The sequence below is a fragment of the Salmo trutta genome, chromosome 24 (genome assembly GCF_901001165.1).
Source record: "Salmo trutta chromosome 24, fSalTru1.1, whole genome shotgun sequence".
NCBI lineage: Eukaryota > Metazoa > Chordata > Actinopteri > Salmoniformes > Salmonidae > Salmo > Salmo trutta.
The window spans coordinates 31,001,120-31,069,134 of record NC_042980.1 but is presented as its reverse complement, the minus strand read 5'-3'; the positions used below and the strand labels follow the sequence as shown (position 1 = coordinate 31,069,134).

Sequence of the window (68,015 nt, the reverse complement as noted above, 5' to 3'; positions counted from 1 at the left end):
GGAGTGACAGCGGGGACAGCACACGGGCCTGGGAGACCCTCTGCACCCCACACGGGAAACACCCGGAGCACGCTTTCTACGAGTTCACCTTTCGCAGGTTTTTTGACGACAACGGCTGCCCCTTCCGCTACCCCAAGCCCCCTGAGATCAGCCACAGCCAGGCGCCTCCCAGCAGTAGCGGAGACAGCAGCATGGGCCCTGAGGAGGAAGAGGATGAGGAAGAGGAAGAGCAGGGGGAGCCTGTGTATGTGTAGAAGAGCCCAGACTGTTGGCTTTCTGACCCCCTCCCTCCCCCCCCCCACCCCTTCTCTCTCTCTCCAACAATCAACACTTAGCACCTGGGGCCCTGGCTACCAACTTCCTATCTACCACTGTTCTTCTCAGAGGTTTGTGTGTGTGTGTGTGTGTGTGTGTGTGTGTGTGTGTGTGTGTGTGTGTGTGTGTGTGTGTGTGTGTGTGTGTGTGTGTGTGTGTGTGTGTGTGTGTGTGTGTGTGTGTGTGTGTGTGTGCCTCTATACTTGTGTGTGTGTGTTTGAGAGACTGAGAACAGGACGACCTGACATCTGTTTAACAATTCAGACACTACTGTGTGGAATCTACAGCATGAGCAAAGACTACAATAAGAATCCCTGATCTGGGACCAAGAACAACTAACTGTACAAGGGCTAGGGATGGGATAATTTAAGCCAGAGGACTGTTCTGAAAGAAAACTAATCAGAACAGGAACAGATAGGTCTTCTATGGAAATTAAAGTATCCGCTGCGCTGTGGAGGTTTACAAAAGTGTTCAGATAAGAGTTTGACACTAGGAGTGTGACCATGCGTGGTCCTAGTACACTATCCCATTCCTTCGCCTTGGGTCTTAGAGATCTCTTCTTCCAGGTTAGCCTTACCCCAGGAAGTAACACACATACTTCCTGGACTTCAGGTTGGTCTGGACTGAATTAGCTGGTGGTAGAGGGGAAGAATGCAACACTTCTCACACAGCTGTGAAAAAATAAGTTACCAAAATACAAATTCACATGCGCACATGAACACTTTAAAGGATGGTTGAACTACACAATTTAGGAGGAAGCAATGGGGTTGCCCTCTGCAGCTAACCCCCCTAAAGCCTTGTGCATACCGATTGCGTAAAACTGTATGCGTTCCGACAGAAGTCCATTCATTTCAATGGGAGGCAATCCTCACCTCTGGGACTCATCTGCCGGACTCGGTTGCGATGCTTGTCGCTGCGTGCAGTGTGTCGCATGCATGTGTTGGATTTTTCCAACTTGTGCTGTTGCTTTGCCGTGCGGTATCAGGAACGGGAGTAGATAATCCACCGAAGAAGTTGCTAATATGTAGCTAATGTGTAGCATGATTATTTTTGTTATGATGCGGTGCATGGATTGCGAAGACTACGTCAAATTTACCGTACGGCAATGTAATAATGCAACCTGTGTGCACGCGGCGTAAGTTGCTGCATTTTTCAAAGTTAGAGTCTGACATGTAAGTCTAGGCATTCCCCAGCTGTGACTCCTACCTTTAGCTTCACACTAACTTATTTTCCAAATAGGAGATGTGGGATAAAGCCCACATGTGTTGTTCCCACTCACCCCTAAATCTCTTCAGGATTCTTTTTTGAGTATTAGAACTAGGGGAATGGTTGTGACGGGTAAATACTCGTAGCAACAACAACAAATTCCTTTGGTTGAAGTGCCAGCTGCCAGATACATGGATGACATTGTTAATCGATTCAGTCAATTCCACTCTCAATATTATTATGATGACTATGTTTTTTGAGCTAATTTTGCAGAGTTCTGAGGAAGGTGGACTGCAAGTGTGTAATCATTGCTTTGTTACAGATATGGATCTCATGATTACATACATACATCCACACAACACATACATTACACCTGCTCTAAGACTGTCATGTACAGTGACATTACTGGCGCCACGAACAGTGCATTTTAGCCTCCTTGACAAAAGCCCTCCTGCTAATCCACCACTTTCAAACATACACTCAGTATTATACAGGAGAAACACATTGGAGTGTCCACACAGTCTCCTCTGTCCATATGGAGACAGATGTGAAAACTCTATGTCAGAAACATATGTAATAGTATGACTATGTGCAATACAGAAAATACAATATATAGTTTTCTAAACACTTACAATTACCATTTTGACCTTGTAATACTGAAACACGCTATGTACAAATATACATTATATTGGTTTATATATTTTCCGTATAGTTACATGACCCAATGCTGCTTATTATTGTGATTTAATATTATTATTATTTACATTATTTCATTTATACGTACTTCTTTCCTTTTATGCAAGTGTGGGTTTGATTGCCAGTGTGTTTGGTTTGGAAAGTGACGAACTGTGTGTCTTCTAGAGGAATGTTGGTATGTATCTATCCACCGCAAGATGATGATGATCAGTGTTTGTGCAGAATAACGACAGCAGCTTTCCTACTCTGCAACCAGGCTGGCCCTGTGTGTAGGAGAGTAGGGCAGAAGAGACAGACATAGTGATAGAGAAAGAAAGATGCGTGTCAGAGACAAATTGAAAGCAAGGCAGGATTGGCTATAAAATGAAAAATAAATGAATGAATGAATAGCTTTCTCTATGTTACAAGAACAGGTGGCAAATGACAAAAACGTACACTACCAGTCAAAAGTTTGGACACACCTACTCATTCAAGGGGTTTTCTTTATTTTTACTATTTTCTACATTGTAGAATAACAGTGAAGACATCAAAACTATTAAATAACTACTTTGAAGAATCATCTAGTAACCAAAAAAGTGTTAAACAAATCAAAATATATTTCAGATTTTCAAAGTAGCCATCCTTTGCCTTGATGACAGCTTTGCACATGCTTGGCATTCTCTCAACCAGCTTCACCTGGAATGCTTTTCCAACAGTCATGAAGCAGTTCCCTCATATGCTGAGCACTTGTTGGCTGCTTATCCTTCACTCTGCGGTCCAACTCATCTCCAACCATCTCAATTGGGTTGAGGTTGGGGGATTGTGGAGGCCAGGTCATCTGATGCAGCACTCCATCACTCTCCTTATTGGTCAAATAGTCCTTACACAGCCTGGAGGTGTGTTGGGTCATTGTCCTGTTGAAAAACAAATGATAGTCCCACTAAGCGCAAACCAGATGGGATGGCTTATCGCTGCAGAATGCTGTGGTAGCCATGCTGCTTAAGTGTGCCTTGAATTCTAAATAAATCACTGACAGTGTCACCAGCAAGCACCATCACACCTCCTCCTCCATGCTTCACGGTGGGAACCACATATGTGGAGATCATCCATTCACTTACTCTGCATCTCACAAAGACATTGCGGTTAAAACCAAAAATCTCAAATTTGGACTCATCAGACCAAAGGACAGATTTCCACCGGTCTAATGTCCATTGCTCGTGTTTCTTGGCCCAAGCTCGTGTTTCTTCTTATTTGTGTCCTTTAGTAGTGGTTTCTTTGTAGCAATTCGACCATGCCTAGTTAAATAAAGGTTCAAATAAATAAATTAAGGCCTGATTCACGAAGTCTCCTCTGAACAGTTGATGTGTCTGTTACTTGAACTCTGTGAAGAGTTTATTTGGGCTGCAATTTCTGAGGCTGTTAACTTAAATGAACTCATCCTCTGCAGCAGAGATAACTCTGGGTCTTCCTTTCCTGTGGCGGTCCTCATGAGAGCCAGTTTCATCATAGCGCTTGATGTTTTTTGCGACTGCACTTGAAGAAACTTTCAAAGTTCTTGAAATGTTCTGTATTTACTGACCTTCATGTCTTAAAGTAATAATGAACTGTCATTTCACTTTGCTTGTTTGAGCTGTTCTTGCCATAATATGGACTTGGTCTTTTACCAAATAGGGCTGTCTTCTGTATACCACCCCTACCTTGTCACAACCCAACTGATTAACATTAAGAAGGAAATAAATTCCACAAATGAACTTTTAACAAGGCACACCTGTTAATTGAAATGCATTCCAGGTGACTACCTCATGAAGCTGGTTGAGAGAATGCCAAAAGTGTGCAAAGCTGTCATCAAGGCAAGGGTGGCTACTTTGAAGAATATATTTAGATTTGTTTAACACTTTTTTTGGTTACTACATGATTCCATATGTGTTGTTTCATAGTTTGATGTCTGCACTATCATTCTAAAATGTAGAAAATAGTGCAAATAAAGAAAAACCCTTGAATGAAAGGTGTTTCCAAACTTTTGACTGGTACTGTATGTATTATTGGTACATTTTAATGCATCCTAATGACCACGTGTTCATTTGACCTTTTCATATTATGCTTGTGTTACTTAATTGTGTTGTGTTATGCAGTGGAGCACTGCTCAATGCAGGAAATGCTTTATTTTCTCCAATATCTCTAAACTATATGCTTTTTGACAATCAGCTATTGATGCAGTCTTGTGTGTCCAACTGAATACCTGTACAACAGTATTCCATATTTGATTGTTGTACTGACTAGGAAGGATTAGGAAGTTGCAAGTTCTGCCTTATGTCAATTCCTATACATTGAGTGCACTCATATCTCAAAAGATCAAATTTGTGACTAAATGTAAGTGAGGGGAATATTTTAAACAATAACAATTGTTGTTTAAATGTGTCAATAGTGTTTTTGCTCACCTGCATGAAAAAATGAATTGAAATTAACATTTTTAGAACGTGCCTCATGCTTTTAGGATTGGGCTGCAAATTCACTTCATTTGATCATCGTTGTCAACGCAAGTAGGATTGCCAATCCACATTCACCGGGATGGACTACTCAGTGAAATAGCTTTATAGAGAAACTGTGCTCACCAAGTCAGTTTTCTAGTGTTTGTGAGTGTTTGTGTGTGAGGTGTGCCCTGGATGACGTGTCTTTTCCCTGTATCTGAGTTTTGAAAGTGATGACTGACAATCTTTGACTGATTTGAGATCTAATGTGGTGACTCATGATGTAACTTACTTGTACCTTTTTGTATTTTTACCCTCGGGAGTTTCTCATGTCTTCGATCCTCCTTAATGTATAATACAATTCTGTTACTCTTGAATATATATATTTATACAGATATACATACTTTTTAAAAATCTTTATTCTTTTGAATTTCCTCTGAGCTAATGTTCAAACATCCTTGTCTGCAGTATTATAGACAGTATAATTTGGACAACATATATATCTCCTTTTTTACATATGTATGAATTGAGAATTTGTAAAAATGCTTTCACTGTCCTCACGTGTAAAATATATGTATAAATTAAATTAACCAGTTTCGACTTGTTGTAATTTCTAAGCCCCATAACAATGTTATGTCTAAATGAATAATACGATTGATTATTGTTGGCTTTGAATATTAGGCTTAAACAATTTTTGCAGAAAATGTAGATGTGGTTATTACACTGTGTACAAAACATTAGGAACACCTGCTCTTTTCATGACAGACTGACCAGGTGAATCCAGGTGAAAGCAATGATTTCCTATTGATGTCACCTGATGTCATCAGTGTAGATGAATGGGAGGATACAGGTTAAAGACAGGTTATTTTTAAGCCTTGAGACAATTGAGACATGGATTGTGTATGTGTGCCACTCAAAGGGTGAATGGGCAAGAAAAAAGGACATCCAGCCAACTTGAAAAACTGTGGAAAGCATTGAAGTCAACATGGGCGCATCCCTGTGGAATGCTTTCGACACCTTGTAGAGTCCATGCCCTGACAAATTGAAGCTGTTCTGAGGGTGTTCCTAATTTGTAAGTCGCTCTGGAAAAGAGCGTCTGCTAAATGACGTAAATGTCATGTTTTGTACGCTCAGTGTATGTCTGTGTTGATTTGAGAAAAGTGAAACACACTGATCAGTTCATTTATTTTTTACTTTTACAGGAATTTGTCTTGCATTCAAGAGCACTGAGATTAAACAACATAGCTATATACACAAACAAGCTGTGGGTTTACAGTAGTTATAGCACATACAGTACATGATAAAAACAGTGCAAAGTCACAATGTCCACATGACTCTTCTTTCAGTCCCAGGCTACTTAAAAGTGCCGATTGCATGTTGTGCAGTTTACTGCTCTTAGGGATTAAAGGGTTCAGAGTCGTTTGTCCTAGCCATGGGGATACGGACACTAGGACTAGTTCTTCATTGGCTTTGCAGTTCTGCATTGGGGTCTACGTGAGCGGGGTGTGTGTGTGGAGTGTGACAGGTCCACGCACATCAGCAAGATCGACAGACCATACTGTATGTGCAAAAGAAAAGAGGACAATATTCAGGGTAGAGTTTAAGTATTGTTTTGGATAGTTTGGGGTTCTTTTGGGTTTTGTAGTAGCTTAGTTGCTTGAAAAAGCACAGGCCCCTTCATTATCGACCCTTTGTGCCTACAACATCAAGGAGCCTTTCCAGACTCTGAAGTCAGGAAAACCGAGTTTGGTGTCAGCCAGACTAGTTCTGTAGGGTTGTTTGATGTAGCTATTTTGGGTAGTTGTGCATTTTGGGGTATTCGGGGGGTAAATATGTGTTGTTTTGGGTAGTTATTGTTGTTTTGGGTGGTAATTTTGTTTTTTGGGGAGCATTGTAGGTAGTTGTGGGTTGTTTTGGGTAGTTTGTGTTGTTTTGGATCATTAGAATTACCCCTGAGAGTTTGAATTGGGACAGGAACATTAGAATGACCCCTGAGAGTTTGAATTGGGACAGGAACATTAGAATGACCCCTGAGAGTTTGAATTGGGACAGGAACATTAGAATGACCCCTGAGAGTTTGAATTGGGACAGGAACATGTATACAAGTACTGTATCAATATTCTGTCTGTCTCCAATATTATTTATTATTATTTTTCATACGTTGAATGTGTTGGAATTGGTGCCAAACGTTAATATCCACAGAGAACAACTTGTTGATAGGATCTATTTTTCAACTCTACTGATCGTACTGTTCATTACCAGCAGATAGAAACATAGACTGTGACATGCACTTTTTTCTCACTATAATATTTATTTTGAAAATACAAACAATACATTGACGAGAGTGTTCAAATATAGAGCTGAGCATTATTTTATTGAGTATCAGATTATAATGAAATGCAACAAGATATTTTCACACAGAGAACACCTAGAAAGGGGTTTGGTAATAGTTGTAATTTTGTAATTTCATTGTGTGGGCTACCTCTCAGAAGGTGTTATAAAGGTTGAGCAATATTTTTTAATGAAACATGGTTTCCATTTAATCAATGGTAAGATGAGCAATACAGTCAAATATTCAAATGGGTGTTGATTACAACTTAAATATATGCAGGTTATTCATCTTGGTTGAAAAAGGTTTATGTATGGTAGATGGATAAAAATTCTGATAAACGTAATTGCAACTTTTTACCAGCAGAGGAAGTCCAGCACACAGCCTGTCCTTCGCCACACAGGCATTATATTCAGGGAGAACTAGTTATCACCAACAATAATTATGTACGAATTGATTACAATGTCAAAAATATATATTTAGCCACTATGAGGTATCAAATACTTATCTTACACAAGGAAACAATCAGATAGAACAATCAGAAGTCATACAACAGATAACAGGCTGAAATCGAATGGCAACAGATGTTGCGGGCTCAGATTAGGACATGCACACTCCATTTTGGACATAGGCTTATAACTGTCACATAGTTCAAAATACGTGGTATTTGGACATAAGCCTATTGCTGTCACATAGTTGTAAAAAACGTGGCCACATATTTTCTAATAACTTACATATCTCATTAAAATAATTTACATCATAATTTGAATCTATAAAATCACATGTAACACAATCATCCAATAATTGATCATAAACCCAGAGGACCTATAATTTATGATAAGGTAACGGTAGTAACATAGATCTCTGGTAAGTAATTTATACATTCTTAATAAATAGGCCTAATGGGGTATAGTTTAGTATTTATAGTTACCACGTTTATCAAAATTGTACAAATAATTTTCTAGTCAAAAGTTGAGTAAAAAGCTTTCAATCAGACATTTTGAGATGAGGATTCAAATGATTTGTGTTAAGTTTTTTGGTGAGATCTATGGTGGTAGGAATAGTCACTAAAAATGTAAGTATCACAGCATATCACGTTTGCAAGCGTCCTTGGCTTGTAAAAACGAAGACCCTTACGCTCAATATTTTATGGCTATCTATTTCGATTACATAACCTCCAAAGAGTCACGCACCATCCTAAAACACCCTGACAAGAGTGTCTGTGCATGAACTCATTGGCTCCGAGTACCGCTTAATCCCACAATGCAGCGCATGGCGCGTCATTGAAGAGGGACCATGATGGCGGCGGTCGGTTCACCAGAAGTGATTTCACAGCTGGAAAGCGCTGCCAAAGTTTTAATGGTGAGAAATATAATGTCATTTTTGGGTGTTTTTTGGTATGTGCTTTGTTCTGGGTTTTACTGAGAGTTATGAGACGGGGAGCGATTTAGCGGGCACAGTTATTTCTCTGAGAAAGGATCGCGATGCGTGGCGCAGTGATGTCTCCATCCCGCAAAAAATCCAGGATAGCCATCATCCCCCAAAAGCCACTAGCGATATGTGACAGTGTCTTGTGACATTTTTTTCCTAAAAACTTAACTAGTAGAACACACATGTTTACAGGGACCCACACACTTGTTTAGTTAGTTTTATACAATATGTAGTTGTATTTCTTCCACAATAGACAGTTCGGTGAGCATTCCCATTGCACGGCGTCGTTAGACACTGTTGATTCACCATGTTCCATAGCTAGTAGTTACTGACTTTACCCTCGACCTGTGGCCAACGTGATGCATCAGTCAAGTAGGGCGCCGTCTCAACTCCCTGAATAAATCATAAAGCCCAGTTTTAGTAAAATATAAAAGTCATATATTGGAAACAATTAGCTAACCATGTGTTGGCTAAAAGTTCTTGGATCATACACTTGGTCAAGCACCATGCTTGGGTGTGGGTATAATTTGTGGAACGTTCCAACAGGAATCTGTTCCAAAAACGTGAATAACAAGGGTGCTAACAAACAACGCATACAAAGTTGTATAGCGGCCGAATAAGATACTGGGTAGGGAGTGGGCTGTTTCATTAAGTTTTCACTTCATCACGTTTATTCCGAAACATTTCTCTGGTAGCCTATGGACAAACATTAAGAATAAGCTACGTGGTGAGTTGATGCCTATTCGGCAGCTAGTTAGCTAACGTTAGGTGAATTGATCGTGCTACTTTGTATGCGTTTGTTGGCAACATTGTACTTTAGGAAGTTTTTGGAACAGATTCCTGATGGAACGTTCCACAAAGTATACCCACCCCCATGCATGGTGACGGAAGGGCTCTGGGAGCTCGTGCCCGTTACCTTGATTCCCTCTCATTCGAAGAAATCATAACTATTTGGCCAAGTTAGTTATATTCGATACGTATTTATTTATTACTACTATTATAATCAGACCTCACTAATAGTGTTTTGTTATGTTTCTGCTCTCCAGAAATAGGCTGATGTTTATTAGACATGAGTTAATGAAGAAGTGTATTGAAACTCCAGTACCCTTATGCACCTTTAAGGTGCGCTCGACTATTCCCTTATAACACCGTCCAGGTTATAATGGGTTAAAATGGACTTCCTAAACAAGTGTGTGTGTGTGTGTGTGTGTGTGTGTGTGTGTGTGTGTGTGTGTGTGTGTGTGTGTGTGGTAGGGGGAAGGGTTGGGCATGGGTTGGGGGAAGGAAGGCCCTGTCGTGCCTGTGGTCAGGACAGATAAAGGGTATTTTTCTCCTGCTGGCTGCTGAGTCAGAGAGCTGCTTTTACTGCAATTAGGCTTTACCTGGAATGTGATTTTCCTGCAGAGCTGAATTATAGCCACACTCCTTGGCTGACTGCTTGTGTATGCATAGCTGTCCATCTGTGGGAATAATTTAAAGTGGTGTGTGTGAGACTTATTGTACGTAGTTTAGATATGGTGTAATAATTGACTGTACACTAATTGTGTGTGTGTGTGTGTGTTTTAGGCACCGCCGTCCATGGTCAATGCAGAACAGAGGCAGCATGCAGAGCACATATTCCTCTCCTTCAGGAAGTCTAAATCACCCTTCGCTGTCTGCAAGCACATCTTAGGTAAGAATCACTATACAAATGCTTCAAAACACTCAATGTTTGTTTGTTTGTGTGTTACTTAGTGTTTGTGTAATCTGCTGTATCTCCTGAGATTGGTTAGTAGTTTCACTGTTTTTTGTTTTGTGAACTCATTAACTTATGTTTGAGTGTGCTGTGTTTTCCCACAGATACATGTGATACTGTGTGTGTGCTATGTGCATGTGTGTCCAGAGACCTGTAATTCTGTCTCTCTGTGATTAATCTCTCCCTTCACAGCGACCTGTAATTCTGTCTCTGTCTCTGTGATTAATTTCTCTCCCTCCACAGAGACCTGTAATTCTGTCTGTCTCTGATTAATTTGTCTCTCCCTCCACAGAGACCTATAATTCTGTCTCTGTCACTGTGATTCATGTCTCTCCCTCCACAGAGACCTGTAATTCAGTCTCTCTGTGATTAATTTGTCTTTCCCTCCAGAGACCTGTAATTCAGTCTCTCTGTGATTAATTTGTCTTTCCCTCCAGAGACCTGTAATTCAGTCTCTCTGTGATTAATTTGTCTTTCCCTCCAGAGACCTGAAATTCAGTCTCTCTGTGATTAATCTTTCCCTTCACAGAGACCAGTAAGGTGGACTATGTGCTGTTCCAGGCGGCCACAGCTGTCATGGAGGCGGTGGTACGGGAGTGGATCCTGCTGGAGAAGGCCAGCATCGAGTCGCTCCGAACATTCCTCCTCACCTACGTCTTACAGAGACCCAAGTAGGCGTGTGTGTGTGTAAGGGGGGGGGGGGGGGGGTGTATGAGTCAGTGTAGAGGCAGCATTCATTCGATTCTCAAGTATGTCGCAATCTCACCTCATGCAGTCTCCTCTCTCTCTCCCCCAGTCTGCAGAAGTATGTCCGGGAGCAGATCCTGCTGGCTGTAGCCGTCATAGTAAAGAGAGGTTCTCTGGACAAGTCCATCAACTGTAAAGGCATCTTCCACGAAGTCAGCCAGCTCATCAGCAGCGGCAACCCCACAGTGGTAAGAAACACAGGCCTGATTCGTAAACTCATCCCCGACGCAAGCGAGACATGTATTCTTGACTCCACTATGATTATCAAAGTCCTATCACGTAATATGTCAAACATAGAAAATATAATTTCCGGTATGGTGACCGTGAGGTAGTCAGTTGAAGGTTATCCGTTTGGCATTCCATTTCTTTACTAAAATATGCCTCTTAAATTGGAAAGAACTCAACTCTAAAGTCAAGAAATAACTGAAACGTTATGTTGGTAACTGCATGTTATGGAAAATACTATATAGAGAAATAGAGACAAACAGCTAAACAACACAACCATGGACCAAGTAGCTGACGACTCGACTAAAGTGAGTTGAGGCAATACTAACAGAAATTTGCACTGCCAATGACAAACTGTCTAAGCAGATTAAGAAAATATCCGGAGTCTAAAAAATCTAAACTGTTATGACTGGACTGGGCAAACACGGAGGAGACGAAAATCAGGTTAACCCTGGAGAAAATCGCACAAGAAAGCTCCAGAAAACCGTGGATTAACAAAAATACATCATTACGAGGCTTACTGAAAGATTAAACGGGATGGAGGACTTCAGTCGTTGTTTAAATCTTAGTTTCGTAAATTTCCCAGAAAGCTGTGGAACAACCGGAATGGAAAAATTCCTGGAAAAGGTAAAACCACAACTACTGGGCCAGGAGAACTTCACATGGGCTCCCACAATCGAACAAGCACATCTAACAGGCGGGCCGAGAGGGGACACGAGCAGCAAACGCAGCAAATGGGAAAAACAAATCACTTTCCTTCTGGTGTACCCCGCACAACTATGGGTCAAATGGAAGAAAAGAAACATCACACTGAAATTAGCAAAACAAGCTACTCGATTCCTGGGTAACCTGGACAAGGAGAACGGTGGAAATGTCAATGAATGAACTCAAATCAAATGTTATTTGTCACATGCGCCGAGAACAACAAGTGTAGACCTTACCATGAAATGCTTACTTACAAGCCCTTAACCAACAATGCAGTTCAAGAAATAGTAAAAAAAATAAAAAAATAAATAAACTTAAGTAAATAAATCAAAAGTAACACAAGAAAATTACATAACAATAATGTGGCTATATACAGGGGGTACCGAGTCAATGTGCGAGGGTACAGGTTAGTCGAGGTAATTTATAAAGTGACTATGCATAGATAATAAACAGCGAGTGGCAGCAATGTAAATAGTCCAGATGGCCATTTCATTAGTTGTTCAGCAGTCTTATGGCTTGGGGGTAGAAGCTGTTAAGGAGCCTTTTGGTCCTAAACTTGGCGCTCCGGTACTGCTTGCCGTGTAGTAGCAGAGAGAACAGTTTATGACTTGGGTGACTGGAATCTTTGGCAATTTTTTTGGGGCCTTCCTCTGACACCGCTTAGTATATAGGTCCTGGATGTCAGGAAGTTTGGCCCCAGTGATGTACTGGGCCGTACACGTTACCCTCTGTAGCGCCTTGCGGTCAGATACTGAGCAGTTGCCATACCAGGCGGTGATGCAACCGGTCAGGATGCTCTCGATTGTGCAGCTGTAGAACTTTCTGGGGACCCATGCCATATCCTAAAATCAATTTTTTTTGGTCACATGCACATGGTTAGCAGATGTTAATGCGAGTGTAGCGAAATGCTTGTGAGTCTCCTGAGGGGGAAAGGGTGTTGTCGTGCTCTCTTTACAACTGTCTTGGTGTGTTTGGACCATGGTAGTTCATTAGTGATGTGGAGACCAAGGAACTTAACTCTCGACCCGCTCCACTTCAACCTCGTTGATGTTAATGGGGGCCTGTTCGGCCTGCCTTTTCCTGTAGTCCACGATCAGCTCCTTTGTCTTGCCAACATTGAAGGAGAGGTTGTTGTCCTGCCACCACACTGCCAGGTCTCTGACCTGCTCCCTATAGGCCGTCTCATCGTTGTCGGTGATCAGGCCTACCACTGTTGTCGTCAGCAAACTTAATGATGGTGTTGGAGTCGTGGGCGAACAGGGAGTTACGGAGGGGACTAAGCACGTACCCCTGAGAGGCCCCAGTGTTGAGGATCAGTGTGGCAGATGTTGTTGCCTACCCTTACCACTGTATAGACTACAGGACAGCCTCCCAACAGACAATGTATGACAGATAGGCCACTGGACTATTGAACTGTTTAGGCGACTGAAATTAGGAAAATGATGGACTATTACACCCCACCACACCAAAACACAAAAAAATAAAGGCATGTGTTGTTAATGCCTTCACTCACACACTATTGAAAAGACAATCACAGCACCACTCAAGCGAGCTGTCTAAATGAATAACACTTTAATGACGGTTGGCTATTGAGTCTAAATGACAACCCATTAATTGGTAGGCTATAGCCATAAGCTATTTCTTTAAGTAATGAACTGACAAGTGAACAAGACTACATTATGATTTTTATGAGCTGGACGATTATTTTTTTAAATAATTGCTCCCCAGCTAATAGGCTACAAAGACCTGAGTGGGTGGGAAGAATTTAAATGGCCCACATGTAAAAAAAGATGCTGAAATTGTAAACACACAGTACTTTTATTTTTGTTGCTCTCTCTCCCTTTTTTAAAATGGATTTTACTTTTGCCCGAATTAACGCACGATAACGGGGAAATGTATATATTAATTGAAAATGTGTTATTAATGTGGGCAACATGATATCATCTTGTGTTGATTATATTTTTATTCTCCCATAGAAAGTACAATAAATAATGGTAAAGAATTAGTTAGTGGAATTAGCAGATATGAAACAGACTATCAGTAAAAAAAACATTTTTAAATCCCACTTTATGCTACAAAAACAACTTTAAAAGGTTTTAAAAATAGGTTCTATTTGACTCAACATTCCATGACATACAGTAAGGCATTGTTGGCAGAATAGATGGATGCAGTTCAATGCATGATTAATATAATTCACCATTGCATGAATTAGCAGTCCCAAAAAATATTGATTTCAGGTTGTAAATCACAGCTGGTCGTTTACATTAACTGCTTCCACCCATTCGGGATGCAATGTTTCAGTTCAAAATGGATGACTGTAACTAAGGCTGGGAATGTCAATACAATCAAACTAGCAAGATGATCACAAGTCACGTGGCTAATAGGCTAGCGCACATCTGTCAAGGCCCGTGGGCCGAATAGGACACACAAGCGAGTATAAATGAGTCAGTCAACAGTTGAGTCATCTACTTTATGAAATTACAGCCTGCGCTCGCATCGGTGAATTCAACTTCAATTGTGTTGCTTTTGTGTGTCCTGTTTACAGCGAGCAGGCGAGCAGCGGAGGGAACGTGTACAGACACATTCCACATTCCTAGCTAGGCTACTAAAATGTTGGTCTAGCTTCGGTTTGTAAAGCTTGACAATGACTAACCCCCCCCAAAAACCTGCAACAAAACACCATGCAAAGGAGAAACATGTAGGCCTATTACAGCAACATTTGAGCAGTAGCCTAGGCTGGCTACTCAACTACAATACATTTTAAGTGCATCATACAGCAATTCTGCATTCAACGGCACCGGTGATCCATGCAGTGCAAAAAAATGAAAACCGTTGAAATGTAAAATCAACCTATAGCTCCGTTTTTGTTATTTGGAGTTATTAAATACTTTTTGATTAGGGTAGCAGCATATTATGCACATATGCAAGCATAGCAGCAAAGACTGGACAAATATTATTTCTGTTTTAATATGTTAAAATGTTATACAGCATTTACCAGTGGCCATTTTGTAAAGGGACATATATTATTTTCTAATAAAACAATGGCCAGTTATGCTTTTTTTAATGTATAAACAAAACAAATAGGCTATGGCTGGCACTCAAATTTGTTGTGTTTTTTCAATATGGCCCGTGCACTGATTGTTTGACACCTCTGGGCTAGCGTATCTATATATGTAGCTAGCTATTTATTTAGCAAGTTAAAAACACGGAGCCTAACTTTAGCTAGCTAGCAGCCGGGAGGATGTCATGTCATTGGAGGAGTGGGTGAATGGCCAGCCTGGTCTCATAGACTTGACGTAAATGTAAATCTGGGACACTCAAATGAGTATGATATGTTATGTTTGGTATGGTTACATAAGACAGATGGTTACCTAAGGCTAAAACAAAAGTAGGGTGGTTGGTTGGGGTGGATGGGTGGGCATATAACGCGAATGTTTAGCAACCCAAATGTTGCGAGTTTGAATCTCATCACAGACTTGAGCATTTTAGCTAATTAGCAACTTTTAAATTATTGACTACTTTTTAGCTAGTTTGCAACTACTTAGCATGTTAGCTAACTCTTCCCCTAACCTTAACCCAAACCGCTAACCCCTAGCCTAGCTAAGGTTAGCAAAATTGTAACATATTGAACGCTTTGCAAATTCCTAACGTATAATCCGAATTGTAATTCATAACATCATATGAAATGGGTGATGGACATCCACAAATGAATACATATCATAACATATCATACTAAATGTAGTGTCCTGGATTTATGGACAGAATACTACAAAATGCTGAGAGGCGGTTGGAGTGAAAGATCCCCCCCCCCCATATCATTTTTCGTGGCTACAGCTAGAATTGCAGGTGTCATTTGGTTTGCTAGCAAGAAATATGAATCGCTTTGCTTTGCTGAACTTGTCAATCCAATGTATACTGCTCAAAAAAATAAAGGGAACACTTAAACAACACATCCTAGATCTGAATGAAAGAAATAATCTTATTAAATACTTTTTTCTTTACATAGTTGAATGTGCTGATAACAAAATCACACAAAAATAATCAATGGAAATCCAATTTATCAACCCATGGAGGTCTGGATTTGGAGTCACACTCAAAATTAAAGTGGAAAACCACACTACAGGCTGATCCAACTTTGATGTAATGTCCTTAAAACAAGTCAAAATGAGGCTCAGTAGGGTGTGTGGCCTCCACGTGCCTGTTTGACCTCCCTACAACGCCTGGGCATGCTCCTGATGAGGTGGCGGATGGTCTCCTGAGGGATCTCCTCCCAGACCTGGACTAAAGCATCCGCCAACTCCTGGACAGTCTGTGGTGCAACGTGGCGTTGGTGGATGGAGCGAGACATGATGTCCCAGATGTGCTCAATTGGATTCAGGTCTGGGGAACGGGCAGGCCAGTCCATAGCATCAATGCCTTCCTCTTGCAGATACTGCTGACACACTCCAGCCACATGAGGTCTAGCATGGTCTTGCATTAGGAGGAACCCAGGGCCAACCGCACCAGCATATGGTCTCACAAGGGGTCTGAGGATCTCATCTCAGTACCTAATGGCAGTCAGGCTACCTCTGGCGAGCACATGGAGGCCCCCCAAAGAAATGTCACCCCACACCATAACTGACCCACCGCCAAACCGGTCATGCTGGAGGATGTTGCAGGCAGCAGAACGTTCTCCACGGCGTCTCCAGACTCTGTCACGTCTGTCACGTGCTCAGTGTGAACCTGCTTTCATCTGTGAAGAGCACAGGGCGCCAGTGGCGAATTTGCCAATCTTGATGTTCTCTGGCAAATGCCAAACGTCCTGCACGGTGTTGGGCTGTAAGCACAACCCCCACCTGTGGACGTCGGGCCATAATACCACCCTCATGGAGTCTGTTTCTGACCGTTTGAGCAGACGCATGCACATTTGTGGCCTGCTGGAGGTCATTTTGCAGGGCTCTGGCAGTGCTTCTCCTGCTCCTCCTTGCACAAAGGCGGAGGTAGCAGTCCTGCTGCTGGGTTGTTGCCCTCCTACGGCCTCCTCCACGTCTCCTGATGTACTGGCCTGTCTCCTGGTAGCGCATCCATGCTCTGGACACTACGCTGACAGACACAGCAAACCTTCTTGCCTCAGCTCGCATTGATATGCCATCCTGGATGAGCTGCACTACCTGAGCCACTTGTGTGTGTTGTAGACTCCGTCTCATGCTACCACTAGAGTGAAAGCACCGCCAGCATTCAAAAGTGACCAAAACATCAGCCAGGAAGCATAGGAACTGAGAAGTGGTCTGTGGTCCCCACCTGCAGAACCACTCCTTTATTGGGGGTGTCTTGCTAATTGCCTATAATTTCCACCTGTTGTCTATTCCATTTGCACAACAGCATGTGAAATTTATTGTCAATCAGTGTTGCTTCCTAAGTGGACAGTTTGATTTCACAGAAGTGTGATTGACTTGGAGTTACATTGTGTTGTTTAAGTGTTCCCTTTATTTTTTTGAGCAGTGTATTTGGCATCAATCAAATGGGCGGGAAAGCAAGTTTCCATTCAGTTGTCAAAGCTTGGGTTGGGACAAGCATGCATTGGCAGACAAACTGCAGAAGGATGAGCAGGTTACTATTCCCCATTGTTTATCAGTACAATTTTGAAGGCCAACTAGCTGAAAAAGTTTGAGAGTGTTTATCTAACGTTCCCTCATTAAATTTTTAGCTCCTCTTGCTCTGCCTAATACAGGTTGTTGATCTTGTTGATGTGCATAGGCAGCTGAGGGAGGGATAGCCTACCATTTCATGGTTGTTTGATCAATATGACTGTGAAGTTCCCAAATGTTAGAGGACTCTTTTGGCATTTACATATTTGCAGGAATCCATTCAGGTGTATTTTGTGTTCGAATTATCTAAATTTGCGCTGTTGCCACTGCCTGTAAACACCATCCAGGTCATAGTGAATGATGGCAGGCCCATGTGGCAGAAAGCCTATATACAAATATAACTTTTTTGCCTATATTATTTGTATGTAGGCCTATATACAAATATATGAATTGTGTGTATATAGGCCTACTGTAGCTCTGATTGGCTATGCCACAACGGTCTGCGTAGACTCCGGTCCTGGACAAGACAGATGTTTTAATTAGGTTTTATTTACTGCAGTGTCTTAATTGTTCAAACGCAAGGCTGGTTTCCCACTCTATATTATTATAGAATTTTCACAAATGCCTTACTACAGTGAGGGGGAAAAAGTATTTGATCACCTGCTGATTTTGTATGTTTGCCCACTGACAAAGAAATGATCAGTCTATAATTTTAATGGTAGGTTTATTTGAACAGTGAGAGACAGAATAACAACAAAAATATCCAGAAAAACGCATGTCAAAAATTTTATAAATTGATTTGCATTTTAATGAGGGAAATAAGTATTTGACCCCTCTGCAAAACATGATTTAGTACTTGGTGGCAAAAGCCTTGTTGGCAATCACAGAGGTCAGACGTTTCTTGTAGTTGGCCACCAGGTTCGCACACATCTCAGGAGGGATTTTGTCCCACTCCTCTTTGCAGATCTTCTCCAAGTCATTAAGGTTTCGAGGCTGACGTTTGGCAACTCGAACCTTCAGCTCCCTCCACAGATTTTCTATGGGATTAAGGTCTGGAGACTGGCTAAGCCACTCCAGGACCTTAATGTGCTTCTTCTTGAGCCACTCCTCTGTTGCCTTGGCCGTGTGTTTTGGGTCATTGTCATGCTGGAATACCCATCCACGACCCATTTTCAATGCCCTGGCTGAGGGAAGGAGGTTCTCACCCAAGATTTGACGGTACATGGCCCCGTCCATCGTCCCTTTGATGCAGTGAAGTTGTCCTGTCCCCTTAGCAGAAAAACACCCCCAAAGCATAATGTTTCCACCTCCATGTTTGACGGTGTTCTTGGGGTCATAGGCAGCATTCCTCCTCCAAACACGGTGAGTTGAGTTGATGCCAAAGAGCTCCATTTTGGTCTCATCTGACCACAACACTTTCACGCAGTTGTCCTCTGAATCATTCAGATGTTCATTGGCAAACTTCAGACGGGCATGTATATGTGCTTTCTTGAGCAGGGGGACCTTGCGGGTGCTGCAGGATTTCAGTCCTTCACGGCGTAGTGTGTTACCAATTGTTTTCTTGGTGACTATGGTCCCAGCTGCCTTGAGATCACTGACAAGATCCTCCCGTGTAGTTCTGGGCTGATTCCTCACCGTTCTCATGATCATTGCAACTCCACGAGGTGAGATCTTGCATGGAGCCCCAGGCCGAGGGAGATTGACAGTTGGGTCAGGGGAGAAAGAGAGAATGTCCACTTGGGAGAGATGAGGATCCCAGTGCCACCACCCCGCTGACCAGAAGCTCTCGGGGTGTGCGAGAACACGTGGGCAGACGAGGAGAGAGCAGTAGGAGTAGCAGTGTTATCTGTGGTAATCCATGTTTCCGTCAGGGACTGGAGGGAAGCATAGGCTGAGATGAACTCTGCCTTGTTGGCCGCAGATCGGCAGTTCCAGAGGCTGCCGGAGACCTGGAACTCCACGTGGGTCGTGTGCGCTGGGACCACCAGGTTAGAGTGGCAGCGGCCACGCGGTGTGAAGCGTTTGTATGGCCTGTGCAGAGAGGAGAGAACAGGGATAGACAGACACATAGTTGACAGGCTACAGAAGAGGCTACGCTAATGCAAAGGAGATTGAAATGACAAGTGGACTACACGTCTCGAATGTTCAGAAAGTTAAGCTTACGTTGCAAAAATCTTATTGACTAAAATGATTAAAATGATACAGTACTACTGGCTGGTGAAGTAGGCTAGCTAGCAGTGGCTGCGTTGTTGACTTTGTTTAAAAGTGTAGCTGGCTAGGTAACCTCGATAATTACTCTAAACTACACAATTATCTTAGATACAAAGACAGCAAAGACAACTATGTAGCTAGCTAACACTACACTAATCAGATCGTTCCGTTGTAATGTATTAGTTTCTACAGTGCTGCTAGTCGGTAGAAGTTGACTAGCTAGCTAGCAGTTGTTGACTAGGTAGGAGAACGGTGGCGCGGCGACGAAAATAGCTGGCTAGCTAACCTCGATAATTACTCTAAACTACACAATTATTTTAGATACAAAGACAGCAAAGACAACTGGAAATAATAATTGAAATTTGAATACGATTTGAATACGATTTAATGTTGCTAAATCGCTGTCAGTTCCACTTTAAATGAATGTTGAAGAAACATGGGCAATTGCCGAGTTTGTAAACAAGACAGTTTATATGCGCGAAGCCCTCAATTATGCACCTTTCAATTATTATTTCCAGCTCTTTGTTGAACAATTACAGTATGCATACCCATTGACTTATTCCTATTTTGTTGTTACAGCCTGAATTGAAATGGATTAAAATAAAAATAATTCTCACTCATACACACAATGCCTTATAATAACAAAGTGAAAACATGTTTTTAGAAATGTTGGCTAATTTATTGAAACCTTAAATGCAGAAATATCTATTTTACATAAGTATTCACTCCCCTGAGTCAATACTTTGTAGAAGCACCTTTGGCAGCGACTACAGCTGTGAGTCTTTCTGGGTAAGTCTCTAAGAGCTTTCCACACTTGGATTGTACAACATTTGCCCATAATTCTTTTCAAAATTCTTCAAGCTCTGTGAAATTGGTTGTTGATCATTTCTAGACAAGCATTTTCAGGTCTTGCCATAGCTTTTCAAGTAGATTTAAGTAAAAACTTTAACTTGGCCACTCAGGAATGTTCACTGTCTTGGTAAGCAATTCCAGTGTATATTTGGCCTTGTGTTTTAGGATATTGTCCTGCTAAAAGGTGAATTTGTCTCCCAGTGCCTATTGGAAAGCAAACTGAACCAGGTTTTCCTCAAGGATTTTGCCTGTACTTATCTCTATTCTGCTTATTATTATCCTAGAAAACTGAAAATATGAAGAGTGATACTCAGTGATGTGTTGTGTTGGATTTGCCCCAAACATTACACTTTGTATTCAGGACATGAAGTTAATTTCTTTGCCACATTTTTTTCGTTGAATTTTTACTTTAGTACCTTATTGCAAACAGGATGTTGTGGAATATTTTTATTCTGTACATGCTTCCTTTTTTTCACTCTGTCATTTAGGTTAGTATTGTGGAGTAACTACAATGTTGTTGATCCATCCTCAGTTTTCTCCTATCACAGCCATTAAACTCTAACTGTTTAAAAGTCACCATTGGCCTCATGATGAAATCCCTGAGCGGTTTCCTTCCTCTCCGGCAACTGAGTTAAGGAAGATGCCTATTTTTGTATTGATTGTGTTTATTGATAAACCATCCAAAGTGTAATTAATAACTTGCTCAAAGGAATATTCAATGCCTCCTTTTTGTATTTTTACCCGTCTACCAATAGTTGCCCTTTGCGAGGCATTGGGAAACCTCCCTGGTCTTTGTGGTTGAATCTGTGTTTGAAATTCACTGCTCGACTGAGGGACCTTAAAATTATCTGTATGTGTGGGTTACAGAGATGAGGAGGTCATAAAAAAATTATGTTAAACACTTATTGCACACAGTAAGTCCATGCAACTTATTTTGTGAGTTAAGCACATTTTTACACCTGAATGTATTTATTCTTGCCATAACAAAGGGGTTGACTACTTATTGACTCAAGACAGTTCAGCTTTACATTTTTTATTAATTTGTAAAATTTTGAAAAACCATAATTCTACTTTGACATTATGGGGTTGTGTGTGTGTGTGTGTGTGTGTGTGTGTGTGTGTAATCCATTTTAAATTCCGGATGAATACTTATGTAAATGTGATTTAATAAACGTAATAAATTGTAATAAGTTATGTAAAAATGTTATAATAAAATATGCAAAAAATACATTTCAACTATTTTTGTTTTGTCGTAATGGGGTTGAGTGTAGATTGATGAAGGGGAAAAAAACAATTTTAATCCATTTTAGAATACGGCTGTAATGTAACAATGTGGAAAAAGTCAAGGGGTGTGAATACTTTTTGAAGGCACTGTACACTGGCAGCCCAACACACAGTACATACTCCCACACACATATGCATACTGATGCCACACACACCACATATGCTGCTCCTAGTCACTTTACCCCTACCTATACACTACGTTCGGAAAGTATTAGGAGCCCTTGACTTTTCCACATTTTGCTACATTACAGCCTTATTCTAAAATTGATTAAATTGTTTTTTTCACCCTCAATCTACACTCAACCCTATTATGACAAATCAAAAGTTTTTAATAATTTTTTTTTGCACATTTTATTAAAAAGGAAATCCCTTGAATGAGTCGGTGTGTCCAAACTTTTGACTGGTTCTGTCTGTCTGTCCCAATAACCTGCATTAAGTACAGGACAGATTCATTCAGGAAACATCAAAGGGGAGGAGGTGAAAGGAACATGAGGGATTTATTGTTTTGTTTAGTTTTTTATGTCTTGTTAATACATGCCCACTAAGAAGCATGAGGTTTGGCCAATACTATTTTTATTGTAGCTGTTTATGTATATTGCCCTCCACTAATATTGGCACCCTAAGTAAATATGAGCAAAACGGGCTGTGAAAAAAATGTCTGCTGTTTATACTCATTCAAAATATTCACAAAAATCAAACCTTTATTTGAAGTAAAATTATTGGGGAAAAAATACATGTGAAATAAATATTTTTCTCCGAAACATGTGCCCCAATTATTGGCACCCCTAGAAATTGTTATGAGTAAAATCTAACTGAAGTATATTCCCAATATGAGCAAAACTGTGATTTAAAAAAAATATTTATCCTCTTGGTCTTTTAATTCAAAATATTCACAAAAATCAAACCTTTTAATTAAAGTAAAATAGTTGAAAGACAAAATACATTCTCATCAAAAAACAAGTATTTTTCTCAAATGTGTGCCACAATTATTGGCACCCCTTCATTCAATACTTTGTGCAACCTCCCTTTGCCAAGATAACAGCTATGAGTCTTCTCCTATAATGCATAATGAGGTTGGAGAACACATGGCAAGGAATCTGAGACCATTCCTCCATACAGAATCTCTCTAGATCCTTCACATTCCGAGGTCCACAGTTGTCCGAGGCCCACTCTTCAGCTCATCCCACATGTTTTCTATATGGTTTAGGTCAGGGGACTTTGACGGCCATGGCAAAACCATGATTCTGTGGTCAGTGAACCATTTTTGTGTTGGTTTTGAGGTGTGCTTTAGAGCATTGTCCTGCTGGAAGATCCAACCATGGCCCAGTTTAAGCTTCCTAGCAGAGGCAGTCAGGTTTTGATTTAATATCTGCTGGTAGTTGGAGTCCATGATGCCATGTGTCCTAACAGCCCCACAACATCAAAGATCCACCACCATACTTCAGTGGGGGATGAGGTACTTTTCTTTATGGCTATCTTTCGGTCTACGCCAAACCCACCTCTGGTGGGGTTTTTTCTCCATAAATGCTCTATTTTGGTCTCATCTGACCATAGAACCCGGTCCTATTGAAAGTTCCAGTAACGTTTGGCAAACTGTAGGCGCTTGAGTTTGTTGTTTGATGACAGCAAAGGCTTTTATATGGCAACCCTCCCAAACAACTTGTGGTTATGTAGGTGGTGTCTGATCAGAGTTTTGGAGACTTTCTGACCCCAAGACCCAACTGACGTCTGCAATTCTCCAGCTGTGATCCTTGGAAATTTTTGGGCCACTCTAACCGTCTTCCTCACGGTGGTGTCAATAAAGACAGACGTCCTCTTTTTGTCGCACATTACTGTGTTCTTGGGTCTTTCCCATAGTCATGGATGACTATGGGAAAGACATGGATGACTTTCCAAAGTCATGGATGACTATGGGAAAGACATGGATGACTTTCCAAAGTCATGGATGACTATGGGAACTTGGCCTGTGTGTCACCTCATATTTATACCCCAGTGAAACAGGAAGTCATGGCTTAACACTTAAGTGTTCCTGATCACTCAGGTGACCTTAACTTAAAATATGAATGGGAATATACAGTGGGGGGAAAAACGTATTTGATCCCCTGCTGATTTTGTACGTTTGCCCACTTACAAAGAAATGATCAGTCTAATTTTAATAGTAGGTTTATTTGAACAGTGAGAGACAGAATAACAACAAAAAAATCCAGATAAACGCATGTCAAAAATGTTATAAAATGATTTGCATTTTAATGAGGGAAATAAGAATTTGACCCCTCTGCAAAACATGACTTAGTACTTGGTGGCAAAACCCTTGTTGGCGATCACAGAGGTCATACATTTCTTGTAGTTGGTCACCAGGTTTGCACACATCTCAGGAGGGATTTTGTCCCACTCCTCTTTGCAGATCGTCTCCAAGTCATTAAGATTTTGAGGCTGACTTTTGGCAACTCGAACCTTCAGCTCCCTCCACACATTTTCTATGGGGTTAAGGTCTGGAGACTGGCTAGGCCACTCCAGGACCTTAATGTGCTTCTTCTTGAGCCACTCCTTTGTTGCCTTGGCTGTGTGTTTTGGGTCATTGTCATGCTGGAATACCCATCCACGACCCATTTTCAATGCCCTGGCTGAGGGAAGGAGGTTTTCTCCCAAGGTTTGACAGTACATGGCCCCGTCCATCGTCCCTTTGATGCGGTGAATTTGTCCTGTCCCCTTAGCAGAAAAACACCCCCAATGCATAATGTTTCCACCTCCATGTTTAATGGTGGAGATAGTGTTCTTGGGGTCATAGGCAGCATTCCTCCTCCTCCAAACACGGCGAGTTGAGTTGATGTCAAAGAGCTCCATTTTGGTCTCATCTGACCACAACACTTTCACCAGTTGTCCTCTGAATCATTCAGATGTTCATTGGCAGACTTCAGACGGGCCTGTATATGTATTCTTGAGCAGGGGGACCTTGCAGGCGCTGCAGGATTTCAGTCCTTCACGGCGTAGTGTGTTACCAATTGTTTTCTTGGTGACTATGGTCCCAGCTGCCTTGAGATCACTGACAAGATCCTCCCGTGTAGTTCTGGGCTGATTCCTCACCGTTCTCATGATCATTGCGACTCCACGAGGTGAGATCTTGCATGGAGCCCCAGGCCGAGGGAGATTGACAGTTCTTTTGTGTTTCTTCCATTTGCGAATAATCGCACCAAATGTTGTCACCTTCTCTCCAGCCTTGTGTAGGTCTACAATCTTGTCCCTGACATCCTTCGAGAGCTCTTTGGTCTTGGCCATGGTGGAGAGTTTGGAATCTGATTGATTGATTGCTTCTGTGGACAGGTGTCTTTTTTACAGGTAACACGTTGCGGTTAGGAGCACTCCTAATCTCAGCTCGTTACCTGTATAAAAGACACCTGGGAGCCAGAAATCTTTTTGATTGAGAGGGGATCAAATACTTATTTCCCTCATTAAAATGCAATTCAATTGATAACATTTTTGTCAAATGCATTTTTCTGGATATTTTTGTTGTTACTCTGTCTCTCATTGTTCAAATAAACCTACCATTAAAATTATAGACTGATCCTTTCTTTGTCAGTCGGCAAACGTACAAAATCAGCAGGGGATCAAATACTTTTTCCCCCCACTGTACTTCAGTTAGATTTTCCTCATAAAAATTTCTAGGGGTGCCAATAATTGTGGCACATGTTTCGGAGAAAAATATTTATTTCACGTGTATTTTTTTCAATTTTACTTCAAATAAAGGTTTGATTTTTGTGAATATTTTGAATGAAAGACCTAGAGAATTAGCAGCAAAGAAAAAAAATTCACAGCCCGTTTTGCTCATATTTAGCAAGGGTGCCAATATTAGTGGAGGGCACTAAACAATTTGTTTTCAAGATCCATCTCAATATCACGTGTTGTGGATAATACTTAAGAAATGAGTACATTAAATGGATACTTAGGGCTTTTGGCAATGCTAGCAGATACCCATAGATTTCCAGTCATTGCATTAACGCTAGTTAGCATTGGCTCGCGAAAATACATATGTGACACAGAGACATAAAAATGGTATCCACGAGTTCATCTGACTCTGGGGAAGTAGATAAAGGGCCACATTGGCATCCAAATAAAAGATAATACTCCTATTACTCTCATGTCCACAACAAATTTTCAATAATTTACTTTTGTATTGTAACATTTTATTTTAATTGACCGTGTTTCTGCATGTAAATGCCTTCCTAGAATAATTACAGACGACAGCCTATTGTACTTCACATTTAAGCTCAAACTTCCTTTGACAATAACAAAGACATGGCGATTCAGCACAATGTTACTTGGGACCCTGGAACTGTAAGCTAAGAACACTGACTGAACACCTCCCTCTGCAACTGTATCCTGGACTTCCTGACGGGCTGCCCCCAAGTGGTGAGAGTAGGCAACAACACATCCGCAACGCTGACCTTAAACACGGGGGCCCCTCAGGGGTGCGTGCTTAGTCCCCTCCTGTACTCCCTGTTCACCCATGACTGTGTGGTAACACACAACTCCATCACCATCAAGCTTTCCAAAGACATGACGATGGTAGGCCTGATCACAGACAAAGATGAGACAGCCTATAGGGAGGTAAGAGACCTGGCAGTGTGGTGCCAGAACAACAACCTCTCCCTCAACATTAGCCAGACAAAGTAGCTGATCGTGGACTACAGGAAATGGAGGGCCGAGCATGCCCTCATTCACATCAACGGGGCTGTAGAGGAGAGGGTTGAGAGCTTCAACTTCCTCTGTGTCCACATCACCAAGGACCTATCATGTTCCAAACATACCAGCACAATTGTGAAGGGGGCACAACAATGCCTCATCCCCCTCAGGAGACTGAAAAGATTTGGCATGGGCCCACAGATCCTCAAAAAGTGATACAGCTACATCATTGAGAGCATCTTGACTGGCTGCATCACCGCATGCTATGGTAACTGCTGGGCATCCAACTGTAAGGCATTACGGAAGGTAGTGCATACAGGTCGAGCTCCCTGCTATCCAGGACCTCTATACCAGGCGATGTCAGCGGAAGGCCCTAAAGAGTGTCAAAGACTCCAGCCACCCAAATCATAGGCTGTTTTCTCTACTATCACACGGCAAGCGGTACCGGAGCGCGAAGTCTGGGGACCAAATGGCTCCTGAACAGCTTCCACACCCAAGCCATAAGACTGCTGAACAGTTAATCAATTGGCAGCCCTGACTATTTGCATTGACACGCTTTTTATTTGCAATGGCTCTATGCACAATCACTGGACTCTACCTATAGTTGAAGTCGGAAGTTTACATACACCTTAGCCAAATACATTTAAACTCAGTTTTCACTATTCCTGACATTTTAATCCTAGTAAAAATTCCCTGTCTTAGGTCAGTTAGGATCACAACTTTATTTGAAGAATGTGAAATGTCAGAATAATAGTGGAGAGAATGATTGATTTATTTCAGCTTTTATTTCTTTCATCACATTCCCAGTGGGTCAGAAGTTTACATACACTCAATTAGTATTTGGTAGCATTGCCTTTAAATTGGGTCAAATGTTTCGGGTAGCCTTCCACAAGCTTCCCACAATAAGTTGGGTGAATTTTGGCCCATTCCTCCTGACAGAGCTGGTGTAACTGAGTCAGGTTTGTAGGCCTCCTTGCTTGCACACACCTTTTCAGTTCTGCCCACAATTTATTTTATAGGATTGAGGTCAGGGCTTTTTGATGGCCACTCCAATACCTTGACTTTGTTGTCCTTGAGCCATTTTGCCACAACTTTGGAAGTATGTTTGGGGTCATTGTCCATTTGGTAGACCCATTTGCGACCAACCTTTAACTTCTTGACTGATGAAATGTTGCTTCAATATATCCATATCATTTTCCTCCTCATGATGCCATCTGTTTTGTGAAGTGCACCAGTCTCTCCTGCAGCAAAGCACCCCCACCACATGATGCTGCCACCCCCATGCTTCACGGTTGGGTTGGTGTTCTTCGGCTTGCAAGCATCCCCTTTTTTTCCTCCAAACATAACAATGGTCATTATGGCCAAAGAGTTCTATTTTTGTTTCATCAGACCAGAGGACATTTCTCCAAAAAGTACAATCTTTGTCCCCATGTGCAGATGCAAACCGTAGTTTGGCTTTTTTTATGGCGGTTTTGGAGCAGTGGCTTCTTCCATGCTGAGCGGCCTTTCAGGTTAGGTCGATATAGGACTCGATTTACTGTGGATATAGATACTTTGTACCTGTTTCCTCCAGCATCTTCACAAGGTCCTTTACTGTTCTGGGATTGATTTGCACTTCTCACACCAAAGAACTCGTCTCCTTCCTGAGCGGTATGACTGCTGCGTGGTCCCATGATGTTTATATTTGCGTACTATTGTTTGTACAGATGAACATGGTACCTTCAGGCGTTTGGAAATTGTTCCCAAGGACGAACCAGACTTGTGGAGGTCTACAATTTTTTTTCCTGGGATCTTGGCTGATTTCTTCTGATTTTCCCATGATGTCAAGCAAAGAGGCACTGAGTTTGAAGGTAGGCCTTGAAATACATCCACAAGGTACACCTCCAATTGACTCCAATGATGTCTCCAATGATGTCAATTAGCCTATCAGAAGCTTCTAAAGCTTCTCTTTACAATCATTTTCTGGAATTTTCCAAGCTGTTTAAAGGCACAGTCAATTTAGTGTGTGTAAACTTCTGACCCACTGGAATTGTGTGAATTATAAGTGAAATAATCTGTCTGTAAAATATTACTTGTGTCATGCACAAAGTAGATGTCCATGTGCATTCGGAAAGTATTCAGACCCCCTTCCCTCCACATTTTGTTTCATTACAGCCTTATTCTAAAATTGATGAAGTGTTTAATTTAATCCATATACACATAATACCCCATAATGACAAAGCAAAAACAGATTTTTAGATATTTTTGCAAATTTAAAAACAATTTTTTTTTTTAAACTGATAGCTTATTTACTTAAGTATTCAGACCCTTTGCTATGAGATTCGAATTGAGCTCCTGTTTCCATTGATCATCCTTCAGATGTTTCTACAACTTCATTGGAGTACACCAGTGGTAAATTCAAGTGATTGGACATGATTTGGAAAGGCACACACCTGTCTATGTAAGGTCCCACAGTTGACAGTGCATGTCAGAGCAAAAACCAAGCCATGAGGTCGAAGGAATTGTCCGTAGAGCTCCAAGACAGGATTGTGTCGAGGCACAGATCTGAGGAAGGGTACCAAGAAATGTCTGCAGCATTGAAGGTCCCCAAGAACACAGTGGCCTCCAAGACTTTTCCTACAGCTGTCTGCCCGGCCGAACTGAGCAATCGGGGGAGAAGCGCCTTGGTCAGGGAGGTGACCAAGAACCTAATTGGTCACTCTGACAGAGCTCCAGAAATCCTCTGTGGAGATGGGAAAACCATTCCAGATGGACAATCATCTCTGCAGCACTCCACCAATCAGGCCTTTATGGTAGAGTGGCGAGACGAAAGCCACTCCTCAGTAAAAGGCACATGACAGCCCACATGGAGTTTGCCAAAAGGCACATAAAGGACTCTCAGACGATGAGAAGCAAGATTCTTTGGTCTGATGAAACCAAGATTGAACTCTTTGGCCTGAAAGCCAAGCGTCACGTCTTGAGGAAACCTGGCACCATCCCTTCAGGGGAAGCGTGGTGGCAGCATCATGCTGTGGGGATGTTTTTCAGTGGCAGGGACGGGGAGACTAGTAAGGATCGAGGGAAAGATGAATGGAGCAAAGTGCAGAGATCCTTGATGAAAACCTGCTCCAGAGCACTCAGGACCTCAGACTGTGGCAAAGGTTCACCTTCCAACAGGACAATGACCATAAGCACACAGCCAAGACAACGCAGGAGTGGCTTTGGGAGAAGTCTCAATGTCCTTGAGTGGCCCAGCCAGAGCCCGGACTTGAGCCCGATGGAACATCTCTGGAGAGACCTGAAAATAGCCAACCTGACAGAACTTGAGAGGATCTGCAGAGCAGAATGGGAGAAACTCCCCAAATACAGGTGTGCCAAGCTTGTATCAATATGTTGAAAAAGTCAAGGGGTCTGAATACTTTGTGTGTGTGGTGAACAAGTCCACTCCCTCAAATCCGATAGTAGATTTTCACTGTACTTCTGGCTTTAAAGAGCAACTGCCCCTAAAATCCATATTCTCATTTAGAAAATGCCCAATGTGGCATCTGTGAGTCACACATTTATTCTACTGTCAAAATTGACTTCAAAGTGTAAATAGGATCATTTTGATCATAAAGTCAGTCTTGTCCAAAACAGTTTTGTGAGACTGCATCAAAACGTAAATGAAGGTTGGGTTTGTTTCAATCCTGTCCACATGCTGGCAGCACACAAGTAATCATGAATTCGGAGTGCAGCTAGTGCAACCCAATCGTAATGCCCATGGTCAATTCGGATGGACTTTGGATATACCTATGGGGCTAGGTTGGGGACCATCAGTAAATTACATAATGTACATAGGACAATACGTTAAAATTCTAATAGCTCCAAATTTCAATGACTTAACCTCAAACCAACTATAAATTGTAGAAATTCATATACAAATATTGAAAGCATTTAATCAGAACTAAAAGGTGTGCAACAGGAAAATAGTGTCATTTTACATTTTAATTTATTGACCGTCCCTAACCAGCCCCGGAGATATGCTATCCAAAGTCAAATCAATTTTGCCACGTTTGCACAAGCTTATTGGCGAAATAATTTTGCAAACTTTTCCCACCTGTGAGCACACGAGACACGCACATAAAAAACAAGGCCAAATCAGGAAGTGCTGTTGCCCTTTAAAGGCCCATGCTGTTTCCCACTTTTCCTTTGAGATTTCTGGTCTCACCAACCTTATATGAACTCTCCCAGTAGTAGAGCTCTCCTGTCTCCACTAGATGGCAGTCTGTGTCTTCAGGAGGCCAGGTAGTGTTTCAGGAGGCCAGGGAGGGGTTCAAGGCCTGGCTCTCTTTTAGATCAGGCCTCTGTAGTAAGCTGGCTGCTATTCTGTCAGCTACCCTCAATGTGAAATATGACCAGACGGTGTGTGTGACCTGTGTGTGTATGTTTGTGCACCTGCAGCAGACGCTGGCCTGCTCCATCCTGACGGCCCTCATCAGTGAGTTCTCCAGCTCCAGTAAGACCAGTAACATCGGCCTCAACATGGAGTTCCACGGCAGCTGCAAACGCATTTTTCAGGTCAGGCCTCTTCTCTTCCTCCTGCTCCTTCTCCTCTATCCTCTGTTCCTTTCTAAGTGAACACTATGTTATCTCTGACTTGGTAGGAGTATGTTTGTTTGCTTACATTGACAGTTTTGTGTATTTTTGTCCTAATGTGTGTGTTCAGGAGGATGACCTTCATCAGATCTTCATGTTGACCATGGAGGTGCTGCAGGAGTTCAGTCGCAGAGAGAACCTTAACGCTCAGATGTCCTCAGTGTTCCAGAGATACCTGGCCCTGGCCAATCAGGTCCTCAGCTGGAACTTCTTGCCACCCAATCATATCCTTTCTCTAGTCTGCAGTGTTTCCCCATTGGTGGGTTAGGACCTATGTTAACCCAGAACTTAAGTCTTACATAATTGGTCAGCTACTCAATTAAGTTCTGGGTCCGTATGAGTTAAGAGAAGAGATGCTAGAACAAGGAACGAAACCGGCACTAGGAGCGGAATCGTCTCTTTGCAAGTTTGGGGCCGAATGTCGTTTGGACAGAAACATTGGTCTTGTTTGTTTTTGTCATAGGAATATTCGGGGGTCTTGGGTTCAGTGCAAAAGGTTTGGGGTGTGATATATGGTCGTACCATTATGTTTTCATTTGTTGCTCTCATATTTGGCTGTGTTTGTGTTGGTGTGTTCTAAGTCGTGTGTGTGTGTGTGTGTGTGTGTGCGTGCGTGCATGTGGGCGTATGTGTGTGTCATTGGCGCGTTAATCCTACTCAGACCGGCAGCCTCTCTCTCTCTCCCGCCTCTCTCAGTATTTAAATGGATCTGAGGTGGCGTCGCTGCCAACCAGGGTTATGTATCACTTTCAAAGAGGCCTTTTGTGTCTGTATCTGCCCATACCAGATAGCAGCCCAATAACCAGGCCTCTTTAAGGGGGGCAGGCAAGGGGGTCAAGGGCCGCCAGCCTCTTTAAACCCCACTGCTTGTTGAGTGTCCGTCTGGAATACCAGATACCCTCGTGTGTGTGTGTGTGTTCCAAGTGGCAGTTAGTCAGTGTGGGTGCTGTCTGAATGATTGTTGGAACAGAGAACAGATTTATGAAGACTCCTGGGAAGGTAAAGTGGTGTGGCTTTCTGTACACGTGTATCAGACATGTCTCTGTGTTTGAATGTGAGTGTGTGTCAAGGGGCTGTTCCTTAATTGCATGCTTGACAGCCGTAGCCTGGCTCGATCCTTCACAAACCAACCCGCGGCATGTTTGGCATCTGTCCACGCCGCACTCCCCCTCTGGGCCATGGCGTGTGTCACCTCTGAGCCGCGCTCCCTGTGCGTTAGTACGACAATGCGTCTCCACACTGACATTAACCCTGAGGTCGGGTTGGGGTCTTGCTCAGGCTTCAGGCCTGCCCCTCGCATTGACCCACTGGAGACCTTGACACACATACACTCCAAAACAGTGAGTTATGCTGTCTTGGGGACGGCTGTCCTAACTCGGACAGGAGAGGGGGGAATTGGGGAGAGCAGGGGAGAGCGAGGAGGGAGGGAGGGGGTGAGGGGCATTCCTCCAGTGTTATTTCACATGACAGGGCTGCAAGCGAGACTTAGTGGAGGATGTATCACTTAAACCCCCCCCAACTCCTTAACATAGCTTTGTACTCTTAACACGTCCACTGCCAATGTACTGTATCTACAATGGCCAAAAAGTCATCTGGACAGAAAATACCTAGATGAGTTAAATATAGACTTGGAGGAGTATTTCTGTAGGGGGAAAAACTAATTCTGATTTTCTCTTGGCTGCGCCCATGCTCAGTCATGTGAAATCCATAGATTAGGGCCTTATGAATTTTTTAATTTACTGATTTCCTTATATGAACTAACTCTCAGCAAAATCTTTGAAATTGTTGCATGTTTTATTTATATTTTTGTTCAGTATAGAATTATATAACAACAAAGTCAAAAACATTTAGCTGTTAGCTAGTCAAGTTGCTGTATTTTTGATAGGTTAAAAACAGCTAAGTCGTTTTGTGGTTGGAATTGAGGTATGTATTTAGTTAGAGAAATTTGACATGAGCTAGCAACTTTTGACAGATTGGTTTCGTCTGAACAAATGGTTTCGTCTGGACAAACTGTTGCTAGCAACCAAATGAATACCAATGTATTTTGTGGAGGAAAAAAAGTGATAGAGTTCCAGTATTTGCATAACCTTTTGATTTGATTATAGCTTGAAGGGTTATTGAATCTGGATCAAAAACCTTCTACTCAAGCTGATTAATGAATGTTCATATTTGAAGATTGAAGGCCAGGCTGTTTAGCGTGACATGGAGTGGTAAGAAGTTGAATGATAGCTAAACATACTGGTACCCAGACTAAAATCTGCTTCAGTGTATATACCCCCAAATCTTTGTTTTGTATTTGATACATGCATGGTTGTCAGTAAGGTAAATCTCTCACACACATGAACTCCAGTGGTTGGTCACCGGAGTTAATACCCCGTCTCTAACACTTCCCAAGAGGCTTTTCACACTCTTTTTCTCTCCCTCTACCTCTCTCTCTCCAGGTTCACTCAGAGTTCTGGTGGACCAGGGCTTTTTATAGAAGGTCATAAAGCCAAGGCTGCTGGAGGGAGTGCAGAGAGGGACACACACACACACACACACACACACACACACACACACACACACACACACACACACACACACACACACACACACACACACACACTCTCAAGCACAAAGCTGGCACCTGTCTCTTCAGCCTGACTGTTTGTGTTACTGTGTGTGTTACTGTGTGTGTGTGTTACTGTGTGTGTGTTACTGTATGTGTGTATATATGGGAGTGGCTGTGGGTCCGGCCCAGTGGAATGCTTGGCTTGTGATGGCGACTGGCTTTGATCTGGCATTCCTGTGGGAGTTTCTTCACTGGGCCTCAGCATAGAGCGGGGGAGAGAAAAAGACACAGTGAAGGAAAGAGAGCCTTGAGTGTGAGAGAGAGGGCAACAGAGTCAGGGAGGAGAGTGGCAGACTTGATGAGAGAGAGCTAGTGGGTGAGTAACCACAAGTTTCCACGCCACTCAGACTGCAGAGAGGGAGAGCATGGCAGGCAGAGAGAGAGAGAGGGAGGGAGACAGACCAGATTCCACTGTGACTGACTGACAGGGCTCTAGTGACAGGGGCTTTTGTGTGTGTGTGAGCCAGAGAGTCAGCATTCCCCATGTTGTTGGCCTTAACTTGGGGGTCACTGGGGCGCCACTACATCGCCATGTTCGAGTCCACCCAGAACGTGATGCTGAAGCCCACAGAGACCTGGAGAGAAGCCCTGCTTGACACCTGTGTCATGGACCTCTTCTTCACCGTGAGTATTTTTCTCATCTTTCTATGTAGCTAGAACATCCTTCTGTCCTGCTGACTGCTCCTTGACCGTTGTCTCTTCTTGTGGTTCTTACTACGGAGTGGGAGGGTTTCAACTGGATTTTATAATGAGGCATGTGAAACGGGACATTTTATAGTGACGCATTTATTACAAATAATCTTGATATTGCAATGTAGTATTTTTCCTAGGTGACGTGTAGATATGGCAGTGAAACGTGTGTGTGTGTGTGTGTGTGTGTGTGTGTGTGTGTGTGTGTGTGTGTGTGTGTGTGTGTGAAGCTGCCGTTCTGGCTTAGTGGTGTGAGCGAGATTAAGTGTGGAAGAAATCCGTCAGCTCTCCCTCAACATCCAGGCTCTCTGTGTGCCTCTGCCAAATACTGCTCCACTCTACTCTCTCCTGTATGTGTTTTCAAGTCCCAGTGTCCTGCCATATACTGCTCCCTTCTCCTCCAGGCCATATCACATCACTGGAGACTTCTCTCTATTCTGCATCGCTCAGTTTCTACAACTGGCATGAGATATCATTTTGGATGAGTGAGGTTGAGAAGCCAATAGATGTTTTGAGCTGTTTGGAATCATAATTGTAAGTCGCTCTGGATTAGAGCGTCTGCTAAATGACTTAAATGTAAAATAATATATATTTTGTATTGTAGAATTTTACGTTTTGGATGTGTGTAAATCCCTCTCCTTTCATTGAGTGGTTTGGGACCAGAAAATCTCTATTGTGTCTGACCACCGACCAGCCTAACAAGAGTTGTGGTGTTTCTTACCTCCACAATGTGGTATTTATGTGGTTAATGTAAGAGTGGTGTCTGTCTGTCTGTGTGTGCAACAGTTTGTTTTGTCCGTCTGTGTGTGTGCAACTGTTTTGTGTGTTTTGGGGTGCTCAGCTGCTGCTTCTCAATCCTCAGCTGCAAGGGTGACGGCCCAGGGAGGGGGCCGTCCAGGCACGCGCTGCCAGGGTCAGAGTTCAAAGAGAGCGATGGCAGGATTACACCCTAACCCTGGGATTAGGGGGCCCCGTTAACAGGACCCCCCCCCCCCCACACACCCTCTTAAGGACCCTGAGGGGGTCCATCTCTTCCTTTAAACAACTCCACTCTGGAGGCTAAGTGGTCTAAGGAATGTTGAAGGTCAGAAGTCTCTCTCCAAGTACATACATCCACTCCTTTACATTATGAAGTTGAAGCTTCCAGTTCAGTGACCTGAAGGAAACAGAAACAGATCTGAAAGAAATCAATGTTGGAGGTAGACTGTGAGAAGAGCATTCTCAGTTCCACTCTGAGACAGTGGTCTAGGCCAGGGAGGGTAACTTGGCTAGGGGCAGAAGATCAGGGAAATATGCCACTCTGTTCTTTTGACACCTAGTGAAATGAGTGATAAGATAACATTTTCCCTACCAGCTGTAATTTTGCCTTCTGCTGTTTTTGTTAGTGGTTTGCTTTGGTTTTGGCTTGTATTGGGTTTGGACTGATGAGAGGGTGGCTTTAATTTGTGATTCTGTTAGTGTCTCTGTGTGTACTGCTTCTCTTGCCCAGGGTTGCGTCTGCTTTAAGTCAGAACATATCAGCGTCTAGTACACACTCACACTAGAGCTCTGTTTGCCCAGTAAACACAATCAGGGCTGCGTCTGGAGTGCTGGACCTATGATGTTTTGACGATGGCTGATTCCACCCTGGGCGGCAGTAACTGGATCTGAACGAACAAGAGAGCGAGAAGGAGAGAGACAATCCGACGGAAGCGCTCAGTTGATGGAAAAAAAACAGAAAGGCCTCCAATCCCCTGAGGAAACAGACACCAGGCTTTGTCTCCTGCTATAAATAGGACTCATTCTCTCTCCTTCATTCTCTCTGCGCAGAGGAGTGCCCAGTCTTGTTTTGATTTACCCTCTACCCCCTGCCTGTCTCTAACTATAGTCGGACTCAAGGCGATTGGCATAGCTAGCGTTGTGCGGATGTTCGTTGGTGCAGCTGTTTTTAGAGCGCGTGCGGCATACAATCTTTGGCCTTGCACTCGCTTTCTCTCCTTCTCCTCCCTCACTCTCTCCTCCCCTTCACTTCTCTCCTTCTCCTCCCTCCCTCACTCTCTCCTCCCCTTCACTTCTCTCCTCCAGAGAATGACTTCACACTCTGGAGAGGGAAGCAGCAGCACTACCCAGCAGCAGTGAGGTCTCTCGGCTGCGCTTCGCTACGTTAGCATCAGAGCCCTCGGATCACAGTGGCTGACAACTAGCCACTACAGCTGGAGAAGAAAGGGAGAGCGAGAACAAAAGGGAGGTTGAGAGAGGGGGTCTCTCAGAGGAAGAAGGGAGAGTGGTGGGGAGTTCTGGAGCTGTTGGGTGGCATGCAAACGGTTGCGTTGGACTTGTGGGGCTAGCACTGGGGTTTTTCAGGGACAATAACAGTAAAAGAAACCGAGAATAGACAGTTCTGAGCGTTCAGAGCCAAGCGTGCACATTGTGCTGCTTGTCAGTGAAAACACATGTTGCTCCACAGTAGAGCTGAAGCCTGCTCACCGCTCGGTGTCCACGCAGCCAATTCACCATGCAACCTCTGTGACAGAGAATAACAAGTCGACTCTGACTACCAATCCGTTTCTGAGAAGATCCACTCTGGGTTTGGTTGAGACTGCCTCGGAGAGATTCAGACGGGCTCTGTTATCGATTGGGATTGTTTGTGGTGACGTCCAGGGTTACTGTGTCTGGGTTCGGGGACCAGCGCTTCGAGCATTGATTCTCTGTTCTTATCGCTTCAAAAGACAGTGAGTCACTTCAATTGGTCTTAAAATTCTGTCTATTGTTCTGGTCATCAGTGGCAGTCCTCAGACCTCGGTGTAATTTGACTCCCAAGTAGCTGGGAAAAGTGTCAGGGTTAACGTGGACTGAATGGAAACCGAGAGCTGTGACTGTCCTTTGTGTCCTGGTCAGGTGTTATGGGGCGTGATTGGCACTGGTCAGGTTTGTGTTGTGATTTGTCGGAGATGCACAAGACATTATTTCAACCCAGTTTCTGCTCATTTTACCTTCATGGTCTCACAACCACCATCATTATTGTCGTCATCATAAGGAAAAACTCTTCTGAGGAGATAGCTGTATGTCATCACTTGCTTAAAAACAACTATTTAACACAACCCTCTCCTCTTCTCCCCTCTACTTGTCTCCTCAGGTGCACAGAAAGATCCGTGAGGACTCAGACATGGCCCAGGACTCCCTGCAGTGCCTGGCCCAACTGGCCTCCATGCACGGCCCCATCTTCCCTGATGAGACCGCTCAGGTCTCCTACCTGGCCCACCTGGTGGAGGGGCTTCTCAGCATGATCAATGGGTGAGTCTGTTAGGACCTTAGACTAACTGGTTGGTTTCAATGGACCCAATCCAGGGCTAGAAACACTGCTGCCCTCTGTGCGTTCAAGAAGCTCTAAATGAGTTTTGAACTTGGGCAGTTGTTTTAAGATGACACGTAGATTAATCTGTACTGCATGTTGATCATTATGGGCTGTGTGGGATTGTAAGTGATTATTTGGACTGGAGGCTGGTAGAGTAATGTGATTTTGTGTGTAATCGACTCGGCTGTCCTCCGTTAAAGTAGGTCTTATCTGAATCAAGAGGACTCAGCTCTAATGTATAAATAAAACGCATACACACTTGTGTGCTCGGAACTCGTGACTTGCTAGGCGGAGTGAGTAAGGGTCTCTCTCTCCCTTCTCCGTAATCACCTATTCCTGGAGCTTTTTTCCAGTTGCATCATCGGAAAACCATGCGGGCAGCATGGCCAATCTGCTGTGATTGAACAGCTCTGCTTGCAATTTAAATCCATCTGATGGGGGTTAGCGAGCCGCACGGTGCTAGGCAGTAGGCTAGCTACAGCAGGCAGGCCTCCAGACAGTGCTCTAACTGGGGCTGTGGAAACATGGCCCTAAACCCAAGGCAACAGGTACAGCTCAGTGCTCACACACTGGGCAGCAGAGCACAGTGTCTGGTTTAGTACCATACCTGGTTCAAAAACATTTGTGAAATACTTTCAAAAACGGTCTGATTTGGAATCAAATTGGCCAACATTCCTCTAAGGTTGTGTTTTGTTTGTGTCCCAGGATAGAGATCGAGGACTCTGAGGCAGTAGGTATCTCTAACATCATCTCCAACCTGATCAGCACGTTCCCCCGTGTCATCCTGACCGCCCTGCCCAGCGAGCTCTTCACCTCCTTCATCAACTGTCTCACCCTCCTCACCTGCTCCTTCGGACGCAGCGCCGCCCTGGAGGAAGTGGTCAGCATTACACCGCTAACCTTACAGCAGGAACATTACTGCAAGGAACATAGTGGATCCATGGAGAAAATGTTTCACGTGTTGTTGTTGCATTGAAAAGGCACATTCAATGAGTCTGTCTCTCTCCCCCTGCCCAGCTGGATAAGGATGACATGGTATACATGGAGGCGTATGACAAGCTGTTAGAGTCATGGCTGACCCTGGTTCAGGACGATGAACATTTCCCCCGCGGCTGCTTCGTCCAACCCGCCGTTCAGGTCTTCAACTCCTACATCCAGTGTCACCTGGCCGCCCCCGACGGCACCCGCAATCTGGTGAGACACACACACACACACCTGTCAACCTACCCTACATTACTCATCTCATATGTATATAGTGTACTCTATACCATCTACTGCATCTTGCCTATGCCGTTCGGCCATCACTCATTCATATATTTATATGCACATATTCTTATTCATTCCTTTACACTTGTGTGTATAAGGTAGTTGTTGTGGAATTGATAGATTACTTGTTAGATATTACTGCATGGTAAGAACTAGAAGCACAAGCATTTCGCTACACTCGCATTAACATCTGCTAACCATGTGTGTGACCAATAACATTTGATTTGACCTAGACTCAAATAATCAGTCAATTGTTATGGTTAATTGATATGTTAATGCTTGTAAACAGTCGATCCACTATGATCCACGTTCTCCCACTCCTTCACATATTCTGTTTTTCCTGTTTTCTTTTTTCCTGTTTTCTTTTTCTCCTGTCCTCCAGACAGCAAACGGTGTGGCCTCTCATGAGGAGGATGAGATTAACGAGTTACAGGAGGACGACAGAGAGCTGTTCTCAGACCAGCTCGCCAGCATCGGCATGTTAGGACGCATCGCAGCCAACCACTGTATCCCCCTACTGACCAGGTACATACACACACCTCTTGCTTTTAGACTATCCCCTAGCTCTGTAAGTGACTTTCATGATTCTGACGTGTGTGTGTGTGTGTGTGTGTGGTCAGTCTGTTGGAGGACCGGGTGACGCGGCTCCACGGCCAGCTCCAGAGGACCCAGCAGCACCTCATGAACTCGTCTAACCCCGGATCAGTGGACCGCAAGGTCCTGGACGACCTCTACGAAGACATCCACTGGCTCATACTGGTCTCAGGTCAGTGGATAACTATAAGGGATGATTCCCAACATTAATAAGGCTAGTGCCCTATGTTGGATACATGGCTCAGTTCCATCAGTGCTCCCTTGTTGTTTTAGGTATGGTTTTATTATGTAACAATTATTTTAGCATTCAGTCAATTATGTTCTGTTAGCATAAAATGAAACCTATAACTGCACTCTGGGGGGCATAGACTTTGTCCTTAGATCTCCTTAGTTGTTTTTAGGGACTAAATTTAGGCTGGGAGGCAGGCTGCGCTGGTGTATTGGTGCATGGCAGGAATGTTGTTTCGGGAAGGGCCAGGCCACCAGTTGTACAACTGCTGCTGTTTAGTACAATGTAGCATTCTCAGTGGCCACAGAACTGCCCTTTGGTGCCTAACTTCATTTGGAGTCATACACCCTTAGTTGGTTCTCTCTCTTAGTGTGCTTAGAGTTTTTCTAGGGGATCTTAGCAGTGCTTTGCGTAACACTGGTGAAGAATGACATTGGTTGTAATGTATCAGTGGAAAGCTCCACTGTAGGAGTTTTGCTGTGATGGAAAATGTTGTCTTCCAAATGGATTGTTGTACCTCCTTAATGGATTGTTTCTGGCTAGCCATAGTCCTAGTTGTCAGAGTGTAGTTGTGAATGCTAATTATTGAATGTGTGTGGGGGGGGGGGTTCAGGCTACGTCCTGGCAGATGACCCTCAGGGTGAGACTCCTCTGATCCCAGCGGAGGTGATGGAGTATTCTATCAACCACTCTACTGAGGTAGACATCAACACCACCCTGCAGATACTGGGCTCCCCCGGGGAGAAGGCCTCCTCTATCCCAGGGTGCAACAGGACAGACTCTGTCATCAGGTAAGGGAGGGACTATGATTGGTCAAAAGGCTGTGTACAGTACAGGCTGAATGTCTGCTGATTTGCTTTCTGGCACTTAATTGCAAACACCTGGATTCCCACATCTAAATGAGATGTTTGGTTTGAAAGAGAGAACTGAAACCAAGCGATACTCTGGCTCCTGTCAGTGGACCCGAGTTGCCCGTCGCTGCTATGGGTCTGAAATTAGTGCTTTTTGAGGTCGGTTCGATTATTAAAAATAATCATGGTTTTAAAAAAAGGAAATGCCCTCGCTATGCGTTGTGGTTTGAATGCTGTAAAAATGCAGAATAAAACTAGTAATAAAAGTCCCATGATGGCAGTCTGATTATCCCTTATTAAACATAGATTTTTTTACATTACTTTAATAAAATATTTCAGTTGTATATTATATTTGTTTTATTTGATGACTTTATTATTTCATTCCAAGTCATCTCATCTCTATAGAGCTGCTGCCTGTGCTGTCTGACAAAATCACTATTTCAGTCGTTCTTCAACTTAAATAAGGCATATTTTTATTACAGCTGAATTCCAACTATCAGTCACTTAGATCATGTATTTTCAGGTAGAGATAGCTTGCGATGCAGCTGCTCTCGATCACGCATTCTTCCCTCTTACGTAGCAGGCGTAAAAGAAACACAGACCGGACAAGCAGGCGCGCAATGGATTATGGTCATTGTAGTTAATTACCACGTTTTCTGCGCTAAACTATGTAGACTATTGGCCTGTTGGAAACTACAACTCCCTACGACATAAATCAGATCGAGCCCGAACTGTGCTATATCTAGAGAAACTGCACAATGTGCGCATTGAGTCCACAGAAGAAGGAAAAAATTAAAACTAAATGGAATTCAAGTAATTGAACCAACGTCGGTCAATTAGTTGTTTCAAAGCCAAAAAATAACAGACCATTTCGGTCAATCGCTTAGCACTATCTGAAATGCACTGTCTCAGTCACTGATCTAATGGACAGTCTACCCTCACTGTCTGTCTCTGATCTAATGGACAGTCTACCCTCACTGTCTGTCTCTGATCTAATGGACAGCTTGGACAGTCTCTCCACACTGTCTACAGCAGCTGAGCTTTAAGCTGTGGACTTGTTCACTAAGCCCTGGTTGTAGAGCTCTGTCACGTTCACACCAGTGCTCTGTCTGTCTGGAGTGTGTCTCATAAAACCCTCTGCCCCGTGGCATGGCATGGCGGCTGCCTTTCCCGTAGATTATTTTCCAGGCAGGGCACAACGGCCCACATAACACTACACAGGCCATCTGGCATGGAAACTGTCCATAGAAACCAACAGAAGCCAAACTTTTTTTTTATCTAGGTAGGGGGTCCTCGCCCCGACAGTACAGTACAATGTTAGGGGAAATATTACGTACAGTGCGAGGCCAATGATCCACGTGTGTGTGTGTGTGTGTGTGTGTGTGTGTGTGTGTGTGTGTGTGTGTGTGTGTGTGTGTGTGATCACTGGTCCCCAGCGATGCGGGTGTGGCTCCCTGGGGGTGTGGTGCCAGTGCCGCAGAGGGGGAATGCCCTGGCACAGACCCAGCCATGCCAGTTGCTAACACATGCACAGGCCGTGGGAGACACACACACACAGGCCCTTGGATGCATGATGGCGTAGCGACCTAGCCATCCTTAGAGCAGACCCCGGCGCCAGCCCTCCCAGCCCCGACCACCACTCCCTAACATGTTATTCAATTAGGGCAGGGCCAGGTGCTGCTAAGACTAGGAGAGGGCTGGGGTCATGTGTGTGTGGGGTTGGGGGGGTACATGCAATCATATAGGGAATGTTGGAGGTGGTTGGGGTTGTGGAAAGGGCCTCTGGATTGTTCTCTGTGGGGGTGAGGAGGGACTGGGACAGAGGATTGTTCTGTGGGGGTAAAGGGACACAGGGGATTGTTCTGTGGGGGTGAAGGGACACAGGGGCAGAGAGGATTGTTTTGTGGGGGTGAAGGGACACAGGGACAGAGAGGATTGTTCTGTGGGGGTGAAGGGACACAGGGACAGAGGATTGTTTTGTGGGGGTGAAGGGACACAGGGACAGAGAGGATTGTTCTGTGGGGGCACAGGGACAGAGGATTGTTCTGTGGGGGTGAGGAGACACAGGGACAGAGGATTGTTCTGTGGGGGTGAAGGAGGCACAGGGACAGAGGATTGTTTTGTGGGGGTGAAGGGACACAGGGACAGAGGATTGTTTTGTGGGGGTGAAGAGACACAGGGACAGAGGATTGTTCTGTGGGGGTGAAGGGACACAGGGACAGAGGATTGTTCTGTGGGGGTGAAGGGACACATGGACAGAGGATTGTTCTGTGGGGGTGAGGGGCGGCACGGGGACAGAGGATTGTTCTGTGGGGGTGAAGGGACACAGGGACAGAGGATTGTTCTGTGGGGGTGAGGGGCGGCACGGGGACAGAGGATTGTTCTGTGGGGGTGAAGGGACACAGGGACAGAGAGGATTGTTCTGTGAGGGGGCACAGGGACAAAGGATTGTTTTGTGGGGGTGAGGAGGCACGGGGACAGAGGATTGTTTTGTGGGGGTGAGGAGGCACGGGGACAGAGGATTGTTTTGTGGGGGTGAGGAGGCACGGGGACAGAGGATTGTTCTGTGGGGGTGAGGAGGCACGGGGACAGAGGATTGTTCTGTGGGGGTGAGGAGGCACGGGGACAGAGGATTGTTCTGTGGGGGTGAGGAGGCACGGGGACAGAGGATTGTTCTCTGTGGGGGTGAAGGAGAACAGACAGAGGATTGGAAAAACAAGAGGCCGGCATCGGGTTTCCTAATAACACTGTGCGACCCCGACGCTGTTAATGTCAATGGGCTTTTGTTTTTGCAAACAATGTGAAACAGTGCACTGTGGTGCTGCGTGGGCATGTACTGAGGCCCATCTCTCACATACAGAACACTAAGATGCACTAAGCCGTATGTCTCTCTGGCCTTTAACAGAGTGTGTCGACGTGGTCATTTGTTGTCTGAGTGACTGATTTCAACAGACACTGAATTCCCACCTCTTTCTTTTGTTCTTCTCCGTGTCCTGGCCTTGGCTTCTTATCACTTCCCTCGTTACCTCTCTCCTCGTCCTCTTTATTCTCTCTATCCGTCTCTCTCTGTCCATTTTCCTCTTTTTCCATTTATTTTTCTCCTTTACCTTTCACTTCTCTCTCCTTCCCTCCCACCCACCCTCTCTCTCCCTCTCCTTCCCTCCCACCCTCTCTCTCTCCTTCCCTCCCTCCCACCCTCTCTCCCTCCTTCCCTCCCACCCTCTCTCTCTCCCTCCTTCCTTCCCTCCCACCCACCCTCTCTCTCCCTCCTTCCCTCCCACCCTCTCTCTCTCCTTCCCTCCCTCCCACCCTCTCTCCCTCCTTCCCTCCCACCCTCTCTCTCTCCTTCCCTCCCTCCCACCCTCTCTCCCTCCTTCCCTCCCACCCTCTCTCTCTCCCTCCTTCCTTCCCTCCCACCCACCCTCTCTCTCCCTCTCCTTCCCTCCCACCCTCTCTCTCTCCTTCCCTCCCTCCCACCCTCTCTCTCTCCTTCCCTCCCACCCACCCTCTCTCTCCCTCCTTCCCTCCCACCCTCTCTCTCTCCTTCCCTCCCTCCCACCCTCTCTCTCTCCTTCCCTCCCACCCACCCTCTCTCTCCCTCTCCTTCCCTCCCACCCTCTCTCTCTCCTTCCCTCCCTCCCACCCTCTCTCTCTCCTTCCCTCCCACCCACCCTCTCTCTCCCTCTCCTTCCCTCCCACCCTCTCTCTCTCCTTCCCTCCCTCCCACCCTCTCTCCCTCCTTCCCTCCCACCCTCTCTCTCTCCCTCCTTCCTTCCCTCCCACCCACCCTCTCTCTCCCTCCTTCCCTCCCACCCTCTCTCTCTCCTTCCCTCCCTCCCACCCTCTCTCCCTCCTTCCCTCCCACCCTCTCTCTCTCCTTCCCTCCCTCCCACCCTCTCTCCCTCCTTCCCTCCCACCCTCTCTCTCTCCCTCCTTCCTTCCCTCCCACCCACCCTCTCTCTCCCTCCTTCCCTCCCACCCTCTCTCTCTCCTTCCCTCCCTCCCACCCTCTCTCTCTCCTTCCCTCCCTCCCACCCTCTCTCCCTCCCACCCTCTCTCCCTCCCACCCTCTCTCCCTCCTTCCCTCTCTCCCTCCTTCCCTCTCTCCCTCCTTCCCTCCCACCCTCTCTCCCTCCTTCCCTCCCACACTCTCTCCCTCCTTCCTTCCCTCCCACCCTCTCTCTCCCTCCTTCCCTCCCACCCTCTCTCTCCCTCCTTCCCTCCCACCCTCTCTCTCCCTCCTTCCCTCCCACCCTCTCTCCTTCCTTCCCTCCCACCCTCTCTCTCCCTCCTTCCCTCCCACCCTCTCCCTCCTTCCTTCCCTCCCACCCTCTCTCCCTCCTTCCCTCCCACCCTCTCTCCCTCCTTCCCTCCCACCCTCTCTCTCCCTCCTTCCCTCCCACCCTCTCTCCCTCCTTCCCTCCCACCCTCTCTCTCCCTCCTTCCCTCCCACCCTCTCTCTCCTTCCTTCCTCCCACCCTCTCTCTCCCTCCTTCCCTCCCACCCTCTCCCTCCTTCCTTCCCTCCCACCCTCTCTCCCTCCTTCCCTCCCACCCTCTCTCCCTCCTTCCCTCCCACCCTCTCTCTCCCTCCTTCCCTCCCACCCTCTCTCTCCCTCCTTCCCTCCCACCCTCTCTCTCCTCCTTCCCTCCCACCCTCTCTCCCTCCTTCCCTCCCACCCTCTCTCTCCCTCCTTCCTTCCCTCCCACCCTCTCTCTCCTTCCTTCCCTCCCACCCTCCTCTCTCCCTCCTTCCCTCCCACCCTCTCCCTCCTTCCTTCCCTCCCACCCTCTCCCTCCTTCCCTCCCACCCTCTCTCCCTCCTTCCCTCCCACCCTCTCTCCCTCCTTCCCACCCTCTCTCCCTCCTTCCCTCCCACCCTCTCTCTCCCTCCTTCCCTCCACCCTCTCTCTCCCTCCTTCCCTCCCACCCTCTCTCTCCCTCCTTCCCTCCCACCCTCTCTCTCCCTCCTTCCCTCCCACCCTCTCTCTCCCTCCTTCCTTCCCTCCCACCCTCTCTCTCCTTCCTTCCCTCCCACCCTCTCTCTCCCTCCTTCCCTCCCACCCTCTCCCTCCTTCCTTCCCTCCCACCCTCTCTCCCTCCTTCCCTCCCACCCTCTCTCCCTCCTTCCCTCCCACCCTCTCTCTCCCTCCTTCCCTCCCACCCTCTCTCCTCCCTCCTTCCCTCCCACCCTCTCTCTCCCTCCTTCCCTCCCACCCTCTCTCCCTCCTTCCCTCCCACCCTCTCTCTCCCTCCTTCCCTCCCACCCTCTCTCTCCCTCCTTCCCTCCCACCCTCTCTCCCCTCCTTCCCTCCCACCCTCTCACCCTCTCTCCCTCCCACCCTCTCTCCTTCCCTCCCTCCCACCCTCTCTCCTCCCCCCTCTCTCCCTCCTTCCCTCTCTCCCTCCTTCCCTCTCTCCCTCCTTCCCTCTCTCCCTCCTTCCCTCCCACCTCTCGTCCTCCCTTCCTTCCCCCTCCCACGCCTCCTCCTCCCCTCCCTCCCATCCCACCCTCTCTCTCCCTCCTTCCCTCCCACCCTCTCTCCCCTCCTTCCCTCCCACCCTCTCTCCTTCCTTCCCTCCCCCACCCTCTCTCCTCCCTTTCCCTCCCTCCCGCCCCCTCTCTCCCTCCTTCCTCCCTTCCCCTCCCACCCTCGCTCCCTCCTTCCCTCCCCCCTCTCTCTCCCTCCTTCCCTCCCACCTCTCTCTCCCTCCTTCCCTCCCACCCTCTCTCTCCCTTCCTTCCCTCCCACCCTCTCCCTCCTTCCCTCCCACCCTCTCTCTCCCTCCTTCCCTCCCACCCTCTCTCCTCCCTTCCTTCCCTTCCCACCCCTCTCTCTCCCTCCTTTCCCTCCCACCCTCTCCCTCCTTCCTACCCATCCCACCCTCTCTCCCTCCTTCCCTCCCACCCTCTCTCTCCTCCCTCCCTCCACCCTCTCTCTCCCTCCTTCCCTCCCACCCTCTCTCTCCCTCCTTCCCTCCCACCCTCTCTCTCCCTCCTTCCTCCCACCCTCTCTCTCCCTCCTTCCTCCCACCCTCTCTCTCTCTCTCCCTCCTCCCTCCCACCCTCTCCTCCCTCCCACCCCCCTCCCGCCCACCCTCTCTCCCTCCCCCCCTCCCACCCCTCTCACCCTCCCTCCCTCCCACCCCTCTCCCTCCCCCCTCCCACCCTCTCTCCCTCCCACCCTCTCTCCCTCCTTCCCTCCCACCCCTCTCTCCCTCCTTCCCTCCCACCTCTCTCTCCCTCCTTCCCTCCCACCCTCTCTCTCCCTCCTTCCCTCCCACCCTCTCTCTCTCCCTCCTTCCCTCCCACCCTCTCTCTGTCAGGTTGTTGTCAGCGGTGTTGAGGACATCAGAGGTGGAGTCCAGGGCCACCAGGGCCAGTCTGACAGAACTGCTCAGCCCTCAGATGGGGAAGGACATTGTGTGGTTCCTCAGACGCTGGGCCAAGACTTACCTACTGGTGGACGAGAAACTCTACGAACAGGTACAACTACCAGACACCACTGTCTGATTTGTCTTCCATAATACAATACTTCTCACTCAGACGCTGGGCCAAGACGTACCTACTGGTGGACGAGAAACTCTACGAACAGGTACAACTACCAGACACCACTGTCTGATTTGTCTTCCATAATACAATACTTCTCACTCAGACGCTGGGCCAAGACGTACCTACTGGTGGACGAGAAACTCTACGAACAGGTACAACTACCAGACACCACTGTCTGATTTGTCTTCCATAATACAATACTTCTCACTCAGACGCTGGGCCAAGACTTGCCTACTGGTGGACGAGAAACTCTACGGACAGGTACAACTACCAGACACCACTGTCTGATTTGTCTTCCATAATACAATACTTCTCACTCAGACGCTGGGCCAAGACGTACCTACTGGTGGACGAGAAACTCTACGAACAGGTACAACTAACACCAGACACCACTGTCTGATTTGTCTTCCATAATACAATACTTCTCACTACAACCCTCTAAGTGCCTAAGGCCCTCAGAACACTGGCATGGTAATGTCCCGGGCATGGCTTTGACAGATGACTTCATAAATAGTCTTTGTGATAGTCACTGAACCCTACTGGACACTTGAGGTGGTGAAAATGCTAGGGATGGTCTTCCATCACTTTCATGTTTACACCACCAGTTCGATCACGTTTAGACCACCCGTGCTCTGTCACCTTGACACCAGTGTACTCTCTGGAAGTGTGTTGTAGAAGCTGGTTTCCTGTGGATCGTGGCATTGTGAGGAGGAGTGCAGTATATCACTGGACTGGACAATGGCTATTTCTGACATCTGATCTTTTAAAGTGTTGCAGTGGTTTTCATCTATCCCTCCACCATTTCACACCACTTTCTCACTCTTTTCATCCCTCCTTTAGATCAGTATCCCCCTGAGCATGGCATTCGGGGCGGACACGGAGGGGGCCCAGTGGATTGTGGGATACCTGCTGGAGAAGGTGATCAACAACCTGTCTGTGTGGAGCTCTGAACCTGAACTGGCCAACGACACGGTGGAGCTACTGGTCTGTCTGGTGGAGAAGAGGGAGAGGTGAGACACTGACTGACTGACTGACTGACTGACTGACTGACTGACTGATCAGGTGGAGCTACTAGTCTGTCTGGTGGAGAAGAGGGAGAGGTGAGACACTGACTCAATTCTGTATCCTGACTTGAAATATGCACACACAAAAATCTAGATAGGATATGAGCCTAAGCTTTGGCGCTTGAAACATCGCCCTCTTGTGGTGGAATGATTTTTTTTGTTTTTCATTATCTCGCCAATGATATCAAACGCCAACGAGCCTTTCTCCATCCTTCCTTTCTCAGGGCCAACATTGTGGTACAGTGTGAGAACTGGTGGAACTTGGCAAAGCAGTTTGCCAGCCGCAGCCCTCCCCTGGACCTGCTGTCCAGCTCAGTACAGAGGTCCCTGATGAAGGCCCTGGTTCTGGGGGGCTTTGCACACATGGACTCAGACACCAAACAGCAGTACTGGACAGAGGTGGGGAACCCTATAGAAGCCAGACAACACACTCTGAATCCCTGAATGGAACTAACTCACACACGTCCCTCAAAGGACACGACCTGACAGCTCTCAAGTGTCATTTCCCTTCAGATTTCCTTTATATAGTCGGTCTTTACAAATAGACTTCAGCTGGTAGCACATTGTGAGATCTCAATTGTCTTTTCCCTGTAACTTCCCTACTGCGGTGATTCTGTTTAACTACTCTCCCCATAGACTTCAGTAGTAACAAACGGTGAAGCCAAATTATTTAACCAAAACCATTAGATCTCCCTAGAGTCTATGGTGTGATAATGATCCTCATAATGATCTTGAAGGCCTTTGTATAGTAATGCAAGATGACTCCAAAGCCATTGGGAGAGATCTAAGAATGAGATGGCAGCTGTCTTCCAGCTGCTCTGACTGTAGAGTGTTACAGTACAGTAGACCATTAGAGAAGAGTTGGGAAGGAAAATAGCCCGATCTTTCTCTCTTCATGCCCTCTCTCCTTTGGGGGTTGGAGTCACGTTACTGTAAAGCACTTTGTGACAAATGTTGTTGATTGATTGGATGTGATTGATTGATCACCTCTCTGTTCCTCTCCCTCCAGGTGCTGCACCCCCTCCAGCAGCGCTTCCTCAACCTGATCAACCAGGAGAACTTTCCTCAGATCTGTCAGGAGGAGAGTGTGAAGCGGGAGATTGTTGCCACCCTGGAGGCGCTGTGTGGCATCGCCGAGGCAACGCAGATCGACAACGTGGCGTCTCTCTTCAGCTTCCTCATGGACTTCCTGTCCAGCTGCATCGGCCTGATGGAGGTGTACCGCAACACGCCCGAGACGATCAACCTCATCATCGAGGTGTTCGTGGAGGTCGCCCACAAACAGATCTGCTACCTGGGAGAGGTGAGGATCACTTTAATAAAAATCACACACTTTATTATATGAACAAAGTAAATAGAATAAACATTTTATCATAAGTATAATACAGGAAGACACAGTTTATAGTCCAATATTTACACGTGAATAAGAGAGAGGGTGAATTGGGGGGCAAGTGTTTAAATTGTGCAGTATTAGCCATCGTAAATAAGAGTCTGGTAGCTGTGTGTGGGAGATTTCACTGGGAACACGAGTCAACAGCTACCTCTTCTCCCACTCCGCCCCCCCAGTCGAAGTCTATGAAGCTGTACGAGGCGTGCCTGACTCTGCTGCAGGTCTACTCTAAGAACAACCTGGGCAGGAAGAGGGCTGATGTGGCTGCTGAGGAGGACCAGTACCAGGACCTGCTGCTCATCATGGAGCTGCTCACCAACCTGCTCTCTAAGGAGTTCATTGACTTCTCAGACACAGGTGTGTGTCTTCATCTCCAAAATCAGTCAACGTTTATGTATGATATTTTAGGTTCCTAGTTAGTAGTCGATACTTACTAAGTCCTCTCTTGTGTTTGCGTGTTGATGTTGGAATAGATGAGGTGTTCCGGGAGCAGGGTTCGGGAGCGGCAGGTCGGTCGGTGTCGGCTGCAGACGTAGTTCTGTTTGGGGTCAACATCATTCTGCCGCTCATGTCTCAGGACCTGCTCAAGGTAAGACCCAGGGCCAATACATGTACAATGCTCCCTTCCTTGAAGTAGTGATCTACATAGTCACTGTACTACAATGGTTGTTTAACTGGCTTGTCGCTGTGTGTTTCCAGTTCCCGTCTCTGTGTAACCAGTACTACAAGCTCATCACGTTCATCTGTGAGATTTTTCCTGAGAAGATCCCCCAGCTACCAGAGGAGCTGTTCAAGAGTCTCATGTACTCCCTAGAGCTGGGCATGACATCCATGAGTTCAGAGGTCAGCCAGCTGTGTCTGGAGGCTCTGTCCCCCCTGGCCGAGCAGTGTGCCAAGACCCAGGAGAAAGACACGCCCCTCTTCATCGCTACACGCCACTTCCTCAAGGTGAGGCACCCCCCTACTGGGATTTCCTCCTAACTACAGAGTCTGCCTCATTTCATTGTGCTCAAAAAGAGGAAATGTTTTGTAATGGACAATCTCTTTCTCTCTCCCTCTCTAGTTGGTGTTTGACATGCTGGTACTGCAGAAACACAACACAGAGATCACAGTGGCAGCGGGAGAAGCTCTCTATACACTAGTGTGCCTACATCAAGTGAGTATGCTTTGTTTTTATGCTTCCCACGCACATGTATCTTAGATCACCATCATCAAAAGACTATGTGGACATTGTACCTCCTGTCGTCCTCATATGATGACATAATTCCCTATCCTCTCTCCAGGCGGAGTACAAGGAGCTGGTGGAGTCTCTGCTCGCCACCCAGCGAGACGCCGTCATCTACCAGCGACTGGCCGACGCCTTTAACAAGCTGACAGCCAGCAGCACGCCCCCGAGCATGGACCGCAAGCAGAAGGTGGACTTCCTCAAGAGCCTAGAGGAGTTTGTGTCCAATGTAGGTGGGCTGCTCTGTGTCAAATAACCACTAGCCCCCAAACTCCCCTCCTCCCTAGCACCTATTTCTATGTTCAACCCGCTCACAGACGATCTACCTTGACCACGCCAAACCATGAAACAGAGACCGACAGAGCTGAGGAGCTGCACTGTTAGACTGTGACAAAAAGGGGGAAGGTTGAGACACTGAAGGGAGCAGGGGTGTGGACTGGACTATGGTGTCGTTTGGGCAGGTTTCCACACCTGCTCCTCCCCCATCCCCTCCTTTTTCATCAGAGGCCCCCAGCGCACACACAGTGGGGGAGGGGGGATCAGAGAGGGATGGACTCATCCCCTCAGCCAATCATTTTTTTGAGTTTGCCAGTGGGAGGGTTGGGATGAACACAACAGGAGGAGGTGCCAATCTGTTCTGAGAACGCTATGCCTCTCCCTCTCTCCCTGCCTCTACACCCTCTCGCCCCCCCCCCCCCCCCCTCCCAGAGTGCCTTTGTTTTCTTGTTTGTGTTGTGTGTCGACTCCAGTGTGGCCAAGCTTAGACGTGTCTTACATACAGCAACGACTGTGCCTGTCACATACCAAGAACACGGTGGAAGCACACACACACAGATCTCCATGACAACGAGAGGCTCGATCCCGCCACCTTCGGGCTGCTGAATCTGTTAAATGGGAGGGCTGATGACAAAAAACAAATCACATCATGTTCATCAAGGGTGTATATATGTTTTCAAAAAAGTGGGAAAAATATATGTTTAAAACAATGACTGAAAGGTTTTATAAGATAGATGGCAGAGAAGCTGCATTTTTATGGTTATGATGAGTTCACTTTAAGAAAGAGGGCGAATTTGAAAACGTTTTATTAGATTTCTTTATCATTCTGGATTGTAGTTCTATTCTCTGCCACCCTCTGTCTCCCGAGAACCATTTCAGTCCTGACTACCCACAGCCAAGACACAGACAATTATAGGAGGCCTTAGGCCCTTAGGAAGGTTGGGCCCCTGAAGTTTAGCATACTCTCTCTAGTTGTATTTTTCTATGTCACAGCCACTCTTTCCACTTCAAAACACACTGGATGGAAGTTCAAGTCCCTATAACTGAAGCAATAATTAACCAAAAAAGGAACATAGTGCCTTCAAAAAGTTTTCAGACCCCTTGACTTTTCACATTTTGTTAAGTTACAGCCTTATTCTAAAATGGATTAAACAAAACAATTTCCTCAGCAATCTACACACAATACCCCATAAAGCGCAAACTGTTTAAAAAAAAAAAAAAGTTTGCTAATTTATTAAAAACTGTAAACAGATACCTTATTTGCATAAGTATTCAGACCCTTTGCTATGAGACTAGAAATTGAGCTCAGGTGCATCCTGTTTCTATTGTTCATCCTTGAGATGTTTCTACAACTTGATTGGAGTCCACCTGTGGTAAATGCAATTGATTGGACATGATTTGGAAAGGCACACACCTGTCTGTATAAGGTCCCACATTTGACAGTGCATGTCAGAGCTGGCCGCCCGGGCAAACTGAGCAATCGGGGGTGAAGGGCATTACATGTTTTAGTCATTTGGTCAGGGAGGTGAACAAGAGGGAGGTGAACAAGAACCCAATGGTCACTCTGACAGAGCTCCTCTGTGGAGATGGGAGAACCTTCCACTCTGAGTTTGCCAAAAGGCACCTAAAGACTCTCAGACCATGAGAAACAAGATTCTCTGGTCTGATGAAACCAAGATTGAACTCTTTGGCCTGAATGCAAAGCGTCACGTCTGGAGGAAACCTGGCACCATCCCTACGGTGAAGCACGGTGGTAGCAGCATCATGCTGTGGGGGTGTTTTTCAGCGGCAGAGACTGGGAGACTGGTAATGATCGAGGCAAAGATGAACGGAGAAAAATATAGAGGAATCGTTGATGAAAACCTTGTCCAGAGTGCTCAGGACCTCAGACTGGGGTGAAGGTTCACCTTGCAACAGGACAACGCAGGAGTGGCTTCTGGACAAGTCTCTGAATGTACTTGAGAGGCCCAGCCAGAGCCCGGACTTGAACCCGATCGAACATCTCTTGAGAGACCTGAAAATAGCTGTGCAGCAACGCTCCCCATCCAACCTGACAGAGCTTGAGAAGATCTGCAGAGACGAATGGGAGATACTCCCCAAATACAGGTGTGCCAAGCTTATAGTGTCATACCCAAGAAGACTCAAGGCTGTAATCGCTGTCAAAGGGGCTTCAACAAAGTACTTTATTAAAGGGTCTGAAAACTAATGTAAATGTGATATTTACATATTGTTTTTGTAAATTAGAAAAACAATTCTATAAACCAGTTTTTGCTTTGTCATTATGGGGTATTGTGTGTCAATTTGAGGGGGGACAATTTAATCCATTTTAGAATAAGGCTGTAATTTAACAATGTGGAAAGAGTCAAGGTGTCTGAATACTTTCTGAAGGCACTGTAACCACTTGTTTTAACCATGCATTTGAGACTGACTCACTGGCCTTCCTCTGTTTAGAGCAAAACCCTGGTTATTTTGGAATGCCTGAATGAATTGTATTGAAATGTAAAAGTGTACATAAACGTATTATGTAAAATACTTAGTTTTTCCTTTTCTGTTTACATTGTTTTCATTTTCATCCATGTTATACAGAATATGGAAAAATTTCCATATCCCGTTTTGATCGTGGTTGTTGAAAACATAAAATCCCAAATAAAAATGGTTGAAATTAATGTAGACATTATTTTAATGTATTTAATTATACAAATAATTTTGACTGTGTCATTCATGCACAGTAGTGATGGGAAGTGAGGCTTTTTTTAATGAATATTTCATTTTGTTAATCGGCGAACGATGAACTGAACTCGAAAGAGCCATGATTCTATGGGTTTATGGGAGCTTTCATTTTTTACAGACGTGTAAACGTGTGCTTTAAACTATGTACATTTGTTGATTGCTAGGCATACAAATAATATTTATTGATCCATTTCAAACGAGGTCTAGTGGCCGCAACCAGACCAGATTGTAAACGACTCTTGACGGAGTACATAGTTTGACTCCCATGAGGGTGATGAACTACAGCCCACCAAACGATTCGTTATAGGGTTGGAGTTTGTTGAGCTGTCATCTCATAACGTTCAATAATCAATTAATTGCAGTCATTCTTGCAGCATGCGATCAATTATCAGTTCTAAACATGTATTTTTATTCTCTATGCTAATTATCTATTTTTCTATGCGCATAGTCGGAGCACGTCTCTGGGGCAGTTGATCCGGAGGAACGTGTATTTATCCTGCTGTAGGATTATATTATACCTCGGTGTGTATGACATTGCAGCTAGCACAAGCAGGTTAAACGAACGATTACAATGAACGAGTCGCTCAGAAAATTGAATCATGAATCTCGAGTCAGTAAAAAGAGTTGTTCAAAAAGAACGAATCGTTCGCTAAAAGCATATCACTACTGCGCAGCCTGAGAACATCGCTCATGTAGAATACCACATGTCCTTCCTCGGACACTGTAACTATTGTATGTTATTATTGCTTGACACGTGTTGTAAGCGATGAATCAGTAGCGACAGTTAATATTTATTTTCAGAAACCAGCAACACACCACGCAAAGGTACTATACTATTTTACAGTAGGCAAATATGTCGGTCTTGCACGTTCTGGCTAACTAGCTAGCATTGCTGTTTTCTTTAGTAACTTGTTAGCGCGTTTTTAGATCGCAACACACTGACGCTAACTAGCTACGGTAGCTAAGTTACAGTTAACTAACTAGCTTTCCAATTAGTGTTACGTATAGGTGGCTGCCATCGACCTTCGAGCAAGTTTGAAGCCATGAGTGACAGCGACGACGATATCCCTCAGCTGTCGGCGGCCACCCTGGCTGCCCTGCAGGAGTTTTACACAGAGGAGAGAGACGGGCTTGTGCAGAGCACAGCACCGGTGGACAAGTACTCGGTGGGGGCGGTGGAAGAGGACTGGGTATGTTGACCGTGATGCTAGATAACTTTAGCAGCATTATCAGCTGGTCTACTGGCTATTCTCCCTCTATTGCTACATTATGGCTGTATTTACATTGCTTGATATCTGTCCACCAGCGTATGAGCCAATTCTGGTACAGCGATGAGACGGCAACACGGCTAGTTGAAGAGGTTATTCACGAAGCTGGGAAAGGTGGCAGGTGAGGGGGATATGTACTATGCATCTACACAGTCAGGTGTCTGCCATGGCTGGGGTGTAATTCACTACAGACTGCCCTTCTAAAGCTTGTGATGTTACTTTCCAGGATAGCCTGTCTGAGCGCACCCAGTGTGTACCAGAAGCTGAAGCAGGGGGTGGTGGAAGGCTCTGACGGTGTGTCGGCTGTGGTTCTAGAGTATGACCGCCGTTTCGCCACCTACGGCCAAGAGTTCATCTTCTATGACTACAACGAGCCCCTTGCTCTCCCAGAGGATGTAGCCCCGCAGAGTTTCGACGTTGTCCTAGCTGACCCCCCCTACCTGTCTGAGGAGTGCCTCAATAAGGTCGCCCAGACTGTGAAGTACCTGGCTAAGGGCAAGGTGCTGCTCTGCACAGGTGAGCCTCACATTGCTGTGTCTGTCCTCGGGCTTGTGCCCTTCTCCATACCGCACACCACTGAATACGGGCATTCTTACACATACCAGAATGACATGCCGCTCTCTGCAGCTTTTAAAAAAATCTAATATCCTTTGTTTTATCTACCACTCCTTCAGGAGCCATCATGGAGGAGCATGCAGAGAATTTGATGGGTCTGAAGATATGCAGCTTCCTGCCTAAACACAACAAAAACCTGGCCAACGAGTTCCGCTGTTTCACTAACTACCCCTCAAACCTCATGTCCTGAGGCTCTTACAACGCTTCATGTATGGCCTTATTGACTATTGATGTCTGACGTCCATCAATGCCTCAGTTCTGACTTGACCGATGTCTGTGATAGTCGCAAGGAAGGCCCATCTTGTTGGGCAATTTCTATTGCCTGTCAGACAAGGTTTCATTTTGGGGACCAATGGTATCGGACTCTGTTGTTTTTAAAATGATTTCTTATCCCATAACATAATTATGAAGTGAATAATGGTATTCATATTTGACTTCAGTGTAAATAATATTTCATATACACAGAAAATAAATGTCTAAACTGTTGTAAAAATCTGTCGGATTTCATTTGCAGGGCCTGGGAACATGCTTAGAGTATCATGTAATACCAGCAGTGTCAATTAGTATATTACTGTGTTGAAATCCTCCAGGTTCAAAACTACTGCTGCTTACACATGCATTTTCATACATATTACACAGCCCTTTTCTACAGGCTTGCTGCCCGTGGATAGTTTATGTTCTTGTCATTGGAGCAGAGACTGCTCTCTTCAAACTCTGATGCGCAGAGCAGCACCCAGTCTTTCTCCAGCAGGGGAACATGGGTGGACCCCATCGCCACAGATACATATAGCTCTATGCATGAGTAGCGCCCCCCTGACGCAGGATGACCGAGGGCATGTACACAGGGGTTCTGCGGTACTGGTCACTTGACACATTCACCATTTTTGCCCAATTTGTTTTCTTAATGGTGCTGAAGACACTGTATACTGAACAAAAATAAATGCAAAATGTAAAGTGTTGGTCCCATATCAAGAAACTGATTAAAGAGCATGATCATTACACACATGCACCTTGTGCTGGGGACAAAAGACCACTCTAAAATGTGGTTGCCACAGATGTCTCAAGTTGAGGGAGCATGCAATTGGCATGCTGACAGCAGGAATGTCCACCATAGCTGTTGCCAGTTAATTGGATGTTAATTTCTCTACCATAAGCCTCCGACCTCAACCAAATTCAGATGGTTAGGGATGAGTCGGACCGCAGAGTGAAGGAAAAGCCGCCAACAAGTGCTCAGCATATGTGGGGACTCTTAAGACTTGGAAAAGCATTCCAGGTAAAGCTGGTTGAAAGTGTGCAAAGCCGTCAAGGCAAAAGGTGGCTATTTGAAGAATCTAAAATATATTTAGAATTGTTTAACACTTTTTTGGTTACTACATGATTCCATGTGTTATTTCATAGTTTGTCTTCACTATTATTCTACAATGTAGAAAATAGTAAAAATAAAGAAAAACCCTTGAAAGAGTAAGTTTTCAAACTTTAGACCGGTAATGTATAATTTTTTAAATTCAAAATTGTCAGGGGGTGTTAAAGCAACTCTACTTCCCGCGGCTATGCCACTTCCTCATTATTGGGCCCATACCTGGTGCGAACTTAGGACCTCTGCCTTGCTAGCACACGTGACCGCACTCCTGAGGTATCTTACCAGGTGGGGACACCAGGCTGAGGGGTAAGTTTCACACATCCCCATGTGCTATACATCCACAATTAACAAGCGCAAAATGTATGGTGAAAAAACATTTTATAATTTTCAAGTCATTTGAAAATAGTTCACAAGACAAATCAGAGAGATACATGTGCTTCTTTACCTCAATCAGCACACAGCATTTGCCTGTAGCAAATTACAATAAATATTGCGTTGCAAAAAATAAACATCTGTAGCCTATAAAGTATTCATTTAAATGAAGAGCCTCTAAATTGTGTTAAAACTGTATTACTATCTTGAAGGTAGCATAGAGTTAATGACAATGGAATTTCCACAAAGTTTCCAGTTGATAAACGCATCCAGACACGCATATGGGAAAATAATCATCTCCGTTTACGCCATAGGTTTGTTTGAATGTATAAGGGAGGCTCGAGTCAAACTCAGTTTCCATTTGTAAATATATATATATTTTTTTTTAAGAATACCCAACTCATTTAATCTTCAAGGAAGAGGGGAGGAGAAAAGCAGGGGAACTGCAGCTGGCTACTCCGGTAGTAGGTCATCTCCCAGCTCTTCATCAGCAAAGTCATCATCTTCATTGCGCTTCTTAGCTGCAGTCTTTGGTCTCTCCATCGGAGCCCCCAGTGGATCCACGTAGGAGGCATCTACACACAGGGACATATGTGGTTACTATACATTATTATATTGCACACATGGGACAAAGGTGTACCACACTCCCTGCAGATACGGTGTTCCACATTGACACCCACACTAGAACCCCACTGTAAGTGAAAAGTATGAACTGTCGTAGCAGCACACTCAAAATATTGTAAGGGGAACAACACCAATCCCCTGAAGAGTAATGTTAGGAAAGAGAGGGAGGGTGAGTGACTTCATGAAGGTGCCAAATCTAGGTCCAAAAGGCTCCAGCTTCTACCCCCAAGCCATAAGACAGCTGAACAGTTAATCAAATGGCTACCTGGACTATGCATTAACAATGCTGCTACTCGCTGTTTATCTATGCAGTCACTTTACTCTTACCTACATGTACAAATTACCTGTACTCCCGCATATTGACTCGGTACCGGTACCCCCTGTATAGAACCTCGTTATTGTTACTTTTTTTTTTAGTAAATAATTGATTAACTCTTATTTTCGTAAAACTTAATTGTTGGTTAAGGGCTTGTAAGTAAGCATTTCACGCTAAGGTCTACACCTATTTTATTCGGCGCATGTGACAAATAACATTTGATTTGAGCTGTGTTAGTGCTGATGAAGAGGTAGAGAGGGTGATCTATAGTCCACTGCCTACAGACAGTGGATGGTATACTGCTTCTCTCTATTAGGTCTGTTTGGTCCAGGCCTCTGTCATGCATCATTCCACTAGAGGGAGTCCTTTAGACACCTCAAAACAGATTGGAGAGAATGATGCACTGACTGAATCACATACTTCATTTTCATTTCAACCACTTGATTTACTAAGTGCTTCGCTAAAGATTGATGTTAAAAAAAAATCAATAGGTACTGATTCACTTGATCCCTTTTTACTGCAGCTCTCTGCCCCACTTATTGCAGAACCATTGACCTACATTTATTTTACAATTGTTTCTGCTGTTATCCCTAAGATCTTGAAAGGAGGAGATCCTTCTGACTTAGATATTTACCATACAACTTCCAAATGATTTTTCCTTTCCAAAGTTTTAGAATCCCTGGCCAACTCTCAGCTTTTAAAACATTTAAAAACGTTTCACACTCTTCTTAATTGCTAGGTAAAGCCCCACCTTATCTCAAGCTCACTAGTCATCATAGCAGCACGCGCTCCAGCAGGTATATTCACTGCCAAAGCCAATTCCTCTTTTGGCTGCCTTTCCTTCCAGTTCTCTGCTGCCAATGATTGGAACAAATTGCAAAAATCACTGAAGCTGGAGACTCATTAGTCCCTCACTAACTTTAAGCACCAGCTGTCAGAGCAGCTCACAGATCACTGCACCTGTACATAGCCCATCTGTGAATAGCCCATCCAACTACCTCATCCCCATACTGTTATTTATTTTTGCTCCTTTGCACCCTAGTATCTCTACTTGCACATTCATATTCTGCACATCTATCACTAGTTTTTAACTGCTAAATTGTAATTATTTTGCCACTATGGCCTATTTATTGCCTTTTTAACCTCCATTATCTTACCTAATTTGCACACACTGTATATGTATATATACTTTTTTTCTATTGTGTTATTGACTGTATGTTTGTTTATTCCATGTGTAACTCTGTGTTGTTGTTTGTGTTGCACTGCTTTGCTTTATCTTGGCCAGGTCGCAGTTGTAAACGAGAACTTGCTCTCAACTAGCCTACCTGGTTAAATAAAGGTGAAAAAAATAAATAAATGAACAGTCTGGTTTTAGACCTGGAAACAGCACAGTTTTAGATGTGTTAAAATTGCTTAGATCATAAAAATGATATGTTAAAACGTGTAATATTCATCTGTATGCCGACGACATTGTTATAAAGTGGTTGTTTCACTGGATATCTTAAGGTGAATGCACCAATTTGTAAGTTGCTCTGGATAAGAGCGTCTGCTAAATGACTTAAATGTAAATGTTATGTATGCCAGGCGTTGTTAGAGATGCAATCGGACTTTGCTGCGTTACAGAAAGCCCCGGTTGGTTTAAAACTTGTACTTAATGTGGGCAAGACTAAATATATGGTCTCTCATATTCGCAAAACATTTTCAGATGGACTACATATATATTCATTGAATGGTTCTCCCATCGATCGGGTTCCCGCCTAAAAATATCTAGGCATTTGGATTGACAAGGATTTAACATTTAAAAAGCAAAGGCTTTTTTTTTTTTTTTGAACTAGATCTTGCCTCTTCCTAAACAGCAAGAAGCAGATTGTACAGTCACCTTTCCTGCCAGTTCTTGACTATGGTGACACCATTTACCAGATTGCAGCAGCAACTACTCTTAAAGAGCAACGGAATACACCGATTGACATGTGTGTTTTTCTGTTGCTCATTAGAAAAACGAGATTTCAGTCTTGGAGGTGTTTCCTGGCCGATTCCGCGTTTGGTTAATGTTTGCCCCCAATGAGACACTGTAGACACGGGAGCCTATTTCACTTCCTCAAAATAGCCAGAATGAATCTTAGAACTCAAGAAATCTGTCATTTTTATGTTTTTGCCAAGGATGTTTTAGTTGTGCAAATTAACATCTAACTAAAATGTGTTGGTTTGCAGTATTAAGTTAAATACATGTGCAACGTGCTTTATTATGTAAACAAAGTCGGAGCTGCTGGGCCGGTCTGTCTCATTGTCTATACCATTGGATAGAGCGCAATCACCGCAGCAGTTCACCCCATATTAGTGGGTAAATTGACATTGTCAAATCAACCGAGGTAAAGACAGTTTCAAGTTGGATATTCGACGGATATTCGCGCTTTCAAACCTCAATAGCTTCAAACCACTTGAGCCACAGACTCCAAATAAGTGTCATGATGTTGGAAAAATTGCGCACAACATTGCACAGGTCTTATTTTCACGATTTGGACATTAATTCGCTTTCCAAAGCTAATAACATGTGGAAATGTGAGCAGCATTTTGTATTCCTAGTTGAATTAGTTAGGGAGCATAAACAAAGTACACACTTTTTTTACATTCAAATTTCAATAGCTCATTGGTCATGTGACCTAATTGACTCATACACAGTCCAGAATGTCCAATGGCTACCCTTCTATATTGAACACTGTTTAGTTAGTCCATTTTCATCTCAAGATTTTATATGAATTTTTCCAAATGTAAAATTTCAATAGCTCCTTGGTCATGTGACCTAGTGACTACAAACAAGGTTCAGTATGTTCACTGACTACCCTTCTATATTGCACACTCTTTAGTTAGTCCATTTTTGTCTCACAAAAATGTCTCAACATTTAGAATTTCAATAGCTCCTTGGTCATGTGACCTACTGACCTCAAACAAGGTTCAGAATGTCCACATACCTTTATATTGCTCACTCTGATGTTTGTCTACTTTCATATCATGCTATTAGACTTAAATCTGTAAGCTTTGCAGGCCTTCATTTCACATGGGTGTTAACTTAAAAAACAAAAATAAAAAATGTAACAAATGTTCCAGCCTCGCAATAACTCTCTCTTACATGGACACTGAAAAGATCCCCAAATGGCTGTATGTGGTATGGATCAAGGACAGGAGAGGTGTTCAAACAGAGGTGCTTAAAGGAAGGTACACAAGTAGGCCCCGTGAAAAACTGTTTCATATGCTCTTTTTAATCCCAGTAATAGGCTGTGATTTGTCAGTCAGAGTGAGCTTGATAAGGTGAAAGAATCCTTTTCATATACTGTACATTAAGACTAATCCTTCTACGTTGAGTATTAGAACACAGTTTCCATAACCTGATATTTGAGTACATTCACAACAAGCCACCTGCAAACAACTTACAAAATGCAATAGTGCATTTGAGGGTTGGTTTTTCTGATGAAAATAATTATTTATTTGATGCATGGCCTACTATTTCTAACTGGAAGAATAAATTCCTATGTCTTTTGTGAGTAAAATCCTTTTTCCAAAATTGATTTAGGTACATTTTTGTGGAGCGGTATGAGGGTTGTGATATGGGTCATTTAATAGTAAAATCATTTAAGGGATCAATACATTTCTATATTGCTTCCCCAGTATCTGCATGAACCATCAGGCCAAGTGTTTTTGGTTGACCCTGCTGGACAGAAAGAGAAGGAGGGACACGGGGCAATAGTTTTCCATCTAAACCAGCCTTTTTTACTGGAGTACACTAACCCCTAATTGGGGCTCTTTTCTTTACACATAGTAGCAGTTTACCAGATAAGACATCAAGAAGATCAAAAAGTAGATTGTTGTAAGGGTGTATTACGTCCTGTGCTGGCCACATTGTCATATCCATTCTGGATTCTGAGTGGTAAAATCAGATGAAAAATGCCTCTGTATGTGTATACATTTTCCGCCAAGACAGAACTGCCAAAGGGGGTGGAGTTGCAATCTACTGCAGAGTTATGTCATGCTATCCATGTCTGTGCCCAAATAGTTCAAGCTTCTACTTTTAAAAATCCACCTTTCCAGAAATAAGTCTCATTGTTTCCCCTTGTTACAGACCTCCCTCAGCTGCACCCTGGACACCATATGTGAATGAATTGCCCAGCATTTATCTTCAGAGTTTGTACTGTTAGGTGACCTAAACTGGGATATGCTTAACACCCCGGCCGTCCTACAATCTAAGCTAGATGCCCTCAATCTCACCTAAAATATCATGGAACCTACAAGGTACAACCCCAAATCCGTAAACCTGGGCACCCTCATAGATATCATTCTAACAAACCTGTCCTCTAAATACACCTCTGCTGTCTTCAGTGATTGCTGAGATCCTGGTTGCCTCATTGCCTGCGCCCGTAATGGTTCCGCGGTCAAACGACCACCCCTCATCACAGTCAAACGCTCCCTAAAACACTTCAGCGAGCAGGCCTTTCTAATCGACCTGGCCCGGGTATCCTGAAAATATATTGACCTCATTCCGTCAGTAGAGGATGCCTGGTTATTCTTTAAAAGTGCTTTCCTCACCATCTTAAATAAGCATTGCCCCATTCAACAAAATGTTGAACCAGGAACAGATATAGCCCTTGGTTCACTCCAGACCTGACTGCCCTTGATCAGCACAAAAACATCCTGTGGCGTACTGCATTAGCATCGAATAGCCCCTGCGATATGCAACTTTTCAGGGAAGTTAGGAACTTATCGGCAGACTCAACAGCCTTGGTTTCTCAAATGACTGCCTCGCCTGGTTCACCAACTACTTCTCAGATAGAGTTCAGTGTGTCAAATCGGAGGGCCTGTTGTCCAGACCTCTGGCAGTCTCTATGGGGGTGCCACAGGGTTCAATTCTCGGGTCGACTCTTTTCTCTGTATACATCAATGATGTTGCTCTTGCGGCTGGTGATTCACTGACCCACTTCTATGCAGATGACACCATTCTGTATACTTCTGGCCCTTCTTTGGACACGGTGTAAACTAACCATACAATTCTCCTTCCGTGGCCTCCAACTGCTCTTAAATGCAAGTAAAACAAAAAATCATGCTCTTCAACCGATTGCTGCCCGCACCTTCCCGCCCATCTAGCATCACTACTCTGGATGGTTCTGACTTAGAATATGTGGACAACTACAAATACCTAGGTGTCTGGTTAGACTGTAAACTCTCCTTCCAGACTCATATTAAGCATCTCCAATCCAAAATTAAATCTAGAATCTGCTTCCTATTTCGCAACAAAGCATCCTTCACTCATGCTACCAAACATAAAATAAAATGTAATGTAATGTAAAAACATACCCTCGTAAAACTGACTATCCTACTGATCCTTGACTTCGGCGATGTCATTTACAAAATAGCCTCCAACACTCTACTCAGCAAATTGGATGTAGTCTATCACAGTACCATCCGTTTCGTCACCAAAGCCGCATATACTACCCACCACTGCGACCTGTATGCTCTCGTTGGCTGGTCCTGGCTTCATATTTGTCGCCAAACCCACTGGCTCCAGGTCATCTATAAGTCCTTGCTAGGTAAAGCCCCGCCTTCTCAGTTCACTGGTCACCATAGCAGCACCCACCCCATCAGGTATATTTCATTGGTCACCCGCAAAGCCAATTCCTCCTTTGGTTGCCTTTCCTTCCAGTTCTCTGCTGCCAATGACTGGAACGAATTTCAAAAATCACTGAAGCTGGAGCCTCATATCTCCCTCACTATCTTTAAGCATCAGCTATCAGAGCAGCTTACTGCACCTGTACATAGCCCATCTGTAAATTATATATTTTTCACTCCTTTGCACCCCAGTATCTCTACTTGCACATCTATCACTCCAGTGTTTATTTGTTAAATTGTAATTATTTCGCCACTACGGGCTATTTATTGCCTTACCTCCCTAATCTTACTTCATTTGCACACACTGTATATAGACTTTTCTATTGTTATTGACTGTACGTTTGTTTATTCTATGTGTAACTCTGTGTTGTTGTTTGTGTCACACTGCTTTGCTTTATCTTGGCCAGGTCGCAGTTGTAAATGAGAACTTGTTCTCAACTGGCTTACCTGGTTAAATAAAGGTGAAATAAAAAATGTAATAAATAAATAAATACTGTATGTGTGAATGTCTTATGTCCGTCCTACTTGTAGTGTTGGCACATGGAATATTCCTCAACTGCATATATCATAAATTGCTATTGCAAATAGAAGTATTATGTTCAACAACTGACATTTTCAGATAATATTTTGACAAACACTTTGGTGCTTACAATTCATTCTCTATTGTCATTGATTTGGTGGGCATGGCCATCTATGATATAACTTTCTTTAAGCACGTACTGATGAAACTGTCACTTAATATTTTTTTCTTAAAGTCTACAAACGCTCTACATTTATTCACTCTGTGATAGGGTTGGATCCTATATGCTACTTTTATTATTGTCCTGTAAATGGTTCAGTGCCTATAATTTAGGCTGTGTGTGGAATGGGGCATAAAGGACATTACCTCTACTACTAAATTACTACTAGATTATAGTGATAAGGAAAACAGCATACAAATTTGGCTTGTGTATTCATTTGCCTATAACTAATCAGAATTCCATTATGTTTACATTAAAAAGAGAATACTTCAAAATGAGAAGATCCTGCCATGGAAAAGACGACTGGGTGGACATAAAGTGGAAAGGAGGGGAAATAACTCACACCATGCAGCAGGACACCTTCAGCTGCGGGATCTTTGTAATGCAGGTTTGATAGTTATATTTTCAATCATGAATGGTTATCTGTTATGTGACAATTAGGTCAAAAACTCATTTTTTGGTGTAGATGGCCAAGGAAGTTGTACAGAACTTCCCCAACATCCCCTCCCAAATTGATATGGAACCTTCAAAAACACATGGAGCAACTGCCAAAAGAAATGGCTGAGGATATACTAAAAATGTCTGGTATGTAATGACGTTTAATTCAAAGTAAATGTAAATTCTTATGCAGTTGTGTGGGACAGCCATATGTTCAGTTCATGCCTATGATTTCAGAGTTCAACAAAGCCAACAAGTGCTTCATGTGTGCCACTGATAAAGAACCTGGATGTGGCCCAAAGACTGACTGGGTTAGTAACTTTATTTAACATGTTTATAATCTTTTGATATCAGTGACGGCATGTAAGACAATTTATGACGTAACACAATGGATGGCTAATTCGTCATACTACATTGATATTATTTATAACGTGTTACGCTTTGTTTTGTTTTAGATTGAATGTTTTGCATGCCAACAGTGGTTCCATGTGCTGTGCCGAGGACTGAAGACAAGAGTTCAACAGAGTAAAGAACACAAACTGGAAGTGCAGTCTGTTGTTGAAAATGTCTGCTATACCCCATCCACACTGAAGAGGCTCTGAAATGTACATCAACCAGGGATAAAGAGAAAGTTAACACTGTGAAATGTTTCATACTTATTTTAAGTGTCTGTTGACATGTTGGAAAAGATTAAAGGTCTACAATTTGTTTAATTTGTCAATATTCAATTTTTATTCATTGATTTACTGGCCACCATTACTGTGGTAACATGTTCAGTATATGTATTGACCAGCAAACCCACTGCAGTCTACCTCACTAGCTCACTCTCCATCCCTGCTTTGGACAATTAATAGCATGACTCTCGTACTTTGCCATTTTCCTTTATGGTTGATATTAACGACAAATGGAGATTATCTGTCTCTCTCCTATTGTGTACCGCTGTTAAATACTGTGGAAAAATAATAAAACAGGGAAAATAAGTACTTAGAACTACCAATTATTATAGATAAATATTAAAGAAAAGGGTAAACACTGGACTGAACGCCCTAATTGTCAAACTAATATTAATGTACAACATAGAAGAGACATAACTAGAGGTTATGCAATATGGGTGTACATCCACTGCACGCTTCTTAGGTGTGTAATTGACATGACCAAGGAGCTATTGAAATTTAAAACTATGAAAAATGTACATTAAACCGTGTGATTTTACAGTACACAAACAAGAGTGTGCAACATAGAAGAGTACATTCTGCACCATGTTTGAGGTCATGACCAAGGAGCTATTGAAATTTTACATTTGGAAAAATTCATGTAAAAACTTGTGAGATGAAAATGGACTAACTAAAGGGTGTGCAATCTGTAGGCCCACTGATGTACATTCTGAACCTTGTTTGAAGTCATTAGGTCACATGACCAAGGAGCCATTGAAATTTTACATTTGGAAAAATTCATGTAAAAACATGTGAGATGAAAATAGACAAACTAAAGGGTGTGCAATATAGAAGGGTAGTCAGTGGACATTCTGAACCTTGTTTGAGTCCAGTAGGTCATATGACCAATTGAAATTAAAAAAATGTAAATAAATGATTTAAAATAGTGCGAGATGCAAATCGACAAAAAATACATGTGTGCAATATGTGTCTATGCCATCGGGTTAGCGAGAACCAGTTTTGAAACTTTTAGGAGTAATGGTTAAATAGCTATTGAAATTTGAAAAATGTGATTTGTCACTATGTTGACAGTCCCTAATTGCTGTTGGTGGACGTAAGGAAAACTACAGGCGAATATCCGTCGAATATCCAACCTGAAACTGTCTTTACCTTGGTGTCAAATCAAAACTCAACCTTCATTTAACCGTTGTGATGCATGGATGTTCCAAACTCCGTTTTAGACGAGACTGACTTCATGACCAAAATGATCCTATTCAACTTTATAGTACATTTTGACACTACAATAACTGTTTGACTCCTATCGATGCCACATAGGCCATTTTTAAAGTCAGTTGCTCTTTAAACCTTTGTATGCCATCTACCATCGTGCTATATCACAGGTGACAATTTTAATACGCGTCACTGCATCCTGTATGAAAAGGTTGACTGGTCCTCATTAAAGTCCCGAGATCACTTCACTATTCCCTTTTTGTTTACAAAGCTCAACAACACAAGCTTCCGACTTACCTAACTTCATTGTTGAAGTATGAAAACATGAGTTACTAAACTCGTTCACAGGGTTGGTTAACTCCAGGTTCCTCGGGTCTCCACCGAATTAGGTAAATCTGCCTTCAGTTTTAATGTCCCTCGTTTCTTGAATAACCTGCAGAACTCCCTGCGTCTTGATTCCCTGGTGCCACTACGGTAATTACATTTTTTTATTGGATGTTCGTGTAGATTTTTTCTTCCTAAGGGGACCATTGAAAATGAGACCCTGGTGTCAATGGGCTCCCCTGATGAAATAAAAGTGTAATAAAACATGATTTTGTCCACAAGGTGTTAAGATGGATCAGGGGCCTGAGATAGAGTTGTACAATTGAAGACAAAAAACCTACACTGCAAGTCTAAACGATTGAAAGTGGAGGGAGGGAGTGTGTGTGTGTGTGTGTGTGTCTCACCTATGTCTCGCTGGCTGCTGGCCTCGTAGGGTTCGTTGGAGCCAGGCAGTGCCCTCATCTTGGCGCTCAGCCTCTCTCCCTTGGCGCTGGTGCCATGGCTGCTGTGTCCACTGTCTGAGAACACAAACACAGGATTAACCTGCTTGCTTACTGTTGGGAC

At 44.3% G+C, this 68,015-nt stretch overlaps 4 protein-coding genes across 11 annotated transcripts in view; 3 read left to right on the top strand and 1 right to left on the bottom strand.

Moving 5' to 3' along the window:
* Positions 1-2,588, top strand: part of LOC115161091 (serine/threonine-protein kinase LATS2) — a 20,562-nt gene extending 17,974 nt beyond the window's left edge. For both annotated transcript variants that reach the window (XM_029711827.1, XM_029711828.1), the window contains one exon: positions 1-2,588. This exon is cut by the window's left edge and continues 268 nt beyond it. In XM_029711827.1, the coding sequence (XP_029567687.1) occupies positions 1-254 (254 nt within the window). In that variant the 3' untranslated portion in view covers positions 255-2,588.
* A 5,684-nt stretch (positions 2,589-8,272) lies between these two features.
* On the top strand, positions 8,273-51,927 carry xpo4 (exportin 4). Of its 2 annotated transcripts, none has more exons than XM_029711826.1 (22): positions 8,273-8,355; positions 9,991-10,096; positions 10,689-10,830; positions 10,956-11,094; positions 30,850-30,966; positions 31,115-31,268; positions 34,167-34,279; positions 37,461-37,618; positions 38,385-38,559; positions 38,697-38,873; positions 39,328-39,470; positions 39,566-39,711; positions 40,382-40,559; positions 46,946-47,105; positions 48,012-48,181; positions 48,460-48,634; positions 49,245-49,538; positions 49,802-49,982; positions 50,099-50,214; positions 50,325-50,573; positions 50,689-50,781; positions 50,909-51,927. In XM_029711826.1, exons 1-22 carry the CDS (start codon positions 8,290-8,292, stop codon positions 51,104-51,106), a joined length of 3,450 nt encoding a protein of 1,149 aa, XP_029567686.1. In that variant the 5' UTR covers positions 8,273-8,289; the 3' UTR covers positions 51,107-51,927. The 2 variants fall into 2 exon arrangements, with proteins under 2 accessions (XP_029567686.1, XP_029567685.1); XM_029711825.1 differs by having other exon boundaries at positions 50,087-50,214.
* Positions 51,928-54,503: 2,576 nt separating this feature from the next.
* Positions 54,504-56,232, top strand: eef1akmt1 (EEF1A lysine methyltransferase 1). The gene is made up of 5 exons (XM_029711824.1): positions 54,504-54,681; positions 54,853-55,046; positions 55,163-55,245; positions 55,351-55,640; positions 55,799-56,232. The coding sequence occupies exons 2-5, from the start codon at positions 54,900-54,902 to the stop codon at positions 55,927-55,929; spliced, it is 651 nt and encodes a 216-aa protein (XP_029567684.1). The 5' UTR covers positions 54,504-54,681; positions 54,853-54,899; the 3' UTR covers positions 55,930-56,232.
* A 1,617-nt stretch (positions 56,233-57,849) lies between these two features.
* Positions 57,850-68,015, bottom strand: part of ift88 (intraflagellar transport 88 homolog) — a 30,319-nt gene continuing 20,153 nt past the window's right edge. For all 6 annotated transcript variants that reach the window (XM_029711814.1, XM_029711816.1, XM_029711817.1 and 3 more), the window contains 2 exons: positions 67,856-67,969; positions 57,850-58,046 (listed from right to left, as the gene is read on the bottom strand). In XM_029711814.1, coding sequence (XP_029567674.1) covers positions 57,925-58,046; positions 67,856-67,969 — 236 coding nt within the window. In that variant the 3' untranslated portion in view covers positions 57,850-57,924. The remainder of the gene's footprint in view (positions 58,047-67,855; positions 67,970-68,015) is intronic.

Excerpts from the sequence above, each read along its gene's own strand:
- xpo4 (XM_029711825.1), top strand. The coding sequence starts at position 8,290 with ATGATGGCGGCGGTCGGTTCACCAGAAGTGATTTCACAGCTGGAAAGC. Across the intron at positions 10,831-10,955 it reads TACGTCTTACAGAGACCCAA|TCTGCAGAAGTATGTCCGGG; the intron begins GTAGGCGTGTGT and ends TCTCTCCCCCAG. Across the intron at positions 39,471-39,565 it reads TGTATCCCCCTACTGACCAG|TCTGTTGGAGGACCGGGTGA; the intron begins GTACATACACAC and ends GTGTGTGGTCAG.
- eef1akmt1 (XM_029711824.1), top strand. The coding sequence starts at position 54,900 with ATGAGTGACAGCGACGACGATATCCCTCAGCTGTCGGCGGCCACCCTG. Across the intron at positions 55,047-55,162 it reads GGGCGGTGGAAGAGGACTGG|CGTATGAGCCAATTCTGGTA; the intron begins GTATGTTGACCG and ends TCTGTCCACCAG. Across the intron at positions 55,641-55,798 it reads CAAGGTGCTGCTCTGCACAG|GAGCCATCATGGAGGAGCAT; the intron begins GTGAGCCTCACA and ends CCACTCCTTCAG.